General features: G+C 41.1%; 1 protein-coding gene across 2 annotated transcripts; it reads right to left on the bottom strand.

Moving 5' to 3' along the window:
- Positions 1-11,178: 11,178 nt before the first annotated feature.
- On the bottom strand, positions 11,179-44,837 carry PATL1 (PAT1 homolog 1, processing body mRNA decay factor). 2 transcript variants are annotated; one of them, XM_010385006.2, is made up of 19 exons: positions 44,589-44,837; positions 42,577-42,688; positions 34,389-34,606; positions 33,999-34,079; positions 32,669-32,863; positions 31,636-31,737; positions 31,096-31,185; positions 30,668-30,885; positions 29,212-29,301; positions 28,075-28,255; positions 27,394-27,517; positions 26,495-26,592; positions 25,710-25,769; positions 24,175-24,323; positions 22,482-22,641; positions 17,624-17,779; positions 13,745-13,836; positions 13,504-13,653; positions 11,179-12,878 (listed from the first exon to the last, which is right to left on the bottom strand). In XM_010385006.2, exons 1-19 carry the CDS (start codon positions 44,601-44,603, stop codon positions 12,857-12,859), a joined length of 2,313 nt encoding a protein of 770 aa, XP_010383308.1. In that variant the 5' UTR covers positions 44,604-44,837; the 3' UTR covers positions 11,179-12,856. The 2 variants fall into 2 exon arrangements, with proteins under 2 accessions (XP_010383308.1, XP_030774299.1); XM_030918439.1 differs by lacking the exon at positions 44,589-44,837 and adding an exon at positions 42,769-42,798.
- Positions 44,838-65,776: the final 20,939 nt, after the last annotated feature.

Below are 65,776 nucleotides of genomic sequence, written 5' to 3' on the forward strand. Positions count from 1 at the left end.
AACACAAGCCTATTACATTTTAACTTAATTAACTCTTTAAAGAACCTGTTTTCAAATAAAGTGACATTCTGAGGTATGGGGATTAGGACTTCAACATAAGAGTTTTGGGGGTGGACACAATTTAGCCCATAACATACACAGGATACATATGATACGTGAAAGTGACAAAGCACAATAGTCAAACCAATACTGCTCAATGCACCACTCAGCATAAGAAATACAAAATGACCAGTTTTCTACATCCTATCCCAATACCACTCCCCTAAACACTTCCAATAGTAACTGTTGTCTTAAATGTATTTTTTTCCAACTTTCATTTTGGATTCAGATGTGCAGGTTTTTTACAGGTGTATTATGTGATTTTGAGGTCTGGGGTATAGACGATCCTGTCACCCAGGTAGTGAGCATAGTATCCAATAGTTTTTCAGCCCATGTCCACCCCTCCCCCCACTTTTGGAAGCCCCCAGTGTCTATTGTTCCAATTTTATGCCCATGTATACTCATTGTTTAGCTCCCACTTATAAGTGAGAGCATGCAGTATTTGGTTTTCTGTTTCTGCATTAACTGACTTAGGACAGTGGCCTCTAGCTGCATCCATGTTCCTGCAAAGGATATCATATTGCTCTTTTTTATGGCTGTGTAGTATTCCATGGTGTATATGCACCACATTTTATTTATCCAATCCACCATTGTTGATGGGGACCTAGGTTGATTCCATGCCTTTGCTATTGTGAATAGTGCTGAGATGAACATATGTGTGCATGTATCATTTTGGTAGAATGATTTATATTCCTTTGGGTATATGCCCAGTAATGGAATTGCTGGGTCAGATGGTAATTCCATTTTAAGTTCTTTGAGAAATCTCCAAACTGCAGTCCACAGTGGCTGAACTAATTTGCATTCCCACCAGCAGGGTGTATAAGCATTCCACAGCCTCGCCAGCATCTGTTATTTTTTTTCACTTTTAAATAATAGTCATTTTGACTGGTTTGAGATGGTACCTCATTGTGGTTTTGATTTGCATTTCTCTGATGATTAGTGATGATGAGCATTTTTTCATGTTTTTTGGCCATTTTTCTGTCTTCTTTTGAGAAGTATCTGTTCACGTCCTTTGCCCATTTTTAAATTCGGGTATTTGTTTTTTGCTTGTTGCTAAATCTATGTTTAAAAAAAATTATTCTCTCAGTCACTTTGCCTTTTTTTTTTTTTTTTTTTTTTTTTTTTTGAGACGGAGTCTCGCTCTGTCGCCCAGGCTGGAGTGTAGTGGCCGGATCTCAGCTCACTGCAAGCTCCACCTCCCGGGTTCCCGCCATTCTCCTGCCTCAGCCTCCCGAGTAGCCACCTCGCCCGGCTAGTTTTTTGTATTTTTTAGTAGAGACGGGGTTTCACCATGTTAGCCAGGATGGTCTCGATCTCCTGACCTCGTGATCCGCCCATCTCGGCCTCCCAAAGTCCTGGGATTACAGGCTTGAGACACCGCGCCTGGCCCACTTTGCCTTTTAAAGGCCCAGATTCATCCTGTACACCAGTGACAATATGAGGCTCTCTGATAAGTGCTCCCTTTTTTTGTTTATTTCCATCTCCATACAGCAGAGTGATTTTTAAAAGTATAAGTTATATGACATTTTGTGTTTTTTACTTAAAACTCTGCAAAGATTTCCCATTGCAATAACAATAAATCCCTTCAAGACCCTGCGTGGTCACTCTCTGCCCCACTCCATTCACTCTAGTGACATTGACTTTCTGTGGTTCCTTGAACTCCAACTCATTTTCATCTCAGGGGCTTGGCTACCTTCTTGATTTTGCTTGGGGTGCTCCTCCTAGACCTTTGTATATTTGTCTCTTCTTATTATTCAGATGTCTGCTTGAATGTCACCTGCTTATCGAGGCCTTCCTGGCTCCTCTGTCTACAGTACAAGTACATCTCCCCCATTCAAATCACTTTGTTCTTTTCTTAGCACTTATCATTGTAAGTATCCCCCTGAGAATGCAAACTGCACCAGAATAGGGGTTTAGTTTGTCTTTGTCACTACTGTATCTGGAGTCATGTGGGACGTACAAGAGCTTAACTGACTTATGTTATCCAATTGTTCCTGATCTAGGGGTTGTTGTGATAACATGAGTGACAATGTATTTTGAAATGAGTCTTGTACACACAGACTAATTTATTACATAGAGCTCTATTCTCTGAATAATCTCTTTAAGCTTTGTTTGTTTGCTTCCTTCTTTTTCTTTTTTTTTTTTTTGAAACAGGTCTCACTCTGTTACCCAGGCTGAAGTGCAGTGGCGCGATCTCGGCTCACTGCAACCTCCGCCTCCCAGGCTCAAGCGATTCTCCTGCCTCAGCCTCACAAGTAGCTGGGATTACAGGTGCTGCCACCATGTCCAGCTAATTTTTTATCTTTTTAGTAGAGATGGGTTTTCAGCATGTTGGCAGGCTGGTCTCGAACTCCTGACCTCATATGATCCACCCACATCAGCCTCCCAAAGTGCTGGGATTACAGGTGTGAGCCACCATGCCCAGCCTTCTCCTCTCCCTTCCCCTCTCCTCCCCTCTTTTCCTCCCTTCTTCCATCCCCTCTCCTCCCCTCCTTTTCCCTCCCCTCCTCTATTCTCCCCTCCCCTGCATTCCTTCCTTCCTTTGTTTTTGTGAGATAGGGTCTCATTTGTCAGCTGGAGTGCAGTGGCGCAATCACAGCTCACTGCAGCGTCAACTTCCTGGGCTCAAGTGATCCTCCCACCTCAGCCTCCCAGGTAGCTGGGACTGTAGGCATGCGCCACCATGCCTGGCTAATTTTTTAAAAAATTTTGTAGAGATGGGGGTCTCGCTATGTTTCCCAGTCTGGCCTTGAGCTCCTGGGCTCAAATGATCCTCCTGCCTCAACCTCCCAAAGTGCTGGGATTACAAGGGTAAGCCACTGCACCCAGCTAAGCTTTCTTTTTCTTTCTTTCTTTTTTTTTTTTTTTGAAACGGAGTCTTGCTCTGTTGCCCAGGCTGGAGTGCAGTGGCGTAATCTCAACTTACTGCAACCTCTGCCTCCCGGGTACAAGCGATTCTCCTGCCTCAGTCTCTTAAGTAGCTGGGACTACAGGCACAAGCCACCATACCTGGCTGATTTTTGTATTTTTAGTAGAGACAGGGTTTCACTATATTGGTCAGGGTGGTCTCAAACTCCTGACCTCAAGTGATCTGCCCACCTCACTCTCCCAGAGTGCTGGGATTACAAATATGAGACACTGTGCCCAGCTTTGAATTTTAAGTTGGGATTACAGGTGATGGGATTACAGGTGTGAGCCACTGGGCCTGGCCAGCTTTGTTTCTTAATAACAAAACTATTTCATGACCAGGTATGTGTTGGATGCCTGCTAGGTGTTGACTCTGTGCTGGGCTTGTGGTACAGCTGTGAACAAGACAGACTATTTCTGTACTTGTGAAACTCCCATATTAATGCAGAGAATTTATGAAAAAGCCAATTGCTGTGACAATATATCTAATGTAAAAAGTACATTCTAAAATACTGGGAATGAGGAAGAGTGGAAGCAAGGAGTCTTTTTTTTTTTTGCCCTCCCTAGATGATGTTTAAATAAAAAAGACCATAAAGATGTATGACAGCTGCATCGCTGTGACTCTGATCCTTATATATTGCAGTTGGTCCTGATAATTACAACCTGAATTGCCCCCTTTTTGACATTACTGAGAGGCAATTGCCTGATCTGCTTACAGAAAATGAAGGCATTAAAATCCAGTCAGAAGAGTTTGCAGATGCAGTGTTAAAGCCTTGCAGCTTTTCAGCTGCTCCTCTGAAGCACAGGTCCAGGAATAGGAGCCTTCTTGCAGCCAAGACACTAGAAATGGAGCTCAAAACTTAAGGTTTAAATCCCAGTTTTAGACCTTACCAGCTGGAAGGTCTTGCTGATCTAGTTTTGGTACCGTACAATTATAGTTGCCCATCCTATTTCAAAAGGTTATAGAGAAGACTGAATTGGAATACGAATGTGTTCTTTGTACACTATAAAATAACTATAGAAATGTGACATTGTGGGTTTACCTTTGTTACTGTTAGATGAACAACCGTAACTGAAAAAAAGTATTTGAAGGTTGAATCCTATTAACAGGAGAACAATCAGATAAATGATGGCATAATGGTACACAGTGGAATACTATACAACTATGAAAAAGAACAGGGGACTGGGTACAGTGGCTCATGCCTGTAATCCCAGCACTTTAGGAGGCCAAGTTGGGAGGACTGAATGAGCCCAGGAGTTTGAGCCCAGCCTGGGTAACAAGCAAGACCTTGTCTCTGCAAAAAATAAAATAATTAGCCAGGCATGGTGGTGCACACCTGTTTTCCCAGCTATTCAGGAGGCTGAGGTGGAGGTTGGGGGTCTAGTGAGACATGACCACACCACTGGACTCCAGCCTGGGCAACAGAGCAAGACCCTGTATCAAAAAGAAAAGAACAGGGTAGCTCTCTATATGCCAACACAGAAAGATGCCCATGATATATTAAGAGAGAAAAAAGTAAAACTGTAATTCTATCTATGTATGCATGTGTATGCAGACATCACTTGGAGAACAATACACTAAACTGTTAGCAGTGTTTTTTCTGGGGGGTCAAATTTGGGAAACCTTCCTTTTGTTAGTTATATGCAGATTTGTTTCTCATTTGTTAGAGTAGGGCAATCTAAGTAATTTAACAAATTTTATATTCACAACTGGCAAAGTACATGTGTCACTGATTACCTCGCTCCCTGCTAGATATTTCACAGATCTCAAGTCTGATTTTGGTTAATATTGCTTTGGAGAATGAACTTGGCTGAACTGAGAGCTTGGAGAGTCATGTTGAATAACAAACAAGCTCCTCAGAACAGCCTTACGTGCAACATTTGCAAAATAAGAAGCAAAGCAGAGGCTGTCATGAGACCTGCAATCTATTCACAACTGTGTTTCTGATGCAAGAAGGAAGAAAGTCAAAATGCTATTAGGTGATTTTAAGATACTGATTTCCCAGACCAAGACTTGTTTCCTAAAAACCCACATGCTAAGTTCTCAGGGACCACAATATTAAATGTATTTAAGCATAGCTGGGAGAGGAGGAAAAATATAAGACCCCTTCAGTCTTCCCAGTTCTGCTTCTCACACAATGAACTTCACGGTCCCCCAAAAGTAGACGGCTGTCAAATTCAGAAAGTTGGCCAGGCGCACTGGCTCATGCCTGTATTCCCAGCATTTTGGGAGGCCAAGGCGGGCGGATCACTTGAGGTCAGGAATTCGAAGTCAGCCTGTCCAACATGGTGAAAGCCCATCTCTGCTAAAAATGCAAAAATTAGCTGGGCGTAATCTCAGTAGCTGTAATCCCAGCTACTTAAGAGGCTGAGGCAGGAGAATCACTTGAGCCCAGGAGGCACAGAGGTTGGAGTGAGCCAAGATCGTGCCACTGTACTCCAGCTTGGGCGACAGGGCGAGATTCTGTCTCAAAAAAAAAAAAAATTTTCAGAAAGTCATGTCTTGTCCTTCCTAATGTTTAGCAGGGCAGTTTGGGCGATTTAACAGCCACAGTTTGGAAAAAATGCAATTTAAATATGGAAGCTATATTTGGGGATTTGTTAAAGTGGTTCTTTGATCCCACACTTGGTGTATCATCTTAAATGTTTATAGTAGAGGTCAGGTGCGGAGGCTCACGCCTGTAATCCCAGCACTTTGGGAGGCTGAGGCGGGCGGATCACAAGGTCAGGAAATCAAGAATATCCTGGCCAACATGGCGAAACCCTGTCTCTACTAAAAATACAAAATTAGCCGGGCATGGTGGCTCATGCCTCAGAAGACTGAAACAGGAGAATCGCTTGAACCCAGGAGGTGGAGGTTGTGGCGAGCTGAGATCGTGCATTGCACTCCAGCCTGGGCAACAAGAGTGAAACTCCGTCTAAAAAAAAAATGCTCATCATCAGTGATCATTAAAGAAATGCAAATCAAAATTAAAATGAGATACCATCTCACGCCAGTCAGAATGGTGATCATTAAAAAGTTAGGACTTATTTTTTAACTAGAAATAGCTACTATCTTTAGCAGTGTTTTTTTTGTTTGTTTTGTTTTTGTTTTTTGAGACAGAGTCTCGCTCTGTTGCCCAGGCTGGAGTGCAATGGTGGGATCTCTGCTCACCACAACCTCTGCCTCTCAGGTTCAAGCGATTATCCTGCCTCAGCTTCCCGAGTAGCTGGGATTACAGGCATGTGCCACCACGCCCGGCTAATTTTTGTATTTTTAGTAGAGATGGGGTTTCACCATGCTGGCCAAGCTGGTCTCAAACTCCCAACCTCAGGCCATCCGCCCACCTCAGCCTCCCAAAGTGCTGGGATTACAGGCATGAGCCACCGCGCCTGGCCTATCTTTAGCAGTCTTAAGATAATATCCCCCTTTTAAGGTTATGATACATGCTTATTGAAGACAAATTGGGAAAATATGAAAAAGCAGGAACAATCATCTACTCACAAAATCCTCCACAGCCCTTTTCCTTAAAGGCAACCACTATTTGGTCATCTTTGATTTCACTCTTCTCGCCCATATATATATATGTGTATATATATGGAGATATATATAGATAGATAGATAGACATATATATGAAAAAATATAAAAAAATATATATATATATATATATATAGAGAGAGAGAGAGAGAGAGAGAGAGAGAGACGGGGTATCACTCTGTTGCCCAAGCTGGAGGTCAGTTGCACAATCTTGGCTCACTGCAACCTCCACCTCCTGGGTTCAAGCGATTATCCAGCCTCAGCCTCCTGAGTAGCTGGGATTAAAGGTGCACACCACCACGCCCAGCTAATTTTTGTATTTTTAGTAGAGACAAGGTTTTGCCATATTGGCCAGGCTGGTCTTGAACTACTGATCTCAAGTGATCTGCCTGTCTTGGCTTCCCAAAGTGCTAGGATTACAGGCATGAGTCACCACGCCCAGCCTCCCATATATTTTTTACTCCACAGAGATTGTCATGTACATATACAGAACCTATTTTTTACTTAACATTATATTCTTACATTTTCCTATGTAACTAAATTCTTCAAAAACAACTTTTTCTTTAAAAACATTTTTTCTTCTAACAACATAAGCAATACATTTTCTCTATAGAAAACTTGAAAATTAACGAGAAGCCAAAAGGAAAAGGAAGTTCTCCATAATCCCATCACCTACAGATACCAGTAATCTTTAGAAACATCTTTCCAATATTTTCTTCATACATGCATTTTTCTTAAAAATTGGATTCAAAGCATATATATGGTTTTTCACCATACTATATCAAATATTTTTCATGATTAAATATTCTGCCTTTTTAAATTTTTCTAGACAGTCTTGCTCGGTCTCCCAGGCTGAATCTCATTATAGCCTCATACTCCTGGGCTCAGGCAATCCTGCCTCAGCCTCCTGAGTTAGCTGAGAATACAGGCACATGCCACCATGCCTCGCTGATTTTTAAATGTTTTTGCAAAGTCTTGCAAAGTCTTCCCTCCCAAAGTGCTGGGATTACAAGCATGAGCCACTGCACCTAGTCCAATATTCTGCCTAATTGTCCACAACACATGGATCATTGTTTACTTAATCATTATTGTAATGTTGAACATTTAGATTATTTCTAATTTTTCTATTATAAGTAAAGCTGACAGGGTGAAATGGCTCATGCCTCTAATGAATCATTTGGGAGACCAAGGCAAGTTTGAGACCAGCCTGGGTAACAGAGTCTCTACAAAAACTAAAATAATTAGCCGGGCAAGGTGGCATGTGTCTGTAGTCCCAGCTACTCTTAGTGAGGCTGAAGTGGGAGGATTGCTTGAGGCCAGGAGTTCAAGGCTGCAGTGAGCTATGATTGCGCCACTGCCCTAAAGCCTGGGCAACAAAGCGAGATCTTGTCTTCAAAAAATAAAATAAGTAAAGCTGTGGTAAGTACCATTGCTTTGTTATATTTCCTTAGATTTATAAAGCCAAAGTCATTGTTCAAAGGCTAAGAATGCTTTGAAGTGCTCCACACAGTGAAAGCACTTTCCAGAAAGGTAGACATTTACCCCCGCCAGTGAGTGGCAGCCCCAAATTCTCACTAACATTATTTTAAAGTGTTTATTAACTCGGTAGGTTAAAAACATTTACTTTTTACTTCTCTGATTACCAGTGGGGGTGAGGTTCTTAATATTATTCACTTGTACTTTATTTTATGAATGATTATTCACAAAGTTGTACCTATTACCCATTAGGGTTAATTACCTATGTATTTATCAGGGTCTTCTTTTTCTTACACAGGATATTACTTGCATTAGTATCAGTTTTCAACTCTGTGCCTTATTCTTGTAGATTATTTTAGTGCATCACTTAATTTTTCTTGAAGTTAATATTGTCCTCATTAGTTACTCTGAGGTTTACAAACGGTTTTTTAAGAAATAATAATAAAAAAATTGTACATGGGTATTTTTTTGTTTTTTTTTTTGAGACGGAGTCTCGCTCTGTCACCCGGGCTGGAGTGCAGTGGTCGGATCTCAGCTCACTGCAAGCTCCGCCTCCCAGGTTTTCGCCATTCTCCTGCCTCAGCCTCCGGAGTAGCTGGGACTACAGGCGCCCGCCACCTCGCCCGGCTAGTTTTTTGTATTTTTTTAGTAGAGACGGGGTTTCACCGTGTTAGCCAGGATGGTCTCGATCTCCTGACCTCGCGATCCGCCTGTCTTGGCCTCCCAAAGTGCTGAGATTACAGGCTTGAGCCACCGCGCCCGGCCATGTACATGGGATTTTACTGTGTTGCCCAGAACCAGGCGTGGTGGCTCATGACTTTTAAAAGTCATTTGTGACCAGGCACGGTGGCTCATGCCTGTAATCCCAACACTTTGGGAAGCCAAGGCGGGAGAATCACTTGAACCCAGTAATTCAAGACCAGCCTGGGCAACAGAGTAAAGTCCCATGTACAAATTTTTCTTTTCTTTTTTTTTTGAGACTGAGATGGAGTTTCGCTCTTGTTCCCCAGGCTGGAATGCAATGGCACAATCTCAGCTCATTGCAACCTCCGCCTCCCGGGTTCAAGCGATTCTCCTGCCTCAGCCTCCCGAGTAGCTGGGATTATAGGCATGTGCCACTATGCCCAGCTAATTTTGTAATTTTAGGAGAGACGGGTTTTCACCATGTTGGCCAGGCTGGTCTCAAACTCCTGACTTCAGGTGATCTGCCTGCCTCGGCCTCCCAAAGTGCTGGGATTACAAGCATGAGCCACTGCACCTGGCCTCACATATGAGTTTTTTGTCTTGGCTTTACTACTAGCCAGCTGTGGCACCTTGGGCAAGTCACTGCTCTCTCAAGAGATCTGGCTTCCTCAAATTGTGAGGACTGAACTACATGATCTCTAGGAATTTCTTCACATCTGACTTTTGGAATCTAGTCTACTGTGACGGTAGGGGCATCCTTAGGCCAGTCCACTCTAACAAAGCAGGGCTATCTATTAACACCTTGTGTTGTTTCATGTTAAAAGGTGTGAATAAATCTTTTACTGGAAGATAATTTTATTCCCTTATAGCAATAATATGCTGTATGAGTCTCCTGCTCTGCTGCCCATTACCTGTGTTACCTCCGCAAGCTACTACTGAACCTCAAGGAACCCATCTCCTCATCAGGAAAAGGAAAAACAAAAACAAAAACAAAAAACACCTTTATGTAGGTAGGCACCTCATAATGTTAAATGATCTTCTGTCTCTTTATCATTTAAAACTTTGGAGGCTCACTCCTGTAATCCAGCATTTTGGGAGGCCAAGGCAGGAGAATCCCTTGAGCCAAGGGTTTGAGCCCAGCCTGGGCGATGTAGCAAGACCTCATCTCTACTAAAAATCAAAAAAATTAGCTGGGCATGATGGCACCCGCCTATAGTAGTCCCAGCTACTTAGGAGGCTGAGGTGGGAGAACTGCTCGAGCCTGGGAGGTAGAGGCTGCAGTGAGCCGTGATTGTGTCACTGCACTGTAACCTGGGTGACAGAGAAACTCATCTCAAAAAAAGAAAAAACCTTCAGGCTGTGTGCAGTGATTCACACCTGTACTCCCAGCATTTTGGGGGACCTAGGTGGGAGGATCACTTGAGCCCGGGAGTTTGAGACCAGCCTGGGCAACATAGGGAGATCTTGACTCTACAAAAAAGTATAAAAATTAGCCAGGTGTGGTGGTGCACACCTGTAGTCCCAGTTACTCAGGAGGCTGAGGCAGATCGCTGGAGCCTGGCAGATTGAGGCTGCTGTGAGTGGTGATTGTGCTACTGTGCCACTGCACTCCAGCCTGAGCAACAGAGACCCTGCCTTGAAAACAAAACCCCACTTTTTTTGCCCCTTTCTATGTGTTTGCTCAATCTTTTATCTTGAGCATTTTAGAGTAAAAATGATACTGAAGTCAGAAATAATAAAAATAAATTTACTATAAAGAATGACCAACCTTTTCCCATCTCCTTTGAAGAGATGAATTTTGAAATACAATATACTCAGAACTAAGTACATACTATCCATGAAGGCAGCTGAATGCCTCATTGGGCTACATGAGTCTCTTAAAGGGGGACAGATTCCTCAATGCCCAGAGATGGGCAGGATGGAGAAGACAAACTACAGTTTATCTACTACAATTTATAATTTCATCGTATAGTTAAAATGGGGGGAGGAGAAACTGAAAGCATCTTAGATTTTTTTTTTTTTTGTGGAGACGGAGTCTCGCTCTTTCGCCCGGGCTGGAGTGCAGTGGCCGGATCTCAGCTCACTGCAAGCTCGGCCTCCCAGGTTCCCGCCATTCTCCTGCCTCAGCCTCCCGAGTAGCTGGGACTACAGGCGCCCGCCACCTCGCCCGGCTAGTTTTTTGTATTTTTAGTAGAGACGGGGTTTCACCGTGTTAGCCAGGATGGTCTCGATCTCCTGACCTCGTGATCCGCCCGTCTCGGCCTCCCAAAGTGCTGGGATTACAGGCTTGAGCCACCGCGCCCGGCCAGCATCTTAGATATTTAAAGAAAAGTTACTATATAAAAATATTTGTCTTCTTCGCAACAAAATTAAAAAGGTAAAAATATAGGTAATAATATCTTTAATCCCCAACATCAAGTTGCCAGTCTATCTAAATATGCGAGAAACATAAAAATCATATTCTGAGGTAACAAAGTAGAAATGCAGGCACTCATTTTTAAGTATACAATTTGTTTTTATTTACAATACCCTATAAAAATGTAAATTTAGAAACTTTTATTTTCATTAATTAGAACAAAACAAAAAAGATAAAGCACAGTAAGGAAGAGATAATAATCAAGTATTCACTTGATTGGTTGTGAAGGGAAGGCAGGAAAGGCATGTAGTGGAAATGGTCAGTAGATAATGGTAGAGGGAAGCTAGGTAACGTCACTGGGGAACAGCTGGTGGAGCCTGGGGTTACAGCATGGAAAGAAATGGAGATGGAGAACAAGGACAGCTGGTTTTAACAGAGGATCTTACTGTTGTACAATACATGTATGTGCAAAATGTTTATTCTCTTTAAATATCATAACCTGCCCCCCCACCCCCCAACTACATTCGAAAAGTTAAGAACAGCAGAAAGATCAGGAAGGCCATGTAAAATTAATTCAGATTTAATTTTCTTCAGGGCTGTAATCACTAGGGATCAAAACTCCTTAGTCTGGTTGATTGCTGAATGGGAGAGGAGTAAGTGAGAAAGATCATGGCAGGCTGGCCCTGCAATTACTCAAACCCAGGCCCCTGGCTGCCTGGGCACGGGACTTGGGTGAGATGTAGTAAGGACAGCAGTTCTGCCCATGGTGTGGAGACTAAAAAGTAAGCAGGCCAAACTGAGCTTCCATGGTTACAGCTGGAAGTTTCTATTCATGACACCAAATAAAAGTAGGGAAGAAGGAAGCATGGCTTACTGAAGTAGTCTCGGGAAGACAGGGCAAGTGTGCAAAGAGCCACACTGCCAAAGCAGGCGACTAGTGAGGATCATCCTGGGTGACTTCGAATGCACTTGAGGGAAAGGCTCAAGTACACTGTAGTTGTAGCAGGAAAAAGACATAACCATGTGCTGTTTCCACTAAGGTGGACAGAAACTAAGGAAATAAAGGTGGGAAGAAGAAAAAGGACTTCTCAGCCTAGATTTGGGCATAAGCCAATTAAGAGTTCTGATTTTATTAAACGTGCTGCATACTCTTTATTTATGTTAAAACAAGTAGAACCCACCAAATTAATTACAAGATAGAACAGAAACAGATTAAAATACATCAGCTGGTTTGTGTTTAGAGGAAGTAATGAGACAACTAAATATTTTTCAATCTAAAATTCATTCTTTAAGGACCCTCTGAAGACCACATAAATACATGTATGGGGTGTGTGTGTGTGTCTGTGTGTATCTACGTGTGTGTGTATATCTTGATTTCTACTTAATTGGCTCTTCTATAGTCATATTAATATGGGGCAATGAAAAAACAACTTCAGTAGGATGAGGGAAGGAATCCTTTGGCAGGCTACAATCTACTCTGAGCTAGAGTAGTGATGGGATAAAGGGAGAGATTACACTTGTGTCTCTAGGGCAAAGAAAATGCAAAATTGAGAACTGAGTAAAAGTAGGACATGCAGAACTGTTAACACAGAAGGTAAAGGAGAAACCAGCAGAAGTATCACCCAGCCAAATTTCATAGAGCAGTGGGGAAATATCTGACATTTAGAGAGACAACCCCTGTAAACAGGAATCGATCCCACAAGACTTTGCTTTGGGGAAAAAGCTACCTTCCCTCCCTCATTAAAAACACTCCATTGGTGATGGCAGCAGTGCAGGTGGCAGCCAAAAGGAGGTACAGGACACATTTGGAGATCTTTTATCGTATCCCCTGAACTAGCCTAGGGGTACAAAGGAGAGAAAGGAAAATTGTATAAATGAGTTAAAACAAAAGGCAATCTTTCAATTATTACAATTACATCTTTGTAAGACTTCTCATAACAAAACACCCGAGATATTTCTCTACCCTTAGCATTTAGTCATCTTTTATGAAGGCCCTGTTCAGTGTTTTATATCTAACAGATACACAAATAGTTACTAAAAAATCAATCTCTTCCACCAAATTCAGTTTTATTCCCCCCTGCACCCCAATCATACCTTCTTTTTATTTATTTTTTTTTGAGACAGGGTCTCGCCCTGTCACCCAGGCTGTAGTTCAGTGGCACGATCTCAGCTCACTGCAATCTCTGCCTCCTGGGTTTAAATGATTTTCATACCTCAGCCTACTGAATAGCTGGGATTACAGGCATGCACCACCACACCTGGCTAATTTTTGTATTTTTTAGTAGACAGGGTTTCACCATTTTGGTCAGGCTGGTCTGGAACTCCTGGCCTCAAGTGATCCACCCTCCTGGGTGTCCTAAAGTGCTGGGATTACAGGTGTGAGCCACCGCACCCAGCCTCCCCACCATAACTTCTTAAGTCCCAGCTTTAGTGAGATGTGAAACTCTCCTGTTTCAAACTTACTGCAGTTTTGTCTCCAGCAAGTTCAGTTTCTGCTGGTCAACATAGCGAGAAAAGAGGGACACTAGGTTTGTAGGTATAGAGATTGGCTTGGCCAGGGCTGCTTGGGGAATTCGTAGAAGTTCTCGTGTTGCCATGAACATCACCTCCGTCCTGACAGGGAAGACCCATAATAATATTATGAGACAAAAATTTAAAAGATTACCTCAAATAACTTAAAATAAAAGAAACAGTCCACACTGACCACTGATTATTTTGCGTTGATTCTGTAGCAGGGTCTGAACTCTGTAGGTCTTCACCACGGCTCAGGAGGATAAGGAGCAGTGACAGGCCAAACTACGAGAGAAGACAGAGGGAATCAAACTCAACACTGCATCTAAACCCTCCACCACTGTTGAAGGGATCCTGGCATCAGATGGGGAACGGCTCTAAATCAAAATGACATCACCACTGTGCTTTTCTGTGAAACCAGACAAAGATCAGACAAGCATGAGTTGAAAGGCTATGTGTCTCTCCAGGTTTTATTCTCAGATAGCAGTGGCCAGGCGCAGCCAACAGAAACGGAAAGTCATGGTGTCCAACACGCCTCCCTGTTCCCCATGCTGAGGTTAAAAGATGGTTTTTCCTTGCCATGGATAATGCAGAATTTGACTTTTCTCCTATTTATGAGAACTGAAATAGGCTAAAAAGGAAAGTCAATGAAGACCAACTTTGATACAGAAATTAAAATCAGGAAAAAAAAAGAAAAAGCATTAAATACAGCAAGATATTTTGAATTAAGAAACAAGGTATAAACTGTAGGAAAATATACAAATAAGGACAACTGAAATAAACATGGTATAAAGGGAAACTTTTCATTAAAAAGCACATCTCTATCTGGAAATATAAAGTCTTAGAGAGAATGTTAATGAAAATCTAAAAAATGAGAAAGGGTAAACAGACGTATACACTATATCTATAATTAAAATTCAGAAACATGCTTTAGAGTATGAAATATATATAAAAATGGTCACGTGTGGTGGCTCATGCCTGTAATCCCAGCACTTTGGGAGGCCAAGGTGGGTGGATCACCTGACGTCAGGAGTTTGAGACTAGCCTGACCAAAATGGTGAAACCCCATCTCTACTAAAAAGAGAAAATTAGACAGGCATGGTGGCACATGCCTGTAATCCCAACTACTTGGGAGGCTGAGGCAGGAGAATTGCTCAAACCCGGAAAGTGGAGGTTGCAGTAAGCCACGATCGCACCATTGCACTCCAGCCTGGGCAACACGAGTGGAACTCCATCTTTTTAAAAAAAAAAAAAGTAATATATAAAAATGTGTCTTATTTAGTGGACAGTAAAATCAGGAAATGTAGTATTTGGGGTATAGGATAAAATTATGGGCCAGGCGCAGTGGCTCACGCATGTAATCCCAGCACTTTGGGAGGCCAAAGCGGGTGGATCAAGAGGCCAGGAGATTGAGATCATCCTGGCTAACACGGTGAAACCCCGTCTCTACTAAACAACACAAAAAATTAGCCGGGGGTGGTGGCGGGCGCCTGTAGTCCCAGCTACTCGGGAGGCAGGAGAATGGTGTGAACCCAGGAGGTGGGGTTTGCAGTGAGCTGATATCATGCCACTGCACTCCAGCCTGGGCGACAGAGGGAGACTCTGTCTCAAAAGAAAAAAAAAAAAAATGAACAGGGGACTGGGCATGGGCATGGTGGCTCATGCCTGTAGTCCCAGCACTTTGGGAGGTGAAGGCAGGACTACTTGAGTCCAGGAGTTCAAGACCAGCCAGAGCAACATAGTGAGACCCTGTTTTTGCAAAAAATACAAAAATCAATCAGAGGCTGGGTGTGGTGGCTCACAATTGTAATCCCAGCCCTTTGGGAGGCTGAGGCAGGCTCATGTGAAGTCAGGAGTTCCGGACCAGCCTGGCCAACATGGTGAAACTCCGTCTCTGCTAAAAATATAAACATTAGCCCGGTGTTGTGGCGGGCACCTGTAATCCCAGCTACTTGGGGGGCTGAGGCAGGAGAATCGCTTGAACCTGGGAGGCAGGGGTTGCAGTGAGCCAAGGTATCACCACTGCACTCTGGCCTGGGTGACAGAGCAGGGCTCTGTCTCAAAAAAAAAAAAAAAAAAAGTCAATTGGGCATGGTGGCACATGCTACTCAAGAGGCTGAGGTGGGAGGATCACTTTGAGTCCAGAAAGTTGAGGCTGCAATGAGCTGTGACTGTGCCACTGCACTGAAGCCTGGGTGACAGAGTGAGATCCTGTCTCAAAAAAGAAAATACAAATAGGGACAAGATCTAGGTTAAATATATGACTCATAGCTATAAATGGATCATAAAAGGAAGGCTGGCAGTACTGTGGGATTCCATCCCAACTTTCTTTTTTTTTTTTTTTGAGACGGAGTCTCGCTCTGTCGCCCAGGCTGGAGTGCAGTGGCCGGATCTCAGCTCACTGCAAGCTCCGCCTCCCGGGTTTACGCCATTCTCCTGCCTCAGCCTCCCAAGTAGCTGGGACTACAGGCACCCGCCAACTCGCCCGGCTAGTTTTTTGTATTTTTTAGTAGAGACGGGGTTTCGCCGTGTTAGCCAGGATGGTCTCGATCTCCTGACCTCGCGATCCACCCGTCTCGGCCTCCCAAAGTGCTGGGATTACAGGCTTGAGCCACCGCGCCCGGCCTCCATCCCAACTTTCTAAGCTCACTCATAAAGGATAGGTAACCTCACTTTTCCACAAAATTTCCCTTCATGGCCAGTTACAGTAGCTCATGCCTGTAATCCCAACACTTTGGAAGGCCGAGGAAGGCAGATAGAGACCAGCCTGGGCAACATGGCGAAACCCCACCTCTACAAAAAATACACATATTAGTTGGGCGTGGTGGCATGTGCCTGTGGTCCCATCTACTTGGAAGGCTGAGGTGGGAAGATGGCTTGAGCCCAGGAGGCAGAGGTTGCAGTGAGTCAAGATCTTGCCACTCTGGCCTGGGTGACAGAGCAGACACTGATTTAAAAAAAAAAAAAAAAAAAAAAAAAAAAATCCCTTTTCATGTTATTCTCAGAAAAAAAATACTACTGCCTTTACTAAAATTAAAACTAAGAGACCAAATAACCGAAAGACACATTCCTGATCACTCCAGAACCCCATTTAATATCCCCGGAGGCACTGTCACTTCTTCTGCCTCTGATATACTGCCCTTTAGTGTCATGCTTTGGCAGATTTTCAGGTGCAAAGGAGCAAGAGGCCTTGAGACCACTTTTTCACCTCTACTATACATAGAATGGCCCTTAATGAGTAACTACTATGTACCAGGTATTATATTGAAGCACTTACAACTGTTATCTCATTTAAGTACCAGGACAACTCTCTGAAGTCTACATCATCACCCCCATCTTATAGACCAGGAAACTGATTCAGCAATGTGATATCATCTGTCCAAGGTCACAAAGCTAGACAGTAGCAGGCAAGGACTAAAAATTCATATTCTTCACTTCATATTATACTTCCCCTAGGAATCTCTGAATCTTTAACCTGATGCAAATAAAGTATGAAATGGATGATTCTACTATGACAGAGACTGTTAAATGCCTACCTAATATGCCTTCCTACCCATTATCAGAACTCTTATGTGTCATGACAATGGCATAAACTAAAAGGTATTTTCCAGCCTTCTCTGCACTTAGGTGTGGCCATGTGACAATATCCTGGCTATTAACAGTAAGTAGAAGTTTTTGGTTAGAACTCCTGGAAAAAGTCTCAATAAGGAAGATGGACAGCTGGTCCACACCTTTTTGCCCTCCAAAATCCATCTGTCCTTCTTGATGTAAAGCTGAATCTTGAATTCCACAGCCATCTTGGACCATGAGGAATAATGAACTGGAAGCCACTGCTAAGAATGGCAGAGGAAAAAAAGTGAAAAAGCCTGGATCCCTGATGACTGTGGAGCTACTAAATGAAATTTATTTCACACCAGACACATAAAATCCTATTTTGTTGAAACCACTGTTATTTCTAGCCTCTGTTACTAGAAGCTTAATGTAACTCTTGACAGAAAGAAGCCATTATTTTAATCTATAATGCAAATTAAGACACTTCACAAAGTTCAAGGACTGAAGAGGGCAAGATTACCTTGTTCTGGAGCACAGCAGTGAGGTGAGGATTGGAGGGTGCTGGTGTAGCTGCACTTTGAGGTAGGTTCATTAGCTGTTGCAAAAGGCTGGTGATAGTCACTGATGGAAGATGATAGAGGAGGAGAGAGAAGGGACTCAGTAAGCATGGCAGCACCTACAAAAAATAAATAAAAGCATTATATCCTGGCATGTGTTACTTCAGTTACCCTCCATCACGGGCACGGATGGAAGGATGCTCATTTGCATATTCAACCACTTAAGGCACAAGTCTGGCAGATATGACTAGAGTCTTAACAAGGAATTCTAAGTTATCTACTGAGAACTTTTTCATCTCAATTTGCATTGAAAACACCACGACTTGTGTGAACCAAGGGTGTAAAAAAAAAATCACTCGCAAATACATACCGAGAGTTATGCTAAAACATCAATATTTTAACTCATTCCATAAATATTTTTAAACGCTTACACTGTGCCAGGCCCCATGGGCTAAAAACAAATGGCAAACAGGACACAGAACCTCAGGGATCTAAAGTACAGCAGAGAAGATATGGGTTAATTGGCAATTTCTTTTTTTTTTTTTTTTTTTTTTTTTTTTTTTTTGAGACGGAGTCTGGCTCTGTTGCCCAGGCTGGAGTGCAGTGGCGCAATCTCGGCTCACTGCAAGCTCCATCTCCCGGGTTCCCGCCATTCTCCTGCCTCAGCCTCCCGAGTAGCTGGGACTACAGGCGCCCGCCACCACGCCCGGCTAGTTTTTTGTATTTTTAGTAGAGACGGGGTTTCACCGTGTTAGCCAGGATGGTCTCGATCTCCTGACCTCGTGATCCGCCCGTCTCGGCCTCCCAAAGTGCTGGGATTACAGGCTTGAGCCACCGCGCCCGGCCTAATTGGCAATTTCAATATACTGTGAGAAGCACTCTAAGATAGGTTAAAGGCCAAGCAGAAGAGCACTTCAGGCCAGGAGTTCAAGACTAGTCTGGACAATGTAGTGAGACCTCATCTCTACAACAAATAAAAAAATTTCACCTGTAGTCCCCAGCTACTCAGTAGGCTGAGGTGGTAGGTTTGCTTGAGTCTAGGAGTTCAAGGTTACATTGAACTATGAATGAACCACCACATTCCAGCTTGGGTGACAGGGTGAGACCCACCCTGTCTCGAAGTGTTTTCAGATTTAATTGTATTTTCTCTTATTCTTATAAAAGCTCAGTGAGGAAGAAGAGAAATAATTAGCCAATTTTTATAGATTTTTAGAGAATCTATAAAGTGATGAGAAACTCAGTGTTTGGAGTTACACAGCCAGCAGCTAGAGCCAGAACCCAAGGCTGTTGAATTCCAGTCTTCTAGTCATTTATTTCTTTTGTCATGTAGCCAACTGGAAAGTTAAAATACAGAACTATTAATATAAATAACTAGGTTATAACACAACAAAGGAAATCAAGAGTGCTTCCAGACAATCAATGCCCACGGTATAAAGTGATGGTTGGTTTTACTTTAAATGGCACCCGCAAATGGGGAGTAAAATATTTTTTGTGGTCTACTACTATAAATAAAAAAAGCTTTTATTATGGTCATTTTAAAACATACACGAAAATATAAACAGCAGCATAATGACATTCATGTACTCATCACCCAATTTCAATGTCAACCAAATTATCAACATTTTGCCAATCTTATTAAATCCATATTCCTCCTGTATCATATAATTTCATCCCAAAATACACCAGTTTGTATTTCTAACAAAATCTCTCACAATATCATACCTAACAAACAATAATTTTTTTTCATAGAACATTTCTCAAGAAATAATTTTAAAATATCATCTAGTATCTGTTCCAAATTCAAATTCCCCCAAATGCCTTTAAAAATGTCTTTTAGCAGCTGAACTTTGTATTAGAACCATTATTGTGCTAATTATGGTTCAAACAAGATCCACACATTGCATTTGCCTGGTAAGGTTTTTAAAATCTCTCTAACAGGTCCTCTGCCACTGCCCCTTTTCTCTTGTTATTTAACTATTAAAGAAACTGGGTCATTTGTTCTGTAGCTTGAATTTGGCAAACTGCATGTTGGCAGTATCACTTAGCAGGTTCTGCTATCCTTTGTTTCCCTCCTAAACGGATAGTTAGAATAACAGGTTTATTTGATTCAGGTTCAGTAGGGTGTGGGAGGGACATGTGAGAAAATGTCATGGATAGAACTGTGTGTTTTCCATTGCATTATGTCAAGAAGAGCTAGGTATGGTGGCTCATGCCTGTAATCCCTTCATTTTAGGAAGCAGAGATGGGAAGACTGCTTGAGCCTAGGAGCTTGAGACAAGCCTGGAAACACAGGAAGACTCTGTTTCCTTTTTTTTTTTTTTTTAAAAAAAAAAAAAGCACAGTGCTTGGTTGTCCACTCTTAGAGGTGTTAAGAGTTCATCAATGGGTTCACGTGTTGCCAGGCTGCTCCAACCACTGTAAAGTTCCCCATCCACTTTTTACCTAATGCTTTTAGCAGCCAGTAATGAGTGCTGTCTAGATTAACTGCTTTTCCATTGAGGTTTACGAAAACAGTTATTTTCTAATTTTATCATTTCTTTTGTATTTATTAGCGAAAATTCTTCTACAAAGAAGAACTTTGTATTATCAACTGTCTGATTACCATGACATTTGGTTGTAATGGAAAGGTAGGATAAATGCTTTTCCTTTATTTACCAATTTTCTGAATAGTGAGTTGATGGTCTAGTAGTCTCCAAAGGAGATCAATATATGTTTAAACATTATTCACTCATTAAATATATTTGATATATTTCAATCTACTGCTGTAATTGTTCTTTCTGATGTAAATTATTCCACTTTTGGCCAATGTGAGTCCCTTGAAATTGGTCTGTATATTCTTTAGACAGGACCCTAGTAATCTATTCACTTCCTTGCTTTCTGGCACTACATATTCCAGGATATCTTGTACAGTTCATGATTCAGACCTAGAACCAGCTATTACTTCAAGAAAATGGTATTTAGAGATATGGTTTATTACTCCTTAAAACATACAGGTAAAAATCAGCCTTGGTATTTAGCCAAACTTTCCTCCCTAGCAAGTAAGCTCTACGAAAGCAGGCATTTTTGTACTCTTATCTTTTAGCACCTAGAACTAGGTGCTGTATTTCTAGGAGGTAAAATAGTGCCTGGCACATAGAAGCATTCAGCAAGTGTCTCCCAAACTTGTTTCCACAGAAGAGCTCTAGTGGGATTACAAGTGCCCATTACACTGCGTACAATTTACATGCTCTAAGGTAGCTGTTACTTTTTCAGTCTGGTCTTCTATTTTCTAGGATAAACCTCAAATACTGGAACTTTTCCCCAACTCATTTTTCATTTGTGGAATCTTTTTTTTTTTGAGTAGCTGGGACCACAGGCATACACTACTGTGTCTGGCTCAATTTTTTTTTTTTTTTTTCTCTAGTTTTAGTAGAGACAGGTTTTCACCATGTTGCCCCAGGCTGGTCTTGAACTCTTGGCCTCAAGTGATCTACTTGCCTCAGCCTCCCAAAGTGTTGGGATTATAGCTGTAAGCCACTGTGCCCAGCCAAATCTTTTAAATATATACTTGTCCCAACCCACTTCACTTCTTTCAATGAGACCTAAACTTCTCTTTCATTTCTTCTGCAGATGCTAACATTTCAAGGATCTACGAAGCAATAATTTCCCTTTTGTAGCATACCATTTGTAAGGTATTCTGGTGTTCTGTGTTTTCTGGGGACTCCTTACTTAGATGGTTATTACTCAACTTGTAGTCTATAACAGGTTCACTCATATATTTTACTACTCTGAATCTTGCACTAACATTCATTCTTTGTCCTACTTTTATCAATTTCTTATTTTGAACTTCTTAAGACTATTCTAAATTTTGCTCATCTTTCAGGTGTGCTATGACAAGGATAAGGAGAGAAAAACTCTAACCAAGAATTAACTTGCACATGTGATAACCATGTTAAAATTTCAGCCCAGTTTAGATCATGATAAAAATTATTTAAAGGGCTGGCTCGGGTTGGACGCAGTGGCTCAAGCCTGTAATCCCAGCACTTTGGGAGGCCAAGGCAAGAGGATTGCATGAGTCCAGGAGTTTGAGACCAGTCTGGGAAACGTGGCAAAACCCCGTCTCTACAAAAGGTAAAAAAATTAGCTGAGCATGGTGGCGCATGCCTGTAGTCCCAGCTACTCAGGAGGTGGGAGAATCACCTGAGCCTGGGACACGGAGGATGCAGTGAGCCAAGATGACACCATTGCACTCCTGCCTGTGTGACAGAGCAAAACTCTGTCTCAAAAAAAAAAAAAAAAAAAAAAAAAAAAAAAAAAAAAAAAAAAAAAAGAAACCAAAAGGGGACTAGCTCAACTGCTGTGGGATACCATTTAACCAAGTCTACATGCTAATGTTAAGCTACTGATAACAGACCAATACTGATACTTTATATCTAGCAAAGTAACCAAGACTAAAAGTTTTCAAACTTCAGTGAACATCAGATTCAGCTGGAGACTAAGATACAAAAACCCTAATCCTTCTGTAAAGTCTGATTCAGCAGTTTGGGGTGGAACTGACTTATCTACACAAGTAATTCTGATACAGACCACATCTTCACAACTATGTCAAGTAACAGAGAATTGTTGTTTTTCTCATGTTTAGAAACATAGTCTGTTTGATCAAATATGGGATTAAAAATATAGGCCTGAAATACTAAAGGTTTTGTTTTAAATAATCAAATCACACGGCCAAAGATTAGACAAAAATACAAAAGGGAAGAGGAGAGGAAAATAAGTTTGCATTCTAGAAATCTTATCAGTTATAAAGACTCAAAGGCAAGATGTCCCATCTTGCCTAGTCACCTCATCTTGTGCATCCTTCTTGATAAGGAAAGGGAGATTCCTGGCTGTTGTCATGAGAATGTCAGCTGCTTGCTCTGTGGAGAGGAAAGGAAGAATACGGGCAACCATTCTCTTCCCTTTTCGGATACACATGATCTGTACAAAGTGGTCATCACTAGGCCTGCAACAGAAGAAAAATGCCAACTTAGGTCAGCAAGAACAATTAAGAAACCCTCATTTTTTCCCCTCTTAGATGTTACTGAATGAATATACTGCATTCATTTTCATTCTACAATAAAATAAATTAGTAGGAATTACTTCTCCAAATCTCAACCAAATAAAAAGTAAATTTTCAGGTTTTACAAATGTAGAAAATCATCATTTCACAAATTATATGGTTAAAAAAAAACTTGGCCAACTGTATGCACTAATTTCCTTAACTTTTTTTTTTTTTGAGACAATGTCTCGCTTTGTTACCCAGGCTGGAATGCAGTGGCGCTATCTTGGCTCACTGCAGCCTCCACCTCTTGGATTCAAGTGATTCTCCTGCCTCAGCCTCCCAAGCAGCTGGGACTATAGATGCCCACCACCACGACCAGGTGATTTTTGTATTTTTCTAGAGACAGGGTTTCACCATGTTGGCCAAGCTGGTCTCTGAACTCCTGACCTCAAGTGATCCACCCCCTCAGGGTCCCAAAGTGCTTGGCCTCCCTCTCTTAACTTTTAAATAACCGTACAAATAACATAGGTTAACAGAGCAATAGCTTTAAAAAAAAACCAAAAAGAAAATAAAAACATTCATCAACTCAGAGTTAATTAGTGTTACCATTTTAAACAACATTTTGCTTTGTATTATATTTTTTATTTCATAAAACAATGGTCTCATAGAATGCAGATGGTTTTGTACCTTGACTTTTTTCACTCAACAACTTATTTCCATGTCAATAAATATATTTCAACTACATACATCTTAATGGCTAGATAACATTCCAATCTATGGATAAACTATTTATTCAACCAGTTCCCTGTCAGCCTAACTCCAGACAAGGTGTGTTGAAAAGAAAGTACTTATTCTTATGTTTGGTTTTGTGTATGTCCTGGCTTAGAAGGATCAGCGATTCTCTTGAATGGGTAAAAGAAAAGGGAGTCATTAGAAGTTGTAGTTCTCTTGAATACATCAAGTAAGTATTTAGGATTTATAAAACATTTAACATGAGCAAGATTCTTTTGCAGATAATGGGGTAGGAGAGGGATTCCCCATTGGAAGACTGAATGGTTTCGACAGGATATAAATATTTTGCGGAAATCCCAGGAAGTATAAATGTTTGTACATCTGATCTTAGTAATAATAAAGATTACAAGGTTAAACATGCTAGTAATCATAAATCAGGTGCAATCTGTAAGCACAAAAACAAAAACCCAATAATGTTATCCACTATATCTCTAGCGCCTAGCACTGTCCCTGGCAGATACTGACTATGTATTTGTTGAATGAATAAATTCAGGATAAAGAGGTTTTTTTTCTTTCCTCACTGGAAAAGATAATTCATATTTTAAATAAAGTGGCATTTGAGTTAGGCTAAAAGGATAGATTCTGAGCTTACAGAGATGGTAGGGAAGTGTACCTAAAAGGCAGAAATGTATGAAGTCCAGTTATGACACAGGAAGGAGTCCAGTTAGTTAAAATGTTTTCCTCAAAGTGCATAATGCTTACCTCTCTTGTCCGGGCAATTTGCCCCTCAAGTTGTCATACATGCTACAAATTTTGTGCTTTCTCTCATCCATTAGGGCAGGTCGCTCTTCTTCTAGACTTAGGAGATAACGTCTTTCATAGTCCTCCACATCAAGGAGTAAGCTGTAGGTCTAAGAAGGGAGACAAAAGCAGGCCACAGCATGCTGGGTCAGAACCAGAGTATTAGTTAAACAATTTCACTGTTTAGGACTGACTACTAGATAAAGACAAAAGAATACAAACTTTTTATAGAAAGACTGAGATTTTTTTTAAATGTAGAAAACCATATGAAATAACTTAAAAAGTTCCTCAAACCACCATTCTTTGTCTCTCTCTGACCTCTATTCTACCAGGCAAAGATATTAAAATAGTCCAGGCACGGTGGCTCATGCCTGTAATCCCAGCACTTTGGGAGGCCGAGACGGGTGGATCACCTGAGATTGGGAGTTCAAGACCAGCCTGAACAACATGGAGAAACCCCGTCTCTACTAAAAATACAAAATTAGCCGGGCGTAGTGGCAAATGCCTATAATCCCAGCTATGCGGGTGGCTGAGGCAGGACAATTACTTGAACCCGGTAGGCGGAGGTTGTGGTGAGCCAAGATCTCGCCATTGCACTTCAGCCTGGGCAACAAGAGTGAAACTCCGTCTCAAAAAAAAAAAAAAAAAAAGATAGTAAAATAATTATACTTTCCATGACCAGACTGGCCAACATGGTAAAACCCCATCTCTACTAAAAATACAAAAAATTAGTTGGGTGAGGTAGCCTGCACCTGAAATCCCAACTACTTAAGAGGCTAAGGCAGGAGAATCGCTTGAACCCGGGAGGTGGTGGTTGCAGTGAGCTGAGATCACACCACTGCACTCCAGCCTTGGCGACAGAGTAAGACTCTGTCTCAAAAAAAAAAAAAAAGGGCAATCCAAAGAGAAAACTCCTACTATCATCTCCATTTTTACAGATAAAGAAACTGAGCATAGAAAGGTTAAATAACGTGCCTTAAGTTACAGACTCAGAAATGGAAAAGACATGATTTGCAGCTTGGTTCTAGAGTCCATGCTTTTAACCACTATGGTGTATGGCCTTACAATGTGGTGTTTACATTTTACAAATCAACTATTAATATCCATTAGTTTCCTCAGCACTCAGAATAGTGCCCAGTAAATATCTGTGAACTAAATTAATCCATAGGTAGGACAATGTAATTTTTATTCCCATTTTATCAGGCTTAGAGAGGTGACTTGCCCAAAGACACTCAGCTATTAACTGAAGAAGCTTGGACAAAAACCCAGTACACTTCCAACTTTAACTGCAGTGTTCTTTCCACGATGACAATAGGTGAAACATACCATAATCCTTTCCAGAGTTATCTGGTATACAACAGTCACTTACCAAGAATATATTCATGAATTAAAACCAAACAACACTGATTGATTGCTCACTGTTTCAGTTCTAGTGTATACATACATGTGACAGTTCCATATTTGAAACTAACTACAGCAACAAATTCTAAACTTACTTTCTCAATTATGACAAGGGTTTTTCTCCTCTTGTCTCGAACTTGTTTTTCTTTTGTCTCCTAAAAAAGAGAAGACTATTCAATGCAAATTCTTTACCTCTGTCAAAATAATTTACCAAGTGTGCATCTGTAGGTTCATTTGTGACAATACTTTGAGAAGATAATTGAGTCTCTGAAAGTTAATCTAAAACAACCTTACTATGAACAAAGGTCAAAGTTGACTTAACCCACAAACTATTAAATTGCATTCATAATAGGCAAAGGGTAATCTTAGTAGAGGATAAGGAAATCATATGAAATATGAAAATCTTGTTTTTTATTTTTAAACTTTAATTTTACGTTCAAGGGTACACATGCAGGTTATAGGGTACATGTGTTTGTTACATAGGTAAACTTGTGTCATGGGGGTTGTACAAATTCTTTCATCACCCAGGTACTAAGCCTCATACCCTGTAATTATTTTTTCTGATCCTCTTTCTGAAAATCTTAAAACACATAGAAAATGATAATTTTTTAAAACATCAAACTGGAGTAAATACACGCTATTTGCAGCCAGAGCTACCCAGTCCAAAGACTCCTGCCATCCTAGTCCCTGCCTGGCTGCCTTAGAAATGAAGGTGTTAATATTGCAGCACATCTGTGGAAAACGAGAATGCATGACAAGGTAGGGGGTCCCAGGTTAGACTACAAACAACTCTACCATGCCTGATCTCATTCCATGGTGACCCCAAAAGAAGTGGTCACAAATCAGATGTTCTTAAACAGACAATGGTGCTGACACTTACATCATCCTCACTCCGAGATGTCACAACAGCATCAATCATTTTTCGGGGATTATTCACACTAGAAACGGTAAGCTTTCCCAAAGAGCCCTCAAATTGCACTGCAAAGACACACACACACACACAAATCCAACAAAATAAAAAGTCAGCAATGCAGGCAGGCAGTGTTCAAATAAGATTTTTACTTTCCTCTGTACCTTACTCACAGTCTAATAATTTACTGCAAAAGTCAATGTGTTCTTTAGGCCGGGTGTGGTAACTCACACCTATTATCCCAGCACTTTGGGAGGCCGAGGTGGGTGGGTCACTTGAGGCCAGGAGTCCGAGACCAGCCCGGCCAACATGGCAAAACCCCATCTCTACTAAAAGTACAAAAATTAGTTGGATGTCGTGGCACACGCCTGTAAACCCAGCTACTCAGGAGGCTGAGACATGAGAGTTGCTTGAGCCCAGGAGGTGGAGGTTGCAGCGAGCTGAGATGGCACCAATGCACTCCAGCCTGGGCAACAAAGTAAGGCTCTTTCTCAAAAAAAAAAAAAAAAAGTCAATGTATTATTTAAAGCAATCCCTTACCAAAATCTGTCCTTTCTCTCTTTTTTTGTTACAATAATTATCACGATAAAAATCTAAAGTATTTCCCCCTTATTTTAGGAGTACTGAAAATTAGAATACATTTTAAAAATCATGAAATCTCAAGTAGAAAAGGACCTGAAAAGGCACATGTCAAAGTGTTCAGTCCAGGCTTGAATAAAGGCTGAGTTTTGCATTTATTAAGGACAATAGTACTTTAAAATCACTTTGAAATGTCTTTACATATCCTTCCACATATACACTTGTCTGTATTTAATCAGCAGCTTCTCAAATTTCTTTTATTATGGGTATTTTTCTTATGAGGACCTTACCTGGCTTATAGGCGTGCTCCAGTTTGGCCACCTGAGGGGTGATAAGCTTGGTGCGCTCCTTCTTAGGGCCATCACCTTGTATTTCTTCAGCAGCTGACAGTTTCTCCAGTTTTTCAAAGTAATTCTACCATGAGAAGATGATTTCAGTTGTAACACAAGCACAGAACACGACTGTTGTTTACCATCAAATAATTTATGCCAGTGACAGTAACACAAGTTCAGTTCTAGAAATGTACTGATAGTGAATAGTGCAAGAGGCTAAGTATCTCAAAAGAAAATTTTACAGGCCGGGCGTGGTGGCTCAAGCCTGTAATCCCAGCACTTTGGGAGGCCGAGACGGGCAGATCACGAGGTCAGGAGATCGAGACCATCCTGGCTAACACAGTGAAACCCCATCTCTACTAAAAAATACAAAAAACTAGCCAGGCAAGGTGGTGGGCGCCTGTAGTCCCAGCTACTCGGGAGGCTGAGGCAGGAGAATGGCATAAACCCGGGAGGCGGAGCTTGCAGTGAGCTGAGATCCGGCCACTGCACTCCAGCCTGGGCGACAGAGCGAGACTCCGTCTCAAAAAAAAAAAAAAAAATTTTTACAAACATTTAATTGTACCAATATTTAAATGAATACCCTTACCAGTGTAGGGGACCAAACTATTATCCTCAAAACTAGCACAGAGTATTTACCTGGTAATAAAAATCATCCAGGTAGGGATCAGTGCTTTGCAGTTGCATCATCTGGATTTTGGAGACCCAATCCTTTTCCCGCTGCAACATGAGATTGGCATATGGATCCTTTCGGAGATGATCTTGATGACTGCTCCGGTGACTTCCTCTATCTCCTGCACCATTGAGATTCCGATGCTGACTGAAAAACATACACCATATTCACTCCAAGTGGGCAAATTAATTACACTTTTTAACACAGAGGAATAAACCAGGCCAGTTTTTTTTTTTTTTTTTTTTAAAGATTCCCCTTGCTTTTCTTAAAAGGGGAGTGAAAAAGAACTAAGTCTTAATAGAATTTAAGAGGAAAGAGCTATGTAATACATAATCAAGAAATAAAACTAAGACCTGAGTACCTTTCCATATGCTAAGCATATTCACCTATGGACTTTTGTATAAGCTCTAGAATAACTCTGTGAGGTAGGTAGTTTTCTCTTCCCCACTAAAGACAACAAACCGACGCCAAGAGAGATCAAGTAACTTGTCCAAAGCCATACATCTAGTGGTGGACTAAGGGATTTTGACGCAGGCGATTTAGCTCTGAAGTCTACATAAATATTTTAAACTCATTAAAAATCACGAAATATTTCAAATGCAGAGAAAAAGCCCAGCAAATACTATAATAAATATCCATTTACCCATCACCTAGACCTAATAGAAAAAAATGTATTTGGTTGAATTTGCTTCAAATATTTTAAAGTAATATTAAAATAACAGTGTTACACTAACAGAGGCCCTGTTGTACCCCTCTAGACCCAGTTTCCAGCTTCTCTTCCTTCGTAGAGGAACCACTATCATGCCTTGGTATGTATCCTCCCTGAAATGTTTTTGTATGTTTATTACTTGTGTGTCTGTGTTTAAATATTACACAGTATTATTCTGTGTGCCTTTTAGTTTTACATACATGGTACATGTAATTCCACTCCTTGCTTCTTTACTCAATATTATGCTTTTCATATTTACATGTTGATAATACATCCAGGCTTATGGAAATGAAGTAAACTTACAAAAAAAAAAAAAAACTAAATAGCATGTTGTTACACTGTCAAAATTAAAAGCTGAATTAAGAAGCCATAAAGGAGTTGGATGAGTACTTACTTTCTATTCTGTTGCTGTCTCTGATACAAGAGTCGACGGTGCTGTGGATGAAGGTGAGTTGTGTCTGGTCTAAACATTGGGGCCTGAGATCTAAGAAAAACGGAACAGAGGTTCTCAGTTTGGTCATCCTGATGATTTGAAATTTTAAAGAATGTTGTCAGTACAGGATAACTTCATACAGGTTAACTTAAGGGACTACAAAAGTCTATTTGGGCTGGATGCAGTGTGTAATCCCAGCACTTTGGGAGGCCAAGGCGGGTGGAACACTTGAGGTCAGGAGCTCGAGACCAGCCTGGCCAACATGGTGAAACCCTGTCTTTATTAAAAAATACAAAAATTAGCTGAGTGTGGTAGCAGGCGCCTGCAGTCCCAGCTACTTGGAAGGCTGAGGCAGTAGAATCGCTTGAGCCTAGGAGGCACAGTTTGCAGTGAGCCGAGATCGTGTGGGTCACTGCACTCCAGCCTGGGAGACAGAGTGAGACTCTGTCTCAAAAAAATAAAAAAATAAAAAAGTCTATTCTAAGGAGACCTTGTAGAAGCAAAAGATAGTTATATTTTTACATATCTTCCACAAAGACCAAGTTCTAAAAGGGTGATCATGAAATCTGAATGAATTAGGAGTAAAGCAGTATAATTCTTTTTCTTTTTGCTTTTAACTGTTTAACAGAAGTCTCCAAGTAGGTTTAACGTACTCAGTTTCAACTGTGTGGGAATATCATTAAAGATATATGTGTGATAGTTAATATGACTAGGCCTTAGTACCCAGTTATTTGGTCAAACACTGCTTAGATGCTGCTGTGAGGGTATTTTGTAAAGATGTGATTAACATTTATAACAAACTAAAGTTTCCCAGAAGAAGGAATTCTGCCTCAAGAGTGGAACACAGAAATCCTGCTTGAGTGTCTTGACTGCTGACCTGCTATACTTATTTCAAACTCAAGACTGCAACTTGAGCTTTTAAAAACTGTTTCTTGCCTGCTGGTCTGTCTTATGGATTTCGAACTTGTCAGTCTGTACAATCACATGAGCCGACTTCTTAAAATAAAACTCGCTCACATGAACATTCTTGCTCTTTCCTCTACTGGTTCTCGGGTGTCTCTTGAAAATCCTGACTGCCACAATACGATATGTAATAAAACACAACTTCACCGAAACAGGAACTTGAACTCCTTTTGTTATAAAACCAGAGGATAAAAGCAAACAACTTAGCTAGTGTGAAGATTAGCTGACTTTTCAGCATCTGTCGCTCTATTCCATACCTTCTGGTAATGTAAGAAAAATGTGATTCACAAGAAAGCCTGGAGATTGTCAAACATTTCCATGTTTGTCAACCTGAGGATCCAATAACATCTTAAAATGTATTAGTTAGCAAATATCAAGCGACTTATAAAACTACACATCCACAATCAAGAGACTTGGCTGATAATTGATAAACAGTGGCACTGATTTTGTATACCTTAGGTTTTGCAGGTGGGGTCCTGGGCCAGGAGGGTGCTGCTGTGGAGGTGGTGTAGCAGAGGGTGGAGCACTAAAGAAGGCACGGAAGCCTGGTGCTGGGGGAAGCATCTGCCCAACTCGCCCTTGTAGCAACTTGGGATTCATGGCAGCAAGTGGACTACCAACAAATCCAGGCACCCGTGCAAACTGGCTGGGAGACATCCGTCCAGGCTGTAGCTACAAAGAGGAAGATCTTAGATTTAGACAATTAGCAAGTCCCTTTGCTTTTGTCTACAGAAAGGTGAATACTGTTTCCATCAATAACTTTGTTTGAAAAAGTAAAGGCAAAAATAAGAGTAGTGATTAACAGCAAAAAAGGGGCTATCATCTAATGAACTTCAGGAAAGTAGGAGAGTTCTTTATGAGTAGGGTTAATCATAGGCTTACCTGTGCTCCTCCAAGAAGCTGTGCTCTCTGGAGGGGGCTGAGAACAGGAGGAACAGTAGGAGGAAAAGGGTGACCCAGAAGGGAAGAGTTCTAAGATAAAAAAAAAAAAGAATATGCTATAAAACAGGGGGTACATCAATATAATAATAAGGAAACTCAGCAGAAATGCAGTATAAACGGGTATAATAACGCTCAAATTACAGAGTCAAGCTCTGGAATATAAAAAAAGAGTAACGCTAGGAATTACAAAAACACCATGACCATGTGACATGAAAAAGCAAGCAGCAGAATGTGGGACTGAAACGGTAGGAACTAGATGATCACAATCAGTTTAGATTTTTAAAGATGAGAAAAGAGTTGATGTAAGAAACAAGTGTTCTCTGACCTGGGGACAATTAGATCCAGAAATTTAAGTAAGGAGATTATAAAAAATAGGTATAATTTAGGAGATGTCAGCAAACCTAAATACTGGCAGTGATCACACAAATAGCAATCAGAAAATACATACTGCACATTTTTGTTAGGCTTAAAGTGACATACCGGGACACTGCAGAGCTGGTTTGGAGACATCCTCTCACCATAGGGAGCAGGATAACGAGGTGGCATTGGGGGCCGAACATGGACAGGCTTCGGACACAGAATCTATCAGGACAAACATATATACAACTACACTCAATGAAATCAGTTTTTCTTCCACCTACACTCCCTCCCCTCAAGTACTGGTAGAGACACAGAACTCAATGCAAAGCCCTACTTCTAAGCAAATTGCTATGGCTACAGGTTCAAATACAGAACCTTGGGCCACTTTCTCTCACAAATCAAGTACAGTGTCAGCATTAACTGAGGAAGATTTAGCTAATTCTCCAGTTATCCCCACCCTTCCATGCTGTCTGAGGGAGATACCAGCAGATATTCTGACTTGCAAATTCTCTCCAAGAGGATATATTTTGGTAGCACTGAGGGAGAAGGAATGATAAGAAAGCTGGAGGATTAACTAAGTCCTATTCTGAAGCCCCTGTGATATGGCCGCCATGCTCAGCACTTTTGTGATACATTGTGACTCCACCATTTCATAGGATGTTGAGCCTAACTAGGCCATACCAACACCACCCTCCCCCCATACCTTCCAAATTGGCCTTCCTTTTCAGCTGCTGGTTTCAGGTGGAGGAAAGTCTATGGAACAGGACTGCACAGGCTCTAGGGAAAGCAGGGATATCTTAAAGGTAAAAAGGGATGTGGACAATGCTGTGTGTTCCCACTCCCCCCAGCTTTCAGTTATCTCTCTGACAATGTTTTGGGCAGCCAGCAAAACACTTTAAAAAGGATATATGTGCTAAATGTGGCTAACTACCCTTTTTTCTCCCCCAATTAAAAGGCAGCAGCAATAGCAGCAGCAAAGGGTATCAGGGAATGTGTCTCTTATTTGTACTAATTTATCCTCTAACTAGCTACTTTTCTTTCTAATCTAATGCCTACCCAAAATTTCCACCCTCCACCCAACATCACCAATTTTCCAAATAATTTTGCCCAGATTCCCAATATCCTGGGCTGTGTGCCTGTTAATGAGAGGTACCTGTTGGGTGAAGCTGGGTACAGCCATCTGTTTAGGTGGGGTGCCTATGGGGACAGCTCTAACAGGAGGACTGCCAATGATAGGTGAAGTTGACCGCCTTGGTAATGCACGTTCAGAAAGGTCCCGATCATCTTCTGGACCCTGGGGGGGCCTCTGAGGCAAGGCATATTCTAATACAGACACTGTAGGCATTTCCTAATTGAGGAAGTGGTAAAATAAAATAGAAATTAACTAACTTGATATGTTTTAGTAATCTCTACAGATGCCAAAAACACCTTAAGAAATTTTTAAACTTTATTTTTAATTCACATATAGTAAAATTTACTTTTTGGTATATGGTTCTCTGAGTTTGGTAAGTAAGTGGCTCATGCCTGAAATCCCAGCGCTTTGGGAGGCTGAGGTGGGAGGATCACTTGAAGCCAGGAGTTTGAGACTAGCCTGGGTAACACAGTGAGACTTCATTTGCACAAAAATAAAAAAACTTAGCCAGGCATGGTGGCATGTGCCTGTAGTCTCAGCTGCTCAAGAGGCCGAGGTGGGAGGATCACTTGAGCCCAGGAGTTCAAGGTTACAGAGAGCTATGACTGTACCAGTGTACTCCAGCCTGGTTGACACAGCAAGACCTGGTCTCAAAAAAAAAAAAAAAAAAGAGAGTGAGCAAGAATAGCTGTATCACTCCCCACAAATTCCACTGTATTGTTCCTTTGCAGTTAACCCCTCCTGCCATGCCCAACCACTAGTAAACACTGATGACTTCTCTGTCCCTATAGTTTTGCATAGAAATGACTTTCTTTTTTTTTTGAGACGGAGTCTCACTCTGTTGCCCCAGCTGGAGTGCAGTGGTGCGATCTTGCCTTACTACAACTTCCACTTCCCAGGTTCAAGTGATTATCCTGCCTCAGCCTCCTGAGTAGCTGGGATTACAGGCACCCACCACCACACCAGGTTAATTTTTGTATTTTTAGTAGAGATGGGGTTTCACCATGTTGGCCAGGCTGGTCTCGAACTCCTCACCTCAAGTGATCCACCCGCATCAGCCTCTCAAAGTGATGGGATTACATGCGTAAGCCACCATGCCTGGCTCAGAAATGACTTTTTAAGTGATTCAAATCATAATCATATACTAACAAATTTAAATTCCAATGGCTCCCTTGCAACCTTTACCCTGGAGGCTAAAGAAAGGCATAGCTAAGTGCTGGATGCAGTAGTTGACATAATTCTAGCAAATGAAAGACCTATAAACCCCTTCAGTAAGGAAAGGATGACAACAGGAACCCATTTAAAATTTTTGGATATTGGAAATTTTATATAAAGAGAAAGTATTTAATACCTGAGCAAGCAGTGGTCCTCGGATTCGCCTCAGAACTTCAGATCCATCCCAGATACTGGAATTCAGGCTTCCTGGTTGGGGCTAACAAAAAAGGAAAATATACACACAAAGTCTGAAATGTTGTATACTCTCTGGGTGACTTATCTGCTGTTGGGGAGCAAGGTTCCAAAAGAGCCTCAAGCTGCTTTAGAATAAGAAATTATGGGGCTCCAGAATATACATTATTCCCCAACTTTATCTCTAGAACTGCTATCATCAGGAAATATATTATCAATTTTCTCTGGCATATATAAATCTCTCATTAGAATAGATAAAATAAAATGGCAAAGTTCAATACTTCACTTTAATTTTTAGTCTGCTATAGTTCTCAAATCAGAGTAACTTACTTACTTGTAAAACTGGCCTGGTCTGCACTGCCCTCATGATAGCTGGATCTTCTAGTTCATTTTCAATCACCATCTTACTGAGCCTTTCTGCCAGATTCTCCTCATGGTCACCCAACAAGTCCATTTCATCTCTCTCTCCATTGCCTGTTTGTTCATTAACTGCCACTGGTAGCTTTTCTTCCAATTCAGCCAGGCGCTCATGTGCTTCCTGCCAATCATCATCTATAAGATGACACAGTTGATGTAAGAAATAGTTCATAGTGGTACGAAAAAATTTTACACAATTATTCTGTTATTATTATTATTTTTTTAAGACAGAGTCTTACTCTGTCGCCCAGGCTGCAGTGCAGTGGTGTGATCTCAGCTCACTGCAACCTCCACCTCCCGGGTTCAAGCGATTCTCTGCCTCAGCCTCCCAAGTAGCTGGAGTAGCTGGGACTACAGGCACCCGCCACCACACCTGGCTAATTTTTGTATTTTTAGTAGAGGTGGGGTTTCACCCTGTTGGCCAGGCTGATCTCGAACTCCTGACCTCAAATGATCCACCCACCTCACCCACCTCAGCCTCCCAAAGTGCTGGGATTACAAACATGAGCCACCACGCCCGGCCTACACAATTCTGTTAACCAAATGAATAATTCCAGAAGATAGGCAGAAAGTTAAGTTTCCACTTAGAAACAGGATATAAGGTTTAAACTAAGGGACACATAAAGCGTGCTTTTTACTATTTAAAGCAAATAACATTATACCAGGAATAAAATTCAAAAATGTGAATTAATAGCTTAAAATATCAATAATGTCCAAACTATATTCTGAAACTGTTTCCTAAACTGGTGATAGATATGTATAGTACTACTAGTTGGTTTTGAGATTCTATGACATTTCAAGCAAAAACTTTAAAGGGAAGTTAAAACTCATAGCATTAGCACACAACTTTCCTTTAGATTATAAGTGCCACATTCTTTTTTTTTTTTTTTTTTTTGAGGCGGAGTCTCGCTCTGTCGCCCGGACTGGAGTGCAGTGGCCGGATCTCAGCTCACTGCAAGCTCCGCCTCTCGGGTTTACGCCATTCTCCTGCCTCAGCCTCCCGAGTAGCTGGGACTACAGGAGCCCGCCACCTCGCCCGGCTAGTTTTTGTATTTTTAGTAGAGACGGGGTTTCACTGTGTTAGCCAGGATGGTCTCGATCTCCTGACCTTGTGATCCGCCCGTCTCGGCCTCCCAAAGTGCTGGGATTACAGGCTTGAGCCACCGCGCCCGGCCAAGTGCCACATTCTTTACATGCTTTTGAATCCATTTGTTCCATTCAATAAATATTTGGTAAGCATCTATTATGTGACAAGCCCTGTTTTAGATGCATGGGATACACTGGTGTACAAAGAGACAGAGATTCTGCCTTCGTAACACTTTCATGCAAGCAGGAAAGAGAGAAATGATAGACAATAAGCATAATAATTAGATACTATGCCAGAAGATGAAATTGCTATAGGAATATAAAGAAAGGCAGATTGAAAATTTAAATAGATGGTCAGAGGTAGGCCTCACTGAGAAGATGATATGTGAGCAAAGATTCTAAAGAGTAAGAGGGTTAGCAATTTGGATATCTGGGAGAAGACGGTTCCAGGCAGAGGGAGAGTCAGTATAAAGAAAGGCCTTAAGGTGAGAGATTGATGGTTTTGAGAAACAGCAAGGAGGACTGTGTTTGGAATGGAATGAGCACGGTGGGGAGAGTAGGAGAAAATGAGGTCAAAAAGTCATGAGGAGGGGGCTCATTCTGGGCCACTATGCCAATGAAAATTTTCATTTGGCTTAACTTTTAAAAGAATCACTCTGGTTGCTGTGCTGAAAACATGCTGGGGAAGAGGAAGGGGCATTTCCTTTTTTAACTATGTCTGCTATCACTGCACACTACTATAAAGTCTGTAGCACTGACACTAAGGTTATTTTTGCATTTGGTATGTTGGCATCATTTTTTCTGTTTTTGAATCCCATTACAGCACAGATTACAATCTTCAGAACCCTCTATCAGCTACTGTGGAGCTAGACCTTACTTCCATCACATTTCACTCCAGTTCTCTCCAATCTTACTCCATTCTGCTTCCATCATGAAAGCTGTACCCACAGTTTTGCTCCTTTTAGTATTCTTTTTTATTTCTATTTTTTGAAACAGGGTCTCACTGTCGCCCAGATTTGAGTGCAATGGCGTGATGTGGCTCACTGTAGTCTCGACCTCCCGGGCTCAGGTGATCCCCCAACCTCAGCCTCCCAAGTAACTGGAACTACAGGTTTGTACCACCACACTAGGCTAATTTTTGTATTTTTTGTAGAGTCAGGGTTTCCCCATGTTGCCCAGACTGGTCTTGAGCTCCTGGCCTCAAGCAATCCACCTGCAACGGCCTTCCAAAGAGCTGGGATCACAGGCGCGAGCCACTGCATCCAGCCTTTCTTTTCAGGTATTCAAACGCGAAACTTCTTCCTCCTCATTCCTCCTCATTCATACTCCTAAATAATCCTTTCCTTTTATTTCTTCCTTTACCTCATCTCAATATGCACTACTTTCTAACCCACAAAAAGTATTATTTTGTACATGTTATATGGTATTCTTTTTTAGTTACATGTTTTACATAATTCAACAGACAGGGATAACAGGTCATAACACAGAAATAGGACTTTCTCTTTTCCGCTTTCAAAGAAAATACATGTTTAAAAAATTCAAACACCACAAACACATGTAACTTAAGTGAAAGTTCCTCATAATTCCACAGCTGTGTTAAGTTTTAAATAGTTTTAAGTTGTGTTAAGTTTATAAAGTTAACTTGTTTCTTTTTACTTAAGCAATATGTCTTGGACATCTTTTCATGCATGCACACAGGCATAACTACTGATATTATCTCATTCTTTTTAATACCTACATAAGATTATATTTTATTGCTAAACTATAATGTAATTTATACCCTACTGGTAAATATTTGGATTATTTACAATTTTCCAATATAATAATTAATTCTGTAATGAACATCATACATATCTTAACATTTTATGTGACTTTAAATAGACTAACTTCCTTTTAGAATCAGATAATATTAACAGTTAAAATTTGCTATATGTATTTTTTTATCATACAACAAGGTATCACATAATACTAGTGATCTGCAGAGTGAGGAAAGTGGGACTTTCAAATATATAATTTTGGTATCATAGGACCCACTGCCTAGTTTGGGGGCACTATGGTAGATTTGAGTGTATTAGTTGTGGTAAGGGATTCCTTAAGTTGTGGATCACTTTGCCATCACTGGGATAAAGGCTGTGGGCAAAAGCTATAAAAATATCCTTACCTAAGCCTCCGGGACCTGGGTCTTCTTTATAATTATGTGGTATTTTTTGCCTACCCAACAGCTTCCTCTTACCTGAGTGACTAGTCAGGTGACACTCTTCTCCTAAATTGTCATCTTACAAAAAAGAATTTAAGGTAGCTATTTTATGATGATGGTCTCTGATAAAGTCTATCCTGATGTGCTCCAAAAAATGGAAAAATCCACTTTAAATGAAAATTACAGTATTAATTTAAATGACTAATCATCTGAAAGAAAATATTTAAAGAAGAATGTAATTAAAAACCAAATGTGACATTCATATTTGTGTCATCCTTGGTAAGGAATAGTAAGCTGAGATAGGATAAATTGTTTTTTGTAACTTTACTAAGCAATGTCACAAGAGTGGGAATCTATCATCTTGAATTGAGGAATTTGTAAAAACATTTATTTCCCAAATTTAAGAAGTTAATTTGTTAGTGGATTTGTTCTAATACGGTAGAGTTCTAATTTGCATGCTTTTCTGTCACTACTTCCCATATTCATGCTTGCTAACTTTACCAAATCCTATCAAATATGGATAATCCACTTCCCCTTAATAATAATATTTTTAAAATATTGGTTAAGTTGCCATATTCTGTGAGAATAGATCTCTGGTGAATTGAGTGTTAAATTTTCACACATGTAAACAAAGGAATCTATGCCATAAAATACTATCATCATCATTTTAGATTTTTCTTATTCTTGTAAAAAATTATCTGAAGTAGTATTTTAGAGATCTTATGCCTTACTACAAAAGAATACTTCACCCTGTATCTTTTTCCAATGACCTAAAAATATAGTTACTTAGATATGCCAGTGCTTGACCTGAGTTCATTATTGGTCAAAACGATAAAAGGTAGGCAAAAGAGTAACAGAGAAATGAAGGGAAAGAGACTATCTGTAATAATGTACTAACCTATACCCTGATGTGTGTTACTGAATTTCTGGCTGCTTCTATAAACTTATACTTGTAATAACAACCCCTGAAGCCTGTCTCAGGGATAGTTTTGAATGAAAACAAAATAAAAAGGAAGTAGAAGTGATTTAATTTCAAGGCAATCTTAATCTCTAAAAACTACAGTAGCTATCAATAAAAGAGAGGTAGGAAGGAGGGTGATTCCTTCCAAGTGGAGGCAGGAGATTTCCAAAGACTCCCCCAAAACTATTTAATATAACTAGTACTTTACAGTAATTGTATTTATGGTTACTTAACCCGTCACTCTTCCTCATTTGTTAAAATGAGGATAATAACAGTACCTATCTCACAAAGTTGCTGTGAGGATTAACAATATATGTAAAACATTTAGAATGGTGCCTAGTCATAATAAGCACCATGCTAAGTGTAAGCTTTTATTTTTAGAGAAGGAGTTGGGATTACTGCAACACTATTTATTGCTCTTAGATGATGCAAACATTTTTTCATGCAAAAGACAGTGACTAGTTTCTTAAGGAAAGGTGACCATTTGTAGCCAATGACCTAAAATGTCCACTGTACTAGCAAGTATTATTCAAGATGCCCACTATATGAATTAAAAATCATAAAATCAAAACAAATGTCAAGGTCTGACATTTCACCTCTAGATTTAAACTCTCTATACCAGTTTTGTATCAACCTGCAGACGAGTATCAAAGAAGTCACAGGTTGACTTGGAAAACAATTTTCTTTTTATAGTATTTACACCAAGCTGTTATGAGGAATTAGGATCTTACAATTCAAGTACATTACACTCTCAACAGAAAGGGCTCACCTTTGGAAATCTTTTCTCCATTATAAACTCTCTTGGGCAAAAAGTCCTTCTAATCACCCTTTGGCCCTAAGGTACAAAGTGGGTTAATCATATGCCATTTCATTGCCTTTACTTTGTACTACCTGTTCTTTTACTGTGTAAACCTAATGGCTTTTTCAGCACATGTGCACTTTCCTTCTTCCCCGTCATATAAAACACAGTTCTGGACACTCTAACATCCTTTTAAGGCAATATTATTCCCATCTTACGAGAAAAAATAGAAACTCGGAAAAAAAGACTGTCCATAGCACTCTGGAAGTCAATGCTGCCTCATTTTAATGTCTATAAATCAATTCTAGCTAATTCATTTTAATACTGAGGAACTTGTTGAAAAAATGGTTAATATTCAGTTCAGTACTTTAATAGAAAAAGAGTTCTAGGAACAAGTACATGTTGGTAGCTTCTATGGTGTTCTATTTTTAAATTATTTGATAATTAACTTTTTAGAGACAAGGTCTCGCTCTGTTACCCAGGCTGGAATGTAGTGGCACCACCATAGCTGATGTAGCCCTGAACTCTTGGGCTCAAGGGATCCTCCAGCCTCAGCCTCCTAAGTGGCACATACCACCATGCCTGCATATTTTTCAAAAAAAATTTTGTAGAGAAAGTCTCACTATGTTGCCCAGGATCGTCTTGAACTCCTGGTCTCAAGTGATCCTCCTGCCTTGACCTCCCAAAGTGCTGAGAGCTGTGGGCTTGAGCCACCACAAATAGCTTATTGTGTTCTACTGATTATCACTAAACTGTCTTCCAAATATAATTTGCAATTCACATCAGTTTCCTGCTTTTGTAATTCCACTCTACATCTCTTTGCCTGTGATCTCCATGGAGAGACATAATAGCATCTTGGATCAAGTTATCCTCCTGGACAATCTCATCTGCCAACCCATGCCTATAATCCAAAACGTCTTTGATTCCCTTCCATCATGAGTTTAGCTTCCACTTTCAACACTTTTCTTGCTGCTTCTAATCATAACAAAGTTTTAGTTCTCTACTGAATTTTACAAACAACTGACAATATTAAAACACCTTCATTTTTGCCCGTGTATTCAATTCAGTCTAAGCTTTAATAAATGTATTAGGTCACTGAAAAACCAGTGACCATTATAATACTTTAAGGTCTCTTATTTGTTTTTGATGTTCAACATCTTGGGATTACCAACTATTGCTAAATTTTCTCTTCTTCCTTATGACTTAACTTGGAGCATTTGTTGCAGACAGAAGTGTTGCGACTCCAAAGAATCATACATATTTATACATTTGAACATAAACACTGTTATTGCTGCTTTCCAGCACCAAGTCTAAGCAAACATATCTGCATTGACTCTTACCTATTCATTTGCTTAAAAATATATAGTTTTGGCCAGGCACGGTGGCTCACACCTGTAATCCCAGCACTTTGGGAGGCTGAGGAGGGATCACTTAAGGTCAGGAGTTCATGACCACCCTGGCTAAAAATGGAGAAACCCTGTCTCTACTAAAAAATACAAAAATTAGCCGGGCGCCTGTATTCTTAGCTACTTGGGAGGCTGAGGCAGAAGAACTGCCTGAACTGGGGAGGCAGAGGCTGCAGTGAGCCAACATCATGCTACTGCACTTGTCTAGGTGACTGAGCAAGACTCTGTCTCAAATCAAATGTATGTATATGTATATGTACGTGTATATAGTTTAAAAGTTTAAATTTTAACTTATTAATCCACTTGTTCTACACCTGTTCTAAGTAACATGTGTTCTTGAACGTTATCATATAAGCTTGCTTCCTAAATTTTCCATCTCGGTATTTATAACCCTGTGGTCTGTAAGCTTAGTTTGGCTCTTTATGTTTTAAACTTTTTCCAACTCTTAAAATATGTATCTACAGGCCGGGTGCGGTGGTCAGGCCTGTAATCCCAGCACTTTGGGAGGCCGAGGCAGGTGGATCACGAGGTCAGGGGTTCGAGACCTGCTTGGCCGACATGGTGAAACTCCGTCTCTACTGAAAATACAAAAATTAGCCGGGTGTGGTGGCAGGCGCCTATAATCCCAGCTACTTGGGAGCCTGAGGCAAGAGAATTGCTTGAACCCGGGAGGCAGAGGTTGCAGTGAGCCGAGATCACGCCACTGCACTCCAGCCGGGGTGACAGAGCAAGACTCCATCTAAAAAAAGAATAAATAAATAATATGTATCTATATCCAGGGAGGGACAAAATTTCATTTGTGCATACTTTTCTAACTTATGAGATCTTTCTTGACCCCCAAAATTCTTGGTATAAAAAGCTTTACATTTTGTTGACGATACTATAAGTTCCAAAGTTATGTAATATACTAGTGATAGACTAAATTTTTTTTTTTTTTTTTTTTTTTGAGATGGAGTCTCGCTCTGTCGCCCAGGCTGGAGTGCAGTGGCCGGATCTCAGCTCACTGCAAGCTCTGCCTCCCGGGTTCACGCCATTCTCCTGCCTCAGCCTCCTGAGTAGCTGGGACTACAGGCGCCCGCCACCTCGCCCGGCTAGTTTTTTGTATTTTTTAGTAGAGACGGGGTTTCACCGTGTTAGCCAGGATGGTCTCGATCTCCTGATCTCGTGATCCACCCGTCTTGGCTTCCCAGAGTGCTGGGATTACAGGCTTGAGCCACTGCGCCCGGCCTAGACTAAATTTTAAAACACATACACCCACATACTTTTCTACTAGTTCACTAGTTTTCCTTAAGTTATATGTCATATAAATAAAAATTCCTCTCATCTAGGATTAGTTTAAATCTCTCTTAAATGTTCACTTCTCTAAACATTTGAATCCTTCATAAAGGCAACCTGTAGCCATAGATCATATAGCTGGAAGGGGAAAGGCTTACAGAACACCTGATTTTATAGGTGAGGCAAAAAGACACTCAGAGGAGCAGGATAGGTGCTGTTTCCAGTGAAGAATGAAACATTCTGACTAAGATGAGGAATAGAAGAATATCTTGCCAAGTTAGTGAATGAGGTTACCCCTAATAAGATAAAGCACTTCTAAAAGACAGCACTTGAAAAGAGCAAGAAGCCAAGATGATATTATAAGAGAAAGATGTCACTTACCAACTGCACCTGACCCAAATGTATCATCATTGAATTGATCAATCTCTTCATCTTCTTCTCCCAGTCCCTGAAATGCATCTTCATCTTCATCCAGAGGACAATCCTCCAAAGACTAAAAAAAGAAGAAAGACATTAGTTATTCATGAAATTCACACCCTCATTTTAAAAAGGTTCTAAAAATGTTCATCTTACCTTCTCAATGAACATAATTGCTTCATTACGACTTTTTGTAAAGATGGCATTTTCTACTTCCCAATTTCCTGACACTGGAAGATTTCATCAACTTTCTTTCACTTTCTATTTCCTATTCCTTATTTAATTCTCGCCCCACCTCACAGCATTCCATTTCTCTATTTTATCAAGAATCCACTAACAGCAGTTCCTCATGCAACTAAGAAATTAAGCCCACAACTTCCCTTATATCACTGGTTGGAATAGTGATGACAACTAATAATGAACCCTTTATTTTCTTGTATCTTTATGTATCTTTTCTAGCAAAATTCTCATCTTTCTCATTCTATTCATGTCATCTTTTCAACTATTAGTCCCTTTCAAAGCTTTGTCTTCATTTTCCATCTTTTTTATCTTCCCTATAGGCCTAAACTCTAGTGATTAAAGTTAGGTCTTCAATCACAATAAAATGAACTCTGGAAAAGCTGTGATATGACAAGTTCAAGTTCTGGCTCCACTTCTACAGTCAATGTGAACATGGGCAACCCAGAAAATTTCTAATTAGCTCATCAAATATCTTTAAAGAACCTATTGTGTCTAAGGCTCTGTACTAGGCTGTAAAGCTCAGTCTCTTACATCGTAATGCAGGGACTATACCAACCATGGCAGAGAGTTGTGATGATCAAAGCAGGCAAACATTACAGATTATCGAATAAAGGCTAGAGGTCACCACATCCTAGGTATGTTCTATTTTCCCCCTTCACTTCAATTTTACTCAACTGATTTACTCTCCAAGTTTTCCTTTCGGTTTGGTCTTAGATCATTCCTATCAAGTATATCTGTCCTCAATTTTCAAAAATTCGGAATCAGAATTCCATAGTCGATCAGTAGATACGTTTGTGATACACCTTGCCTGGCTACCTCTTAGCTACCCTGTTTACAAAGGAAAGATTAGGTAAAAGGGCATTATTCTCATGTCAGAGCCCTTCCAAACTTATGGAAATAGGCATGCAGCTGCCTCCTTATCAGAGGCAACTTCCAGCAGTACTCCCTTCCAAATCACAAAGATCTACTTTACCAAATCACCGCTTTTTTCAATTAAAAATTCTTAAGGATCATTTATATCAGTTCTTTCATGCTACAAACCCAGAAAGTTTACGTCCAGAGATTAGGAGTCGCTCAAGGTCATACAGTGAGTCGGTGACAGGGTCAGCACTGTTTGTTGCTATTGCCACATTCCCGGGACCGTCACCAAACCCACGTCTCCCAGCACTAGCTCAGAAGGAACTTCTGCTGGACACGCCCCCCTCCCAACTCGGAGCCCTCTTTAGTAAACGGGCTGGGGCCCTAGTCCAACGACAAGCCCAGGCCCCCTTGACCTGAAGGTAGCCTATGTGAAAGGGGTGTGTGTCAGTGTAATTCGAGTGGAGGTGGGTGGGGGGTGGTTCCGGGTCCAGGGCGGGAAACTCGGCTCTGGGAATTCCCGGGTGACTCCTACTCAAGAAAAGCACCCGGGTAGATGCAATACTGTACCCTCGATGGCTCCCCTAAGGGTGGGGGCGGGGGTGTGGTCTGGTTACAGCACTTAACGGGCCCTCCCCACCCCAAAACGGAGGCCAACTTTCCCCAGCGGCAACTCATGGGACTGTCTCGATCCCTGAAGCCAGCTCCCAGCCCTAGAATTAAACCTGCGACCCCAGGCCAGTCGCGTCCAGCTAAGTCCTGCGACTCCCCCAGCCCGCCCCCTGCCCCGCAGGAACACGGGACCGGCGTGCGGAGGGGGAGTGAGGGAGAGGGGCGCGGGAGGGAGGGAGGGGTCACTTCCGGTCGCAACAGCTCACCTCGTAGCGGAACATTCTTGGGGAGGGGGGCAGGGAGCGGGGAGGGGAGAGGGGGAGGGAGGGAAGCAGCGCTGACTCCCCGGCTCCTCCGCGCGCGGGTCCTCAACCGGCTCGCGACCCCTGGCCGCCGCCGTACGCCGGAGCGTGCGTGGGGACGTGCGCAGGCGCGCCTCAGGCAGGGCGGCCACCCGGCTCGGCGCCCGGCGGCGGCGGCTGCGCAGGGACAGATTTGGCGTCCTGCTTCCTAGGCTCAGCGGCGGGAAGGAGGTCCCGTGGCGAGAGACTGCGCACGCGCTGCCCGTCTTCGGCTGCCTGGTGATCTGGGCTTGCAGCTCCGCCCCCTCTTTCTCCGCGCCCGCTAGGCGCTCGGCTTGGAGCTGAGGGGCAGGTCACGAGTTCTCCGTCACCCGCGGGGCGGAGAAAAGCCTTGTGATTGTCACAGGGTATGGCTCTGAAGAATCCTGGGCTTAGCCTGGGCTGGGAAATATGGAGATTCCCTAGCTGTTTTTCCAACGTCCGACTCACTCTTGGGGTTGCTCGGGGGTCTCCACGTTACGATCTGCGCCTTGCGCAGGGAAAAAAGAATGGAAAGTTGCTGGTCTTCGAAAGGGGCAGACTTCTTCGCCACTTTCAGCGGCTCGCCGCCTGCTGAATCCGCAGCAGGTCAGGGCTGTGATTTATGTGGCTCTAAACGATGACGGCGCCCGTTTTTTTTTTTTTTTTTGAAATGCCGAAGACAGAAGATTCTGGGAGGTTTAACTAGGGTGGTATTTTTAGGCGCCAGGCTCATCAGGCGCGAGGAGCTGCAGAGCCTTGAAGGGCAGCATGGCCATGGGCAGGCAGCGGGCCACGCAGCAGCAGGGTCTTCGGGCCGGGATGCGCAGCTGGGTGACGCCACTTCCTTAGAGGATCGAGCCCAGAGAGGAATGTGTCCAGCTTAGAAGCTGCGGACCCCTGGTTCCAGAATTCTGTTGGGTGGTTTGTTACTTCTAGCACGTTCCATGCCCTTCTTGCCCCTTTCCCTTCAGACAGAACTTGTACCACAAAGAGTGAATTCTTGCGGGTTTCGCAATCCGTTTCTTCCCTGGGCGTCTTAAAATGCAGCCTCTCCTCGGAATGGCATACAGTAAATCTCCTAAATGTTAGTGTATCTGGATCAGTTTGAGTACGGGAAACGTTGAATTTGTAAAGAAAAGTTCTGGGTGGGAGCTCGTGCTTTGCCACTGGCTAGGAAACTTCGGGCGACTTACCGAAACCTCTCTAAGCCTTAGTTTCTTGTAAAATGGGTATAATTACACCTGCCTTATGATGTTAACACTACTACTAACGATTGAAGGCTGCCTGGGACTCTGCTAGGCGCTTTGTATGGATTGTCTCATTGAATCCTTCCTTATGTGCTCCCCATGAGGTAGGTACTGTTATTTTCTCAGTTTATAGTTGAGGAACCTGAGGATTCGCGACATTAAGTAGTTTGCCTCCAACCACCCAATGGCGAGTGGCAAAGCTAGTAGCTGAGATTTGTCTGATTGTTAAAAGCCCAGTGTTGTAATCACTGTGCCAAGATAAAAGCAAATGTTGACATGGGCCAGGCCTGAACTTTAAAGAAGTAGAGGAGGCTAGGGACAAGATGATTTATTGGTTTTCAAACATGCATGGAACATTATATAATATCAAGTACTAAGTAACAGTACCTCTTAATAATTACCTCTTAATAATTACCAAAGAATTGGTGCCATGTAGATCAAGGGTTAGCAGGCTGTGGCCCACAGCCCAATCTGGCCAGCCACCTGTTTTTGTAAGGGAAGCTTTGTTGGAATACAGCCAACCTTATTTATTTACATATTGTCTTTGGTTGCTTTAATGTTGTAAAGTCAGAGTTGAGTCGTTACAATGGATACAGTGTGGCCTGTAAAGTGTAACATATTTACTATTTGGCCCTTTACAGAGTTTGCTGATCCCTGATCTTGCAGATAATGTTTTCTGATCATTATATAAGGTATCAATAGTAACAACAGATTAGGAAAAAAAGTCTTAAATTTTCAACAAAACAACAACAACAACAACAAAAACCCGTCTAGGCCGGGCGTGGTGCTCACACCTGTAATCCCAGCACTTTGGGAGGCCGAGGCCTGTGGATCACGAGATCAGGAGATCGAGACCATCCTGGCTAACATGGTGAAACCCCGTCTCTACTAAAAATACAATAAAACGAGCTGAGCATGGTGGCGGGCGCCTGTAGTCCCAGCTACTTGGGAGGCTGAGGCAGGAGAATGGCGTGAACCCGCGAGGCGGAGCTTGTAGTGAGCTGAGATCTGGTCACTGCACTCCAGCCTGGGCCACAGAGCCAGACTTCCTCTCAAAAAAAAACAAAAACAAAACAAAAACCCCTCTAATTCATTGACTACTTAAGAGAAAATAATGGAAAGCAGAAAATATTTACAACTAAGTGATAAATGTATTAATATATCAAAACTTTTAGGACACTGACAAAACAGTTTATATAATAAAATAGGGGATGGGTGTGATGGCTCACTCATGTAATACCAGAATTTTGGGAGGCTGTGCTGGGTGGATTGCTTGAGCTCAGGAGTTGGAGACCAGCCTAGGCAACATGGCAAAACCACGCCTCTACAAAAAATATAAAAATTAGCTGGGTTAATTTTTTTTATTAGCTACTCTGCATTATTTCTGGTATTAGTGGTGTGTACCTGTGCCTGTAGTCCCAGCAGCTACTCGGGAGACTGAGGACGAAAATAGGGAAGACTGAATAGAAATTAACTATAAAATAAACCCAAAGTACAAGGAAAGAAATACTGTAGAGCACGAATTAAAGGAGCAGAAAAACAAGGTGTCATAGACAGGATCAACAAAATTTCCCATTTTCTCTTGTATACCTGTCTGTGAGGGAGATTGAAAGTCCCTTTAAAAGAATAATGTATTTTTAGGCCGGGCGCTGGTGATTCACGACTGTAATTCCAGCACTTTGGGAGGCTGAGGCAGGTGGATCACGAGAGTCAGGAGTTCGACCAGCCTGGCCAACATAGTGAAACCCTGTCTCTACTAAAAATATAATAATTAGCCTGGCATGGTGGCACGTGCCTGTAGTTCCAGCTACTCGGGAGGCTGAGGCAGGTGGATCACGAGAGTCAGGAGTTCGACCAGCCTGGCCAACATAGTGAAACCCTGTCTCTACTAAAAATACAATAATTAGCCTGGCATGGTGGCACGTGCCTGTAGTTCCAGCTACTCGGGAGGCTGAGGCAGGAGAATTGCTTGAACCCAGGAGGTGGAGGTTGTGGTGAGCTGAGATTGCACCACTGCATTCCAGCCTGGGTGAGACTCCATCTCAAAAAAAAAAAAAAAAAAAAAAAAAAAAAAAAAAATGTGTATGTGTGTATATATATTATATATTATATATATATATATATATATATATATTTGAGCTGCTTAATAGGCCCATTATTAAGATGGAGAAGGTACAAGTTCTTTTCACAGGTAGTTCTTTAGACATAAGGTGTGATGCCTCTGGGAAGTGTCCCTTGAGTGGGTGGGAGAAGGGAGGTGTCTCCTGCATGCCAAGTATGTGGGAAAGGTTATTGACAGCTGAGGAAGGCCATCAGCTAGAGAAAAGCCACCACACCAGCTTTCTTTGTCATTATCTGTGCTTTCTGGAGGTTCTGTAAGCCATTATAGTATTTACAGACTATACATTGTTTCTTTTTTACTTTTTTTTTTTTTTTTTTTAACCAGACAAGGTCTCACTCTTGTTACTTGGGCTAGAGTACAGTGGCATGATCACAGCTCACTGAGGTTCGACCTCCTGGTGTCATGCCATTCTCCTGTCTCGGCCTCCCAAAGTGCTGGGATTATAGGCGTGAGCCACCACACCTGGCCTGTTTTCACTGCAAGCTCCGCCTCCCGGGTTTGCGCCATTCTCCCGCCTCAGCCTCCCGAGTAGCTGGGACTACAGGCGCCCGCCACCTCGCCCGGCTAGTTTTTTTTTGTATTTTTAGTAGAGACGGGGTTTCACTGTGTTAGTCAGGATGGTCTCGATCTCCTGACCTCGTGATCCGCCCGTCTCGGCCTCCCAAAGTGCTGGGATTACAGGCTTGAGCCACCGCGCCCGGCCTCTTTTCTAAATGTAAAAAAAAATGACATAAAATTTACTTTCTTGTGAGACTAGTTTCAGATATTTTCATCAAGTAACTTACATCTCTAAAACACTGATTTCAAACTTTAGCATGCATTTAGAATTGCCAAGATGGCTTGTTAAAACATAGACTATCCCCAGAGTTTCACATTCAGTAGGAGGGAAGTCAGGCCTGAGAATTTGTATTTGTAACAAGTTGCCACATTATGCCGATGCTACTAGTTCTGTGACTACACTTTGAAACCCCACATTGTCCATTAGTGCTTGCAGGGTTATAGAGGGAGAAAAGAGTAGTGGGCTGCACCCAGGGTCATTTCTCATGTAGTGAAAAAAGTTATGACAAACCTCCCAGAAAGTAATGGGAACCCTTAGTGCAACAGATCTTAGGGGAAAAGATTTACCCATATAATAAAAATAACTGTTTACAAGGCAAAATTTGTGACGGACTAAACATGGCCACAAATTCTTTAACAGTTCTCACATTTAATAACTAACTGATTAGTTTTTATTATTTACTTTTCAGAGGTAGGGTCTCACTCTGTTGCCCAGGCTGTAGTGCAATGGTGTGATTATAGTTCACAGCAGCCTCAAACCCCTGGGCTCAAGAGATTCTCCTGACTCATCCTTCTGAATAGCTGGGGCTACAGGCACACACCACTATACCCAGCTCATTTATTTTTTATTTTTGTAAAGACAGGGTCTCACTATGTTGCCCAGGCTGGTCTCAAACTCCTGGCCTCAGTCTCCTGCATAGCTGGGTTTACAGGCGCAAACCAGCACACCCTGCTACTTCTCCCATCGGGAGGTAGGATCTATGTTCCCTTTTCCTTGAATCTCGACTGGGCTATAACTGCTTTTTTTTTTTTTTTTTTTTTTTTTTTTTTTTTTTTTTTGAGACGGAGTCTCGCTCTGTCACCCAGGCTGGAGTGCTGTGGCCGGATCTCAGCTCACTGCAAGCTCCGCCTCCCGGGTTCACGCCATTCTCCTGTCTCAGCCTCCCGGGTAGCTGGGACTACAGGCGCCGCCACGTCGCCCGGCTAGTTTTTTGTAGTTTTTAGTAGAGACGGGGTTTCACCGTGTTAGCCAGGATGGTCTCGATCTCCTGACCTCGTGATCCGCCCGTCTCGGCCTCCCAAAGTGCTGGGATTACAGGCTTGAGCCACCGCGCCCGGCCAACTGCTTTAACTAATGGAATATGGAAGTGGAGATGCTCTGCCAGTTCTGGGTCACCTTTAAAAAGATTGGCAGTGTAAGTCCATGTAAAATACCTGGCTGCTTTGCTGAAGAGATCACATATACTGAAATTACATAAAGAGGAAGGCGGGTCCATCTGTATGTAGCTTATTAACCATCCCAGTCAAGACACCAAGTATGTGTATGAAGCTGTCTTGGACTCTTCACACCTGTTCAGCTACCAACCGAACATTGTGACTCCATTCCATGCCATGTAGAGCAGAAGAATCACTTAGTAAAGCTACTCCCAAATTCCTGGCCCATAGAAGTATTTTATGTATATGTATACATATATAGAATAAAACGGTTGTAGTTTTAAGCCACAAATTGTATTGTTTGTTTTGTTTGTTGTTTTTTGAGACAGACTGCAGTGCAATGGTGCAATCATAGCCCACTGCCACCTCAAACTCCTGGGCTTAAGCCATTCCCCCACCTCAGCCTCCCCAGTAGCCAAGCCTTCAGGCACATGCCACCACATGTGGCTATATATACATGTACATTTCAACCACAAAGTTTTAGAGTAGTTTATTGCTCACTAATAGATAGTGGGAATGTGTCCATTTAGAAAAATTATACAAAACTTGGAAATAAGGAAAAAGGATTGTTGTGTGCCTTGCAGTGTTGTAATAAGAGCATTATCTAACAAGCCTGCCTAAAGGTCATTTAAAGTTCTACAGAGAGGTAACCTTGTTTGACTTAGTGTTTATTATTAATGAGACCAGACTCAGTAAAGTTAGATATTAGTTTATAGAAGATTAACAAGTTGCAAATTATTTTTGTCCAGTGGAGTTAATTTCATTTTGGTAGGAAAGACCATCTCAAAGGAGACAGTTTTATTGCCACACAGAACATTAACCAATATTATATTTAACTTTTGAGTCTTAATTCAGCATTTTCCCCCACTCTATATAGTTCATAGTTTCTTGTATCCTCCTTTGAATCAGCGTCACCACCTTGCTATGTCTTTTCATTAATAAGATAAATAAATATTTTGACACATGCTCATAATATAATTGAAAGAGAATAATTTTTATTTAGCTTTTTGAAAGTTATGCTTTGGCAAACTATTAAACTTTTTTTTTTTTGGCAGGGAATTCAACTCAATACATGTTTATCGAGAATCTATTATGTAAAATGGTGAGAAGTGATATTTATACTATAGCCTACGGTACAATAGCATTATGTCTTTAAAAACCCAATGTACATACCTTAATTAAAAAATGCTTTATTGCTAAAAATGCTAATGATCATCTGAGCCTTTAGCGAATCTTAATCTTTTTCCTGATGGAGGGTCTTGCCTCGATGTTGATAGCTACTTACTGATAAAGGCAGTGGTTGCTGAAGGTTGGGGTGGCTATGGCAATTTCTTAAAATAAGACAAGGAAGTAAGCCACCTCAATTGACTTTTGCTTTCATGAAAGATTTCTCTGTAGCATGCAATGCTGTTTGGCATTTTACCCATGAAGTAGAACTTTCAAAATTGGAGGCAATTCTCTCAAACACTGCTTTATCAACTAAGCTTGTGTAATACTCTAAATCCTTTATTATCATTTCAGCAATGTCCACAGCATCTTCACCAGGAGAAGATTCTATCTTTTTTTTTTTTTTTTGAGACGGAGTCTCGCTCTGTCGCCCAGGCTGGAGTGCAGTGGCCGGATCTCAGCTCACTGCAAGCTCCGCCTCCCAGGTTCACGCCGTTCTCCTGCCTCAGCCTCCTGAGTACCTGGAACTACAGGCGCCCGCCACTGCACCCGGCTAGATGGGGTTTCACCGTGTTAGCCAGGATGGTCTCGATCTCCTGACCTTGTGATCCACCCGTCTCAGCCTCCCAAAGTGCTGGGATTACAGGCTTGAGCCACCGCACCCGGCCGATTCTATCTTAAGGAAACTCTTTTCTCAGGATAAGAAGCACCTCCTTACCTGTTAAAAGTTTAATCATGAGATTGCAGGAATGCAGTCACATCTTCAGGCTCCACTTCTAATTCTAGTTCTCTTGGTATTTTCACCACACCTGTAGTGACTTCCTCCACCGAAGTCTTGAACCTCTCAAAGTCATCCATGAGGGTTGGAATCAACTTCTTCCAAAGTCCTGTTAATGTTTGTAGTGTTATGAAATATATATATTTATAGGTCTTCATACACAAGAAACAGAATCTCTTTGACCTTCTCCTGCCGTCTTTTTACCTGCCTTCCTTTCACCTACTCCAAAGCAGGACTCTAATCTTATTCTTTTATAATTGTGGATCATAAGACTCATTTCAGAGAGGGTCCCAACCCATGGCCTGGGAGAAGGAATGCTGATGTCATGAAGTTTCCATAAAAATCCAAGAGGACAACTTCCTGATAGCTGAACAAGTGGAGGTTTCTGGGGAATGACCACCTGGGGAGGGCCTGTTAGCTCTATGTTCCTTCCTCTGTACCTCTCCCTATGCATCTCTTTATCTGGATCCTTTGTGATGTCCTTTATAATAAACTGGTAAATGTAAGTGTTTCCTTAGTTCTGTGAGCCACTCCAGCAAATTATTGAACCCAAAGAGGGGGTCATGGGAACCTCAACTTGAAGCTGGTTGGTCAGAAGTTCCAGAGACTTGCAACTGGTGTCTGGAGGGAGGAGGGAGTCATCTTGGGGACTGGGCCTTTAACCTGTGGGAACTGACACTATCTCCAGGTAGTGTCAGAATCAAATTGGAGGGTACCCAGCTGGTCTCCAGTTCTTGGTGGTGGGGAAAATCCCCCATACATTTGGTCACAGAAGTCTTCTGTGTTGATTGTCGTGGTGTGAGAGCAGAGGACAAATGCAGTTTGAGTTTTTCCATGACAATGTTGATACTTTGACCCCTTCCTATGACTCACAAATGTTCTTTTTGGGGGCAGGGGGCAGACAAGTGCAGTGGTCTGATCTCAACTCACTGCAGCCTCCACCTCCTGGGCTCAAGCCATTCTCCTATCTCAGCCTCCCAAGTTGCTGAAGCTATAGGCAGGCACCATCATACCTGGCTAATTTTTGTATTTTTTTGTAGGGACAGGGCTACCCACCACGCTGCCCCTACCCGGCCTCACAAATGTTCTTAACGGCATTTAGGATGGTGAATCCTTTCCAGGTTTTTTGTTTTGTTTTGTTTTTTCTTTATCTAGTCATCCAGAAGTATCCAGAGGTTTTCCATTTCCTTTGCCCAGATCCATCAAAGGAATCATTATCTATGACAACTATAGCCTTACAGAATGTATTTCTGAAATAGACTTGAAAGTTGAAATTGCTGGCCGGGCGCGGTGGCTCAAGCCTGTAATCCCAGCACTTTGGGAGGCCGAGACGGGCGGATCACGAGGTCAGGAGATCGAGACCATCCTGGCTAATACGGTGAAACCCTGTCTCTACTTAAAAATACAAAAAACTAGCCGGGCGACGAGGCGGGCGCCTGTAGTCCCAGCTACTCGGGAGGCTGAGGCAGGAGAATGGCGTAAACCCGGGAGGCGGAGCTTGCAGTGAGCTGAGATCCGGCCACTGCACTCCAACCTGGGTGGCAGAGCAAGACTCCGTCTCAAAAAAAAAAAAAAAGAAAGTTGAAATTGCTGTGTGGACTGCAGAATAGACGTTGTGTTAGCAAACATGAAAACTACTAATCTTGTACATCTCCATCAGAGTTCTTGGGTGACCAACTACATTGTCAATGAGCAGTAATATTTTAAAATAAACCAGTTTTTTTTTTTTTTTTTTGAGTAGTAGGTTTCAGCAGTAGGCTTTAAATATTCAGTAAATCATGCTGTAAATGGATGTGCTGTTGCTATCCAGGCTTTATTGTTTCATTTATAGAGCACAGGCCGGGTAGATTTAGTATAATTCTTAAGGGCCCTAAGATTTTTTAGAATGACAAGCCTTGGCTTCAACTTAAAGTCACCAGGTGTACTAGCCCCTGACAAAAGAGTCAGCCTGCCCTTTGAAACTTCGAACCTAGGCATTGGAAGTCCTAGATGGCATCTTCTTCCAATAATATAAAGCCATTTTGTCTGCATTCAAAATCTGTTGTTTGATGTAGCCGCCTTCATCAATGATGAAGCTAGATCTTCTGGATGACTTGCTGCAGCTTCTATATCAGCACTTGCTGATTCACCATGCACTTTTATGTTATAGAGATAGCTTTTTTACTTAAACCTCATGAACCAAGCTCTGCTAGCTTCAGACTTTTCTTCTGCAGCTTCCTCACCCCTCTCCACCTTCATAGAGTTGAGAGAGTTAGGGTGTCTGGATTAGGCTCTGGCTTAAGGGAATGTTGTGGCTAGTTTGATCTTTTATCCAGACCACTAAAACTTTCTCCATAACAGCAACAATGCTGTTTCACTTTCCTACCATTTGTGTGTTCACTGGAGTAGTATTTTAAAATCCTTTCAAGAGCTTTTCCTTTGCATTCACAACTTGGCTAACTTCTTGGCCCAAAGGCCTAGTTTTTGGCCCTTCTTGCTTTTGACATGCCTTCCTCACTAAGCTTAATCATTTCTAGTTTTTGATTTAAAGTGAGAGATGTGTGACTCTTTCACTTGAATACTTAAAGGTGATTGTAAGGTTATTAATTGGCCTAATTTCAATATTGTTGTGTCTCAGGGAATAGGGAGGCCCAAAGAGAGGGAGAAAGATGAGGGAACAGCTAGTCAGTGGAACACACACAACACTTAGTAAGTTCACCGTCTTATAAGGGTGCAGTTCCTGGTGCCCCAAAACAATTAAAATAGTAACATTAAAGATCACTGATCACAGATCACTATAATAGATATACTAAAAAAGTTTGAAATATTGTGAGAATTGCCAAAATGTGAGACAGAGACATGAAGTGAACACATGCTGTTGGGAAAATGGTGCTGATAGACCTGCTCAATGTAGGGTTGCCAAAATTTTTCGATTTGTAAAAAACACAATTATCTGTGAAGTATAATAAAATGAGATGTTAGGTTGTTATTGTCTCTGTAACCAACTTACATTTCTATAGGTCAGAAGTTTAAAATGGGTTACAGAACTACATTTCTTCCTCGAGGCCACTGGGGAGAATTTGCTTTTTGTTGTTTGTTTTTAGCTTCCAGAGGCTGCTTGCATTTCTTGGCTTTTGGCCCCATCCTCCGTTTTCAAAGTCAGCAGCATAGATCTTCCAAACTGTTTCTTTCTCTGCTTTTGTTGTCATATTTTTCTCTTCCATTCTCCTGCTCCTTTGTTATAAAGATCCTGTGATAACATTGTGTGCACCTGGATAATACAGGATAATCTCCCCATCTCAGATTTCTTAATTTAATCATATCTACCAAATCCCTTTTACCATGTAAAATAATATATTCACAGGTTCTTGGAATTAGGACATGGAAATATTTGGGGAGCCATTTTTTAGCCTATGGCATGTGTTATGTACGAGTCATTGGGGTATAAAAAATCATTTCTGGTAGTATAATGAGAAAAAAATGTTAAGGTTTAAGTTTGTGTTTTATGTGCTACTTAGAATGAAAAATGAAGATGTCACTAGGTGAACTATGTCAATGGTTTCTGTGTTCATTTCAGTAACTCCCAAGACAATTGGGGCTATGTTCACTAACATGCTGTTAGTTATATATTGCTGCATATAAAACTACCCTAAAATTTAGCAGTGATATGGTTTGGTTGTGTCCCCACCCAAAATCTTATCTTGAATTTTAATCCCCATAATCCCCACATGTCAAGTGAGAGAAGAGCTGAAGGTAATTGAATAATGGGGGCGGTTTTCTCCATGCTGTTCTTGTGATAGTGAGTGAGTTCTCACAAGATCTGGTGGGTTTATGTGTTTGATAGTTCTTCCTGCATTCATTCTCCTTCCCACCACCTTGTGAAGGAGGTGCCTTGCTTCCCCTTCCCCTTCCGCCATGATTATAAGTTTCCTGAGGCCTCCCCAGCCATGCAGACCTGTGAGTCAAGTAAGCCTCTTTCCTTTATAAATTACCCGGTCCCGGGCAGTTCTTTATAGCAGTGTAGAAATGGACTAATACAAGCGCTTGAACCAAAAATAATTTATTATCTCACAAAGATTTTAGGGGTCAGGAACTGGGAGCAACTTAGCTAGGTGGTTCTGGCTAAGAGTGTTTCAAAAGATTGCGGTCAGAATGTTGGCTGGGGCTCCAGACACCTGAAGTCTTGACTAGCATTGGAGAATCTGTGCTCAAGATGGTTCACTTACATGGCTGTTGGCAAGAGGTGTCAGTTCCTTGCTGGCTGTTCATAGGAGACCTCAGTTCCTTGCTACATTAACATCTCCATAGGGCTTCTTGATTGTCCTCAGGACATGGTAGCTTCTTTCAGAGTGAGTAATCTGAGGTAGAAGCTAAAGCCACAATACCTTTTATGACCCCCGCCCCCCAGAAGTCATACACTGTTACTTCTGCCACATTCTATGTACTAGAAATAAATTACTAAGTACAGCCCATACTCAAACGGAGAGGAATTAGGCTCCACTGTGTAACGGGAGGAGTTTGAAATAATTTGTGGACATGTTTTATAGAACCACCACAGCCTACTTGAAGAAGAACAACTGACCTTTTAATCATGGCAAATTTTCTGGGCAGATAAATAGATTCCAGGGTTGGAATGATGTCAGCAAGATGGTGGTATAGGAGGTCACCTGCTTTTATGCCCCAACAATAAGAATTCTTCACCCATCCAGACAAAAGTCTCTGTGTAAGTCTCAGGATTCAGGTAGAAGGTTGTGGAAGCCTGATGGAGCCTAAGACCTAGGAGGGTGATTTTGAGAGTGCAAACCTATACCCAGTTGGCAGACCCATCAACTGTGCTCCCAGAGTCAAGCCTGGGGAAATGGCCTCATTCCCCAAGGGACTTGGCAACAGCCCCTACTGGCCTTGAGGCTGCCACCAAAACTGTCTGCCAGGGAGTGCAGGAAGAATCGTGCACACCAGTGCCTCAGCAGGGAAGGCTCATCTGCCTGCTGACATTGGTTTTGGCAGTTTGGACTTGAAAGTTGTCTTGTGGCTCAGCTCCACCCCTCCTTAGCTGTGGTCCCAGCTTAGTACTACTTGCTGGGAAGTTGCTTCCCAAAGGGAAAGTTGTCCATATCTCACAGGAGTTCATCTGATCCTCTGCAATGGGCTTTCCAGTCTCTGTCCAACAGCAGATTCTGAGACCCAGGCTCAAGTCTGGCCCCACACCCATCTAAACCAATGGGATGGGTTTGCCGACCTCTGTTCTATAGGGGCCCCTGAGGGGGCCCAATCTCAGCTCCAGCCCCTCTTTCCACATGTGGGGATTATCTTGCCTGTGCAGGGAACTACCGGGAGGGGTGTCTGTCCAGGCCACTGGGACAGGCTTCTGGGCTTGGGTCCCTGGCTAGCTTATCTATACAGCCTAGGTACCTTCCTTCAATCTTCCTCAGGTCCATCCCGGCTGGGGTGCTGTGTCAACCTCAAAGCCCTTGCAAAACTTGTGGTGAACCTGGGCTTAGGGCCCCCTCTAGTGTTGAAGTGTCTGCAACAGCCACAGGCTTAGGAAACACAAAGTCAGGTTGCTTAAAACTTCTAGACAGGCCTATTGAAGTTAAACAGGGACAAACAAAGCCAAAATGCAAAGACTAGAATAAATACCTAATACACAGACATCGATGCACCTCTGCAAGCATCCAGAATAAGCAGGGAAATTTGACCTCACCAAACAAAATCAGATGCCAGTGACTGACCCTAAAGGGAAGTTCAAGAAAACATAGAGAAACAATTTAAAAGTTTATCAGAGAAATTTAACACAGATATTGCAATTGAAAAAAAATAGAAATCTTGGAGCTAAAAAACAATGAATATTGAAAAACATTAGTAGAGAGCATCAAAAGCAGAATTAATCAAGCAGAGGAAAGAATCTGTGAACTTGAAGATAGGTTATTTGAAAATATACTGTCAGAGGAGAAACACAAAAAAGTAATGAAAAGGAATGAAGAAAGCTTATGGGATTTATAGGATAACATCAAAAGAGCTAATGTATGGTTCACTGGAGTTCAAGGGGAAGTAGAGAAAGATAAAGGAGTAGAAAGTTTATTTAAAGAAATAATAGCAGAAAACTTTCCAAACCTGGAGAAAGATACAAATATCCAAGTACGAGAAAGTCATAGGCCACCAATCAAATTTAATCCAAAGAAGACCACCCTAAGACATATTATAATTAAATTGTCAAAGGTAAATGTCAAAGAGAGGATGCTGAAATCAGCAAGAGAAAATAACAACATAAAAGGGACTTTTGCAGTACGCTTAGCAGCGGACTTCTCAGCAGAAACCTTGTAGGCCAGGAGAGAATAGGATGATATAGTCAAAGTACTAAAGGAAAAAAACCCTGTCAACTGACAACAGTGTACCCAGCAAAGCTGTCCTTCAGAAATGAAGGAAAAATAAAAACTTACCCAAATAAACAAAAGTTAAGGGAGTTCATCACTACTAGGCCTGCCTTACAAAAAAATGATAAAGGGAGTTCTTCAAGCTGAAATGAAAGGATGCTAATGAGTAACATGAAAACATCTAAAAGTACAAAACTCACTGGTAAAAGTAAGTATATAGTAAAATTCAGAACACTCTGATAATGTAATGGCAGTATAATCAATATACTAAAAATAAAAAGGAATCAAAACAGACCGCCAGGGAAAAACACTTAACCACAAAGGAAGACAGTAAGAGAGGAAGAAAGAAAAGATATGCAATACAAACTAGAAAACAATTAACAAAACGACAGTAATAAGTTCTTACCTATCAATAATTACCTGAATGTAAAGGAATTAAATTCTCCAATTAAAACACATAAAATTGCTGAATCTATCTACATGTGTGTGTGTGTATGTATATATATGTATATATAGTATATATGTATGTATATGTATATATATGTGTATGTATATATGTATGTATATATGTATATATGTATGTATATATGTATATATGTATGTATATATGTATATATGTGTATATATATGTATGTATATATGTGTATATATATGTATATATATATATGTGTATATATATCTCCAAACTACATGCTGCCTAACCCTAATGTTGCACTTCAAGGAACTATAAGAGAACAAACTAAACCAAAAATGAGTGGGAAGAAAAAATGAATAGAAGGAAGGATATAATAAACATCAGAGCAGAAATAATGAAATAGAGACTAAAAAAATACAAAAGATCAACAAAAGTTTTTTGAAAAGATGAACAAAATTGACAAACCTTTATCTAGATTAAGAAAAAGAGAAAAGATTGAAATAAAATCAAAAGTGAAAAAGGAGAAATTACAACTGATACCAGAGAAAACGAATCATAAGAGAATATTATCAATAATTATATGCCAATAAATTAGATAACCTAGAAAAATGGATACATTCCTGGGCACATATAGCTTACCAAGATTGAACTATAAAAAAATAGAAAATCTGAATAGAACAATATTGAATAAGGAGACTGAATCAGTCATAAAAAGTCTCCTATTAAAGACAAGTCCAGGACCTGATGGCCTTACTGCTGAATTCTACCAACATTTAAAGAACTAATAAAATTCTTCTGAAATCATTTCCAAAAATTGAAGAGGAGGAAATTCTTTCAAATTCGTTCTATGAAGCCAACATTACTCTGATTACAAAACCAGACAAGGACACAATGATAAAAAAACCTACAGGCCAATAACCTGGATGAAAACAGATACTAAATCCTCAACAAAATACTAGTAAACAAATTCACCAGCACATTAAAAATATTCATTATGATCAGGTGGGATACATCCCATGAGTGTAGGGATGCTTCATTATATAAAATCAATAAATGTAAAATATTACATTAACAAAATGAACAAAAAATCCATATGGCCAATTCAACAGATGCAGAAAAAGATTCAACAAAATCCAGCGTCTCTTACTGTCAACAAATTAGGTATAGAAAACTCTCAACAAATTAGATATAGAAAAAATATAACTCAACACAATAAAGGCCATGTTTGGCAAACCCACAGCTAACATCATACTGAATGGGGGAATGTTGAAAGCTTTTCCTTTAAGATGTGGAACAAGACAAGGATGTCCAGTTTTGCCACTTCTATTCAACATAGTACTGGAAGTTGTAACCAGAACAGTTTGGCAAGAGAAAGAAAGTCATCCAAAGTGGGAATAAAGAAGTTAGATTTTATGTGTTTGCAGATGACATGGTCTTGTATATACAAACCCTAGAGACTCCACCAAAAAACTACTAGAACTAATAAATTCAGCAAAGTTGTGAGATACAAAATCAACATATAAAAATTAGTAGCACTTCTATATGATAATGGAAAAGTATCTGAAATAGAAATCTAGAAAACAATCCTAATTATAATGGCTGCACAAAATAAGATGCTTAGGAATAAATTTAACCAAAGAGATGAAGTATCTCTACAATGAAAACTATAAAACACTGATGAAAGAAATTGAAGAAGACACAAATGAATGGAAAGATATTCCATTTATTTTTATGGACTAGAAGAATTAGTATTGTTAAAATGTCTCTGCTTCTGAAAGCAATCTACCAATTCAGTGCAATTCCTATCAAAATACCAATGACATTCTTCATGGAAATAGAAAAAAAAATTCTAAAATTTTTATGGAACCACAAAAGACTCCAAATACCCAAAGCAACCCTGAGCAGAAAGGACAAAGTTGTGAAGGCATCATACTGCCTGACTTCAAAATATATTACAAAACTATAGTAACCAAAACATCATGGTATTGGCATAAACAGACATATAGACCAATGGAACAGAATGAGACCCAGAAATAAATCCACACATTTGCAGCCAACTGATTTTCAACAAAGGTGCCAAGAACACACGTTGGGCAAAGGATAGTCTCTTCAATAAAGGGTGCTGGGAAAACTCAATATCTGCATATTGAAGAATGAAATTAGACCCTTATCTCTTATCATATATAAAAAATCAACTCAAGATGGATTAAAGAGTTCCATGTCAGCCCTGAGAATATAAAATTATTCAAAGAAGGCCTAGGGGAAAATCTTCATGACCTTTGTTTGGGCAATATTTTTTTTTTTAAAAGAAAACCTCAAAAGCACAGGCAACAAAAGCAAAAATAGACAAATGGGATCACAGCAAATGAAAAAAGCATCTAAACAGCAAATGAAATGATCAAGGGTGAAGAGACAACGTACAGAATGGGAGAATATATTTGCAAAGTATACATCTAATATATAAGGAACTTAAATAACTCAGTAGAAAAAAACCAACCCAATTTAAAAATGGGCAAAAGACCTGCATAGACATTTCTCAAAAGAAGACATACAAATGGCCAACAGAGATATGAAAAAAAATACTCGACATCACTAGTCATCAGGGAAATGCAAATCAGAACTACAATAAGATATCACCTCACTCATTAGAATGGCTATTACAAAAAAAAAAAAAAAAAAAAGATGAAGATGTGGAGAAAAAGGAACCTTTGCACACTCATAATGGCAATATAAATTATTATAGCCATTATGGAAAACAGAATGGAGGTTCCTCAAACAATTAAAAATAGAACTATCATATGATCCGGCAATTTCACTACTGAATATATTTCCAAAGGAAATGAAATCAGTGTGTTGAGGAGATACCTGTACTCCTGTTATTATTGCAGCACTGCTCACAAAAGCCAAGATATGGAATCAATCTAAGTATCCATCAGTGGATAAATGGATAAAGAGTATATGGTATATATACAAAATGGAACATTATTCCGTCATAAAAAAGACAAAATCCAGTTATTTGTGACAACATGTATGAACCTGGGGACATTACGTTAAGGGAAATAAGCCAAGCACAGACAGAAAGACAAATACCACGTTATCTTACTCATGTATGGACTCCAAAAAAGTTGATCTCATAGAAATGGAGTAGAATAGTGATTGTAAATAGTTGATCTCGTAGAAATTGAGTAGAATAGTGATTATCAGAGGCTGGGGAGGGTGAGGGAAGGTGAGGAGAGATTGGTCAGTTGGTACAAGGTTTCAGTTAGATAGGAGGAATAAGTTTTGGTGTTCTTTTGCACAGTAGGGTGACTATAGTTTACAATAATGTATTGTATATTTCAAAATAGCTAGACCAGAGGATTTGAATGTTCCCACCACAAATTATAATTGTTTAAGGTAATAGATATGCTAATTACATTGATTTGCTCATTACACTGTGTATACATGTATCAAAACATAACATTGTACTCCATAAAAGCATACAATCATAATGTGTCAACCAAAAATAAAATAACACTAAAAAGTAGATTATGACATTATGATACAAATGTTATAAAATACCAGTGATGCAAACAATGTGGAATTGTAGGAACAATTGTAGGATGATACAGACTAATTTATAGAACACAAAAGGTAGCCAACAATAATCAACCCTTAGGGTAAATGTGTGTTTAGTATGTGATAAAGATGATACCTCAATTCAATGGAAAAAGGAAACATAATTTTAAAAATTGTGCTAATGCAACTGGTAGAAAAGTTCAAGATTTGTACCATAGCATACAAAAAAATAAATTCCAGAACAATAAATAGGTTTCATGTAAAATTTTAAATCATAACTCAGCAGGAACAAAATATGAATGCATATTTATATGACTTCAGGATAAAATTTTAGAATGTATGATAACACTGGAAAAGTCACAGAGCAAAATGTTGATTATTGAATTCCATAATAAAACATACATAAAAATAATTAACAAAGTTTCAAAATGATTTTTACACACATTTTAGAGTGTTAGCATAAAATACAGACTTCAAAATCAGTCTCAAAATTCTTTTTTTTTTTTTTTTTTTTTTTTGAGGCGGAGTCTCGCTCTGTTGCCCGGACTGGAGTGCAGTGGCCAGATCTCAGCTCACTACAAGCTCCACCTCCCGGGTTTACGCCATTCTCCTGCCTCAGCCTCCCGAGTAGCTGGGACTACAGGCGCCCGCCACCTCGCCCGGCTGGTTTTTGTATTTTTAGTAGAGACGGGGTTTCACCGTGTTAGCCAGGATGGTCTCGATCTCCTGACCTCGTGATCCACCCGTCTCGGCCTCCCAAAGTGCTGGGATTACAGGCTTGAGCCACCGCGCCCGGCCTCAAAATTCTTTAAGCACTTTAGAAAAATACACAAACATTGCAAATGGCTATAATGTATGTGATTAGATCAATTTAATTAATAAATGTAAACAAGATAAATAGTTGACATTGTAAACCATCAAATTGACAAATGAAAGAAAGGAAGGAGGGGAAGGAAAGGAGGGAAGGAAGGGAGGAAAATAGTAGGAAGGAGGGAGAGAAGAGAGGAAGAAAGAAAAAAGGAAAGAAAAAGAGAGAAAGCAAGCTAGTCAGTTCAGTGTTGACCATAAGGTGAACACTTTGTAAATAGCTTGTGGGAATAGAAATTAGTCAGTTTTTTTAATGCAGTTTGCCAGTGTGTATCTAGAGGTTGAAAAAAACAAAACAAAACAAAAAACCAAAACAAAAACCAAACTAAAACGAAAGTTCGACATATGAAAATGCGTATTTCAGGAGTAGATTATGGGCAGTTACACAAAGGAAGTCCATAAGATCTTTCTGAGTTCATAATCATTAACTACGTTTTGAAGTCTTGCATTGCAATAAATAGCTGCTTTTTTTTCTTTTAGGACATGGCTCTTCTTGGAGAATATGCTCGCATTCATTTTCTATGTGGTGCTGCTTTTTTGGAAATTCTTCTATGATTCTATATACATGGACATGAGCATTCCCTATTACATTTTTTCATCTTCTGTGCCATCCATCTATATTGTTTTGGGCATGTGGAAATTCATACACTTACATGCAGACCATAAATTTGGCAGAAACAATACTGGTGATCAAACAGCAACACCATTGTGTGTCTTCTTATCTTACCTTGCACATAATTATTTTCTAACCAATCAGTAACTTCACTGACTTCTTCAGGCAAATGCAACTTTAATTTGTTCAAAGTTTCTGGAATGTCATCAGCTGAAAGGAATGCCAATGCAGGCAAAATATCCATTCTCACACTAAAGTTGTTGTCATTGTCATATCATGTGGCCAATTCACTCATCTGAATTTTTCACCAAATGCATTGGGATGAATTTTTTATAAAAACTTTTTATTGGTAACACCTTGAAATTCATTTTTAGGAGTCTTGATTGCACCTAATTCCAAATCTGTCGTAACTAGGGAAACTGATGGTGTAACTCAGAGTCTGAGGCTGACAGGAACCTGGGGACTGCTAGTGAGTTCTGGAGTCCAAAGGCTGCTGGCCTGGAGTTCCGATGTCTAAGGCATCTGAAGAAAAGTATATCCCAGATCTCAGAGAGAGGCCAATTTGCTTCTGTTTTTTTGGGGGGGTGTGTGTTTTTTTGAGAAAGGATCTTGCTCTGTCACCCAGGCTGGAGTGCAGTGGTATGATCTTGGCTCACTGCAACCTCCACCTCCTGGACTCAAGTGAAAGAGATCAAATGAAAAAAACTAAAAGGCAGAAATGAAGTCCACAGGCAAGCAGCCCGGGCGGCGCCCTGACAGCCCGGGCGGCGCCCTCAGCCTAGTTAAAGATCGACCCCGGACCTAACCGATTAGGTTAATTAGGTTATCTATAGACTCCGGACATTGTAAGGACAAACGTTGTGAAAGTCTCTGTCCTGCTCTAATTACCGGTGTCTGCCACATATCTTAGTCCTGGACCCAGTACAAACACAATCCCCTATTTTGTCCCAACTTCCTGAGCCCAACACAAACACATCCCCCCACACATCTCAGAAACACCACCTAGAGAGCCCCTGATAAGATCACAACCGTTTGTAGTTTTACTAAAAGCGCGGGAACAAATGGAAAACTGTTAATTGTATTAACCAATTACCAGTTGTAATGCTGCAACCAAAAGAATTCCTTTGTACCTCTGTAACCTTGCATATCCTGTATGCATCGGGCTATAAAGAGCGGCCACATGCATCATTCGGGGCCCTCTTGTATGTTGTAAAACAGAGGGACCAAGTTCGAACTTGCATTAAAGATCCTTGCCGCTTGGCTTTGACTCCGGATTCTGGTGGACTTCTTCGGGGAATAAAGGGTCTGGGCATAACATTTGGGGGCTCGTCCGGGATTCCCCCAAGCCCACCAGACCCCCAGTCAACGGATCTACTAGGATCGATCTGCTAATAGGTGAGCCGGCTCGTCTATGTTTGTCTGTCTGTGTCCTGTCTGAATTCGCGGCTCTCTAAGTCCGCCTGAGGCTATTAGCCTGTCTGTATTCGCGGCTCTCTAAGTCCGCCTGAGGCTATTAGCCTGTCTGTATTCGCGGCTCTCTAAGTCCGCTCTGAATCAATCTGACTCGCGAGGTTTGAAGCTGAAAGCTGGCATAGGTCCTGGCGGACGCGCTATAGGACAGCCAGCGGAGACCGGTGGGAGACGTCCCCCGGCTCTCATCTGGTTCTTGCCTGAACTCTGACCCAGATTTCTGGTGCGTGCCTGCGACTGACGTAAACTTGTTGTTGATATTCCAGCAACTCACTTTTCCCTTGCAGGACCTGTTCCAGCAACTCACTTTTCCCTTGCAGGACCTGTTCCGCAACTCACTTTTCCCTTGCAGGACCTGTTCCAGCAACTCACTTTTCCCTTGCAGGACCTGTTCCAGGCGCCACTCCGGGTGCTACTGTTCAAGATGGGTAATACCTAGAGCACTCCCCTATCTCTCCTTACAAGTAATTTCAAGGATGTTAGGGCAAGGGGCCATGATCTTGGTATGGACATCAGGAAGGGAAAGTAACTCTGAAGGGCCGGCGTGGG

The sequence above is a fragment of the Rhinopithecus roxellana genome, chromosome 15 (genome assembly GCF_007565055.1).
Source record: "Rhinopithecus roxellana isolate Shanxi Qingling chromosome 15, ASM756505v1, whole genome shotgun sequence".
Taxonomy (NCBI): Eukaryota; Metazoa; Chordata; class Mammalia; order Primates; family Cercopithecidae; genus Rhinopithecus; species Rhinopithecus roxellana.

Excerpts from the sequence above, each read along its gene's own strand:
- PATL1 (XM_010385006.2), bottom strand. Across the intron at positions 13,654-13,744 it reads TCAACGCAAAATAATCAGTG|GACGGAGGTGATGTTCATGG; the intron begins GTCAGTGTGGAC and ends CTTCCCTGTCAG. Across the intron at positions 12,879-13,503 it reads TTGCTGGAGACAAAACTGCA|GCTAGTTCAGGGGATACGAT; the intron begins GTAAGTTTGAAA and ends TTGTACCCCTAG.